The sequence below is a fragment of the Mytilus galloprovincialis genome, chromosome 3 (assembly GCF_965363235.1).
Source record: "Mytilus galloprovincialis chromosome 3, xbMytGall1.hap1.1, whole genome shotgun sequence".
NCBI classification, from domain to species: domain Eukaryota; kingdom Metazoa; phylum Mollusca; class Bivalvia; order Mytilida; family Mytilidae; genus Mytilus; species Mytilus galloprovincialis.
Window position 1 is genome coordinate 108,551,021 of NC_134840.1, and position 72,089 is coordinate 108,623,109.

Sequence of the window (72,089 nt, forward strand, 5' to 3'; positions counted from 1 at the left end):
TAGCATTTTCGACTTGATCAATAATAAAAAATTTAACACAAAGGCAGGTTACACAAAAAGTCTTTCTCCTTCCATCGGTAATTATATTTTAAAAAAGAGGCCTTCAACAGCCCGTTCCGACGATGATTAGAGACAGTGATCAAGTTGAATCTGATGTAAACTTTTTAATTTATTTTTCCGTTCCGTTCCGTTCCGCAAAGTACCAATTGCTCTGAGGAATTGGTATTTAACGAAAAAAACGGAAACAGACATCTTTAATGTAATTAAAGCAGTATGATAAAAAAAATTGTCTGACACCTCTTTTTGCATGAGTGGTATGTGTTTTAGATAGCATTTTCGACTTGATCAATAATAAAAAATTTAACACAAAGGCAGGTTACACAAAAAGTCTTTCTCCTTCCATCGGTAATTATATTTTAAAAAAGAGGCCTTCAACAGCCCGTTCCGACGATGATTAGAGACAGTGATCAAGTTGAATCTGATGTAAACTTTTTAATTTATTTTTCCGTTCCGTTCCGTTCCGCAAAGTACCAATTGCTCTGAGGAATTGGTATTTAACGGAAAAAACGGAAACAGACATCTTTAATGTAATTAAAGCAGTATGATAAAAAAAATTGTCTGACACCTCTTTTTGCATGAGTGGTATGTGTTTTAGATAGCATTTTCGACTTGATCAATAATAAAAAATGTAAGGCAGGTTACACAAAAAGTCTTTCTCCTTCCATCGGTAATTATATTTTAAAAAAGGGGCCTTCAACAGCCCGTTCCGACGATGATTAGAGACAGTGATCCAGTTGAATCTGATGTAAACTTTTTAATTTATTTTTCCGTTCCGTTCCGTTCCGCAAAGTACCAATTGCTCTGAGGAATTGGTATTTAACGGAAAAAACGGAAACAGACATCTTTAATGTAATTAAAGCAGTATGATAAAAAAAATTGTCTGACACCTCTTTTTGCATGAGTGGTATGTGTTTTAGATAGCATTTTCGACTTGATCAATAATAAAAAATTTAAGGCAGGTTACACAAAAAGTCTTTCTCCTTCCATCGGTAATTATATTTTAAAAAAGGGGCCTTCAACAGCCCGTTCCGACGATGATTAGAGACAGTGATCCAGTTGAATCTGATGTAAACTTTTTAATTTATTTTTCCGTTCCGTTCCGTTCCGCAAAGTACCAATTGCTCTGAGGAATTGGTATTTAACGGAAAAAAACGGAAACAGACATCTTTAATGTAATTAAAGCAGTATGATAAAAAAAAATTGTCTGACACCTCTTTTTGCATGAGTGGTATGTGTTTTAGATAGCATTTTCGACTTGATCAATAATAAAAAATTTAACACAAAGGCAGGTTACACAAAAAGTCTTTCTCCTTCCATCGGTAATTATATTTTAAAAAAGAGGCCTTCAACAGCCCGTTCCGACGATGATTAGAGACAGTGATCAAGTTGAATCTGATGTAAACTTTTTAATTTATTTTTCCGTTCCGTTCCGTTCCGCAAAGTACTAATTGCTCTGAGGAATTGGTATTTAACGGAAAAAAACGGAAACAGACATCTTTAATGTAATTAAAGCAGTATGATAAAAAAAAATTGTCTGACACCTCTTTTTGCATGAGTGGTATGTGTTTTAGATAGCATTTTCGACTTGATCAATAATAAAAAATTTAACACAAAGGCAGGTTACACAAAAAGTCTTTCTCCTTCCATCGGTAATTATATTTTAAAAAAGAGGCCTTCAACAGCCCGTTCCGACGATGATTAGAGACAGTGATCAAGTTGAATCTGATGTAAACTTTTAAATTTATTTTTCCGTTCCGTTCCGTTCCGCAAAGTACCAATTGCTCTGAGGAATTGGTATTTAACGGAAAAAAACGGAAACAGACATCTTTAATGTAATTAAAGCAGTATGATAAAAAAAAATTGTCTGACACCTCTTTTTGCATGAGTGGTATGTGTTTTAGATAGCATTTTCGACTTGATCAATAATAAAAAATTTAACACAAAGGCAGGTTACACAAAAAGTCTTTCTCCTTCCATCGGTAATTATATTTTAAAAAAGAGGCCTTCAACAGCCCGTTCCGACGATGATTAGAGACAGTGATCAAGTTGAATCTGATGTAAACTTTTTAATTTATTTTTCCGTTCCGTTCCGTTCCGTTCCGCAAAGTACCAATTGCTCTGAGGAATTGGTATTTAACGGAAAAAAACGGAAACAGACATCTTTAATGTAATTAAAGCAGTATGATAAAAAAAAATTGTCTGACACCTCTTTTTGCATGAGTGGTATGTGTTTTAGATAGCATTTTCGACTTGATCAATAATAAAAAATTTAACACAAAGGCAGGTTACACAAAAAGTCTTTCTCCTTCCATCGGTAATTATATTTTAAAAAAGACGCCTTCAACGGCCCGTTCCGACGATGATTAGAGACAGTGATCAAGTTGAATCTGATGTAAACTTTTTAATTTATTTTTCCGTTCCGTTCCGTTCCGCAAAGTACCAATTGCTCTGAGGAATTGGTATTTAACGGAAAAAACGGAAACAGACATCTTTAATGTAATTAAAGCAGTATGATAAAAAAATTTGTCTGACACCTCTTTTTGCATGAGTGGTATGTGTTTTAGATAGCATTTTCGACTTGATCAATAATAAAAAATTTAACACAAAGGCAGGTTACACAAAAAGTCTTTCTCCTTCCATCGGTAATTATATTTTAAAAAAGAGGCCTTCAACAGCCCGTTCCGACGATGATTAGAGACAGTGATCAAGTTGAATCTGATGTTAACTTTTTAATTTATTTTTCCGTTCCGTTCCGTTCCGCAAAGTACCAATTGCTCTGAGGAATTGGTATTTAACGGAAAAAACGGAAACAGACATCTTTAATGTAATTAAAGCAGTATGATAAAAAAAATTGTCTGACACCTCTTTTTGCATGAGTGGTATGTGTTTTAGATAGCATTTTCGACTTGATCAATAATAAAAAATGTAAGGCAGGTTACACAAAAAGTCTTTCTCCTTCCATCGGTAATTATATTTTAAAAAAGGGGCCTTCAACAGCCCGTTCCGACGATGATTAGAGACAGTGATCCAGTTGAATCTGATGTAAACGTTTTAATTTATTTTTCCGTTCCGTTCCGTTCCGCAAAGTACCAATTGCTCTGAGGAATTGGTATTTAACGGAAAAAACGGAAACAGACATCTTTAATGTAATTAAAACAGTATGATAAAAAAAATTGTCTGACACCTCTTTTTGCATGAGTGGTATGTGTTTTAGATAGCATTTTCGACTTGATCAATAATAAAAAATTTAAGGCAGGTTACACAAAAAGTCTTTCTCCTTCCATCGGTAATTATATTTTAAAAAAGGGGCCTTCAACAGCCCGTTCCGACGATGATTAGAGACAGTGATCCAGTTGAATCTGATGTAAACTTTTTAATTTATTTTTCCGTTCCGTTCCGTTCCGCAAAGTACCAATTGCTCTGAGGAATTGGTATTTAACGGAAAAAAACGGAAACAGACATCTTTAATGTAATTAAAGCAGTATGATAAAAAAAAATTGTCTGACACCTCTTTTTGCATGAGTGGTATGTGTTTTAGATAGCATTTTCGACTTGATCAATAATAAAAAATTTAACACAAAGGCAGGTTACACAAAAAGTCTTTCTCCTTCCATCGGTAATTATATTTTAAAAAAGAGGCCTTCAACAGCCCGTTCCGACGATGATTAGAGACAGTGATCAAGTTGAATCTGATGTAAACTTTTTAATTTATTTTTCCGTTCCTTTCCGTTCCGCAAAGTACCAATTGCTCTGAGGAATTGGTATTTAACGAAAAAAACGGAAACAGACATCTTTAATGTAATTAAAGCAGTATGATAAAAACAAGTCAGACCCTTCTTTTTTGAATGAGTGGTAAGTGTTTTAGATAGCATTTCGACTTGATCAATATTTAAATAAACAGCTGCGCCATGAGCGCATGATACGCCCGTCGTCTTGTGAAAAAACATAAATCTTTTTTGAATAACACAGGGTTGTACAGGATGTTATGCTTAGTATATCCTGACTCATTCCTTATTCCCGCTCAATAGGAAGATTGTACAAGATGTATTTGGAAACCCGACGCAACATTAGCCTGTTAAGTTTTAAGCAATAGAGATACAGCGCAACATGTGAAAAAAAAACCTCTTTTTTTACAATAAACTCAATAACTCGAAAATATAAAAATGAATCATCACCAAAAAGTATATAGATCTTTAGATTAATATAACAAAGAAGTGTGTAAAGTTTTAAGCAATAATCACAAATCGTTTTTGAGATATGGTGCGACATGTAAACCCCCCCCTTTTTTTTTACAAAATACTCAATAACTCAAAAATATAATTTTGAATCATCACCAAAAAGTATACAGATATTAAGATTAATATAACTATTAAAGAAGTATTTAAAGTTTTAAGCCATAATCAAGAATCGTTTTTGAGATACGGTGCGACATGTGAAAAAAACACACCCCTGTTTTAGTTACAAAGTGCCGTAACTCAAAAAGTTGTAATCTTATTTTCACAAAAAAGTATACAGATCATTTTACCATCATAAGAAACAACTATGTTAAGTTTCATGAAATTTGGATAAGTCGTTCTCAAGTTACGGTGCGACATGTTTACGTACACCGGACAGACGGACAGACGGACGGACGGACGGACGGACGGACGGACGGACACTGGACATTTGTATACCATAATACGTCCCGTCAAAATTGACGGACGTATACAAAATAACACAAAGACAGGTTAGACAAAAGGTCTTTCTACTTCCATTGGTAATTATAAATTAAAAAAGGGGCCTTCCGAAGATGATTAGAAACAGTGATCAAGTTGAATCTGATTTCCGTTCCGTTCCGCAAAATACCAATTGCTATCATTTTCTGTAAAATGGTCCACTTACACGTTTTCAATTTCCGGATGTACTCACTCATATTCGCGCTATGACAAAAGGGTTCAATCGTCCCAAGATACATAGTTTCGTCCCTGGATTTGTCGCAACCTTTGTTAACAATATTGATAATTGTTGAATGGAAGATTTCTTAAAAAAATCCGGGAGCTCATCAGGTAACGCCTGCCTAATATCAATTACAAGATAGGCTGTGTCAATGTGCCATTTAGAGCCGTAGGCTGTGTCAATGTGCCATCTAGTACACATGTTGAGTCAAGTAGAATATATGGATTGTAGTTCAATTGGAAGAATAGAGTAGTAAATCAGTTAATGTGTACATAAGTCGGTTATGTTGACAGGTCGACAGATTGCAAATTTGACAGATTGACAAGTCGAAAGGATTACAGGTTGACAGGTCTCGACAATTTGAAAGCTCCATTGGTTTAATTTTACAGAATGTTTTTTTCCCAACTGCCAGCTGATTGATATTAAGTTGACGTTAATTTCACCTCCAAAAGTCGCCATATGAACAATTCAACATTATGATATACAAAAACTGTTTAAACAGTTGCCATCTAGTGTCGAAGTCTGCGCCAACGTGCCATCTCGCGCCGTAGGGTGTGTCAAAGATTGATCTAGCACTGTAGGCCGAGTCAATGAGTGACCTTGTGTGCCGTATGGTTAGGGTATGGGTAAGGTTAAGGGTTAGGGTGATTTGAAGAGTTAGGGACAGTGTTAGGGTTCGGGTATAATGCTATTTTTCTTCCTTTTAAATTGTCAACCATAGTAGTACATTTTGTAGTTTCAATTGCTAAAAAAGTAAGTAAATACTGTGAAAAATATATTTTTCCTGATTCAAAGTAAGTCGTTATACGCTATATTTGATAACACTTTTACCTATTCGAATTTACAACCAGATACGAATGATATTTAAAAAGTTATCCCTTAATATGTGCTATGACTAGTATTTTTGTCATACTTGTATCTGCATTCTACTATTATAATATAATATTATAAAAATGTGGTTGATTAGGAATAATATTATTAATATTATTCCTAATCAACCACATTTTTATATTTCTAAAAACTATATTAGTTTAGAATTTGCATAAGATATTTGCCACTGGAAGATAAGGCAGCAACCATTTGATTTTCTGGGGGGGGGGGGGGGGCTATGGTTTTTTTTGGAAAAAAAAGTTTGTTTCCAGGTTTTGGTGAAAAAAAAAATTGTTTTGGTCCCTGAGAAAAAAAAATTGTTTGTTTCACCCTCAGCTGCCACTATATGTAATGCTAAAATTGAAAGAAAAAAATTGTTTTCGGTTTGTCGCTAAAAAAATAGATTGTTCTTCGCCGAAGGCGAAAAAAAAGTTTGCACAGAAAAAAAAACCATAGCCGCCCCCCCCCCCCCCTCCCCCCCAGAAAATCAAATGGTTGCTGCCTAAGAAATTAACAAAATGTCTTGCAAAGAAAACTGTATATTTTTGATGAGGTGTCCTTATATAGTGTATTGTGTGTACAATATTTGGGTTTCGATGGATTGTTGTCTTGTTGGCGTCCATGGGGATGTTTTAGCACTAAAAGTTTTGGAACGTTTTGGCGTTATAAAATGGACACGTTTCGGCGGACGTTCTTCATCGGACACGTTTCGGCGAGATAAAAATTGGACACTTTTGTGCGAAGGACAACATTGGACACGATACGGCGAAATGGACACGTTTTGGCGAATCGGACACGTTTGGGGGGATGGACACGTTTGAGAGAGTAACATATATATATATATATATATATATATATACTCAAGACTCAATATGAAAAGAATTTATTGTCATTGTTACATGTGTGGACACAGATCTGTATGGATAGTATATTAGAATAATCAGTGAAATGGCATTTGACAGTGTTAACCCCTATCTGTTATTTCTTATTTTTTCACAAAAGGAATGGTTAAACTTCAGTCAAAAGTGACAGAAATACCAGATTCAGTACAATAAAAAATCAAAATGTGTGTGCACTGTTAGAGGGTAGTGATGTAAGAGAACAACAATGGCTAATTAAAAATGTGCTAGCTTAGACAAATATGAAAATGAATATTCCAGCTCCATATTTTAGCACCAAATAGGCAACAAACATGTAGATGTTAATTCTTGCAGTTGTATTTGAAATTTCAATGGCTAACTACCTTTATTATGCCTCATGAGGCCTAGGCATGCCCTTAATTGTTATTGTACCTTCATTAAATACCCAATCAATTATACAAAAAAATACATACCAGCATGTTTCAGCTAACCCTAATTTGTAGTGCATACCCAGTGATTCCAGAATTTCTAATTGGGGGTGGGGGGGGGGGGGGGGCATTGGCTGCGTAAGAGGTAGCCAGATCTAGTCATGCTTCCGTGATTCCCTAAATAATCAATACATTTGTCTTAGATTCCCTTCAGCTCTATTAAAGTCAGACTGGTTCCCTATAGCTAGTAGGTATTAGCTAAAAATGTTTGTATATAAATAAAATAATATTACCCACAACTTACCCTATTTCAGCATACCAGCGGAAATACATGTATTATTTCTTTTTGTCTTTTGAAATTTGCTATAAGTTGTGCTAGGGGCAGTCTTAAACATGTACATGTAGCTACATGTATTAAAGGTATATTTTAGGTTGTTTTAAAGCATTATAGTTTATTGTGACTTTTAAATTAATTTAAAGAAAAGCAATAAAAACATGGGTTCTACGTTTTTTTTCTCTTTAAAATGTTTTAAGTTGGTCCAAGGACATATATAGAGGGAGGATAACATCTTAACAATCCTTGATGTATTAAAAAAATATGTAGAGAATCATTGGAGAAACCACACTGTACACCTTAAACCTTTAAAACTTGTTGATGGATTTTAATGGAATAAATATTTTCTTAAACTTAAATGATCCCCACATTTGTATTTCAAATATACATTTGTATAATTTTGGGAAATTTCAGTCACTCAACAAATACTTGTTATCCTATATGTATATATATATATATATAAGTAAAAGGGTTATGGAGCGAAAAAGGTCCTTGACATGAGATATGTTTACCAAAAAAATAATTACCAATGGAAGAAGTAAGACTTTTTGTGTAACCTGCCTTTGTGTTAAATTTTTTATTATTGATCAAGTCGAAAATGCTATCTAAAACACATACCACTCATGCAAAAAGAGGTGTCAGACAATTTTTTTTTATCATACTGCTTTAATTACATTAAAGATGTCTGTTTCCGTTTTTTCCGTTAAATACCAATTCCTCAGAGCAATTGGTACTTTGCGGAACGGAACGGAACGGAAAAATAAATTAAAAAGTTTACATCAGATTCAACTGGATCACTGTCTCTAATCATCGTCGGAACGGGCTGTTGAATGCCCCTTTTTTAAAATATAATTACCGATGGAAGGAGAAAGACTTTTTGTGTAACCTGCCTTTGTGTTAATTTTTTTATTATTGATCAAGTCGAAAATGTTATCTAAAACACATACCACTCATGCAAAAAGAGGTGTCAGACAATTTTTTTTATCATACTGCTTTAATTACATTAAAGATGTCTGTTTCCGTTTTTTCCGTTAAATACCAATTCCTCAGAGCAATTGGTACTTTGCGGAACGGAACGGAACGGAAAAATAAATTAAAAAGTTTACATCAGATTAAACTTGATCACTGTCTCTAATCATCGTCGGAACGGGCTGTTGAAGGCGTCTTTTTTAAAATATAATTACCGATGGAAGGAGAAAGACTTTTTGTGTAACCTGCCTTTGTGTTAAATTTATTATTATTGATCAAGTCGAAAATGCTATCTAAAACACATACCACTCATGTAAAAAGAGGTGTCAGACAATTTTTTTTTTATCATACTGCTTTAATTACATTAAAGATGTCTGTTTCCGTTTTTTCCGTTAAATACCAATTCCTCAGAGCAATTGGTACTTTGCGGAACGGAACGGAACGGAAAAATAAATTAAAAAGTTTACATCAGATTCAACTGGATCACTGTCTCTAATCATCGTCGGAACGGGCTGTTGAATGCCCCTTTTTTAAAATATAATTACCGATGGAAGGAGAAAGACTTTTTGTGTAACCTGCCTTTGTGTTAAATTTTTTATTATTGATCAAGTCGAAAATGCTATCTAAAACACATACCACTCATGCAAAAAGAGGTGTCAGACAATTTTTTTTATCATACTGCTTTAATTACATTAAAGATGTCTGTTTCCGTTTTTTCCGTTAAATACCAATTCCTCAGAGCAATTGGTACTTTGCGGAACGGAACGGAACGGAAAAATAAATTAAAAAGTTTACATCAGATTCAACTTGATCACTGTCTCTAATCATCGTCGGAACGGGCTGTTGAAGGCGTCTTTTTTAAAATATAATTACCGATGGAAGGAGAAAGACTTTTTGTGTAACCTGCCTTTGTGTTAAATTTATTATTATTGATCAAGTCGAAAATGCTATCTAAAACACATACCACTCATGTAAAAAGAGGTGTCAGACAATTTTTTTTTATCATACTGCTTTAATTACATTAAAGATGTCTGTTTCCGTTTTTTCCGTTAAATACCAATTCCTCAGAGCAATTGGTACTTTGCGGAACGGAACGGAAAAATAAATTAAAAAGTTTACATCAGATTCAACTGGATCACTGTCTCTAATCATCGTCGGAACGGGCTGTTGAATGCCCCTTTTTTAAAATATAATTACCGATGGAAGGGGAAAGACTTTTTGTGTAACCTGCCTTTGTGTTAAATTTTTTATTATTGATCAAGTCGAAAATGCTATCTAAAACACATACCACTCATGCAAAAAGAGGTGTCAGACAATTTTTTTTTTATCATACTGCTTTAATTACATTAAAGATGTCTGTTTCCGTTTTTTCCGTTAAATACCAATTCCTCAGAGCAATTGGTACTTTGCGGAACGGAACGGAACGGAAAAATAAATTAAAAAGTTTACATCAGATTAAACTTGATCACTGTCTCTAATCATCGTCGGAACGGGCTGTTGAATGCCCCTTTTTTAAAATATAATTACCGATGGAAGGAGAAAGACTTTTTGTGTAACCTGCCTTTGTGTTAATTTTTTTATTATTGATCAAGTCGAAAATGTTATCTAAAACACATACCACTCATGCAAAAAGAGGTGTCAGACAATTTTTTTTATCATACTGCTTTAATTACATTAAAGATGTCTGTTTCCGTTTTTTCCGTTAAATACCAATTCCTCAGAGCAATTGGTACTTTGCGGAACGGAACGGAACGGAAAAATAAATTAAAAAGTTTACATCAGATTCAACTTGATCACTGTCTCTAATCATCGTCGGAACGGGCTGTTGAAGGCGTCTTTTTTAAAATATAATTACCGATGGAAGGAGAAAGACTTTTTGTGTAACCTGCCTTTGTGTTAAATTTATTATTATTGATCAAGTCGAAAATGCTATCTAAAACACATACCACTCATGTAAAAAGAGGTGTCAGACAATTTTTTTTTTATCATACTGCTTTAATTACATTAAAGATGTCTGTTTCCGTTTTTTCCGTTAAATACCAATTCCTCAGAGCAATTGGTACTTTGCGGAACGGAACGGAACGGAAAAATAAATTAAAAAGTTTACATCAGATTCAACTGGATCACTGTCTCTAATCATCGTCGGAACGGGCTGTTGAATGCCCCTTTTTTAAAATATAATTACCGATGGAAGGAGAAAGACTTTTTGTGTAACCTGCCTTTGTGTTAAATTTTTTATTATTGATCAAGTCGAAAATGCTATCTAAAACACATACCACTCATGCAAAAAGAGGTGTCAGACAATTTTTTTTATCATACTGCTTTAATTACATTAAAGATGTCTGTTTCCGTTTTTTCCGTTAAATACCAATTCCTCAGAGCAATTGGTACTTTGCGGAACGGAACGGAACGGAAAAATAAATTAAAAAGTTTACATCAGATTCAACTTGATCACTGTCTCTAATCATCGTCGGAACGGGCTGTTGAATGCCCCTTTTTTAAAATATAATTACCGATGGAAGGAGAAAGACTTTTTGTGTAACCTGCCTTTGTGTTAATTTTTTTATTATTGATCAAGTCGAAAATGTTATCTAAAACACATACCACTCATGTAAAAAGAGGTGTCAGACAATTTTTTTTTATCATACTGCTTTAATTACATTAAAGATGTCTGTTTCCGTTTTTTCCGTTAAATACCAATTCCTCAGAGCAATTGGTACTTTGCGGAACGGAACGGAAAAATAAATTAAAAAGTTTACATCAGATTCAACTGGATCACTGTCTCTAATCATCGTCGGAACGGGCTGTTGAATGCCCCTTTTTTAAAATATAATTACCGATGGAAGGGGAAAGACTTTTTGTGTAACCTGCCTTTGTGTTAAATTTTTTATTATTGATCAAGTCGAAAATGCTATCTAAAACACATACCACTCATGCAAAAAGAGGTGTCAGACAATTTTTTTTTTATCATACTGCTTTAATTACATTAAAGATGTCTGTTTCCGTTTTTTTCCGTTAAATACCAATTCCTCAGAGCAATTGGTACTTTGCGGAACGGAACGGAACGGAAAAATAAATTAAAAAGTTTACATCAGATTCAACTTGATCACTGTCTCTAATCATCGTCGGAACGGGCTGTTGAAGGCCTCTTTTTTAAAATATAATTACCGATGGAAGGAGAAAGACTTTTTGTGTAACCTGCCTTTGTGTTAAATTTTTTATTATTGATCAAGTCGAAAATGCTATCTAAAACACATACCACTCATGCAAAAAGAGGTGTCAGACAATTTTTTTTATCATACTGCTTTAATTACATTAAAGATGTCTGTTTCCGTTTTTTTCCGTTAAATACAAATTCCTCAGAGCAATTGGTACTTTGCGGAACGGAACGGAACGGAAAAATAAATTTAAAAGTTTACATCAGATTCAACTTGATCACTGTCTCTAATCATCGTCTGAACGTGCTGTTGAAGGACTCTTTTTTAAAATATAATTACCGATGGAAGGAGAAAGACTTTTTGTGTAACCTGCCTTTGTGTTAAATTTTTTATTATTGATCAAGTCGAAAATGCTATCTAAAACACATACCACTCATGCAAAAAGAGGTGTCAGACAATTTTTTTTTATCATACTGCTTTAATTACATTAAAGATGTCTGTTTCCGTTTTTTTCCGTTAAATACCAATTCCTCAGAGCAATTGGTACTTTGCGGAACGGAACGGAACGGAAAAATAAATTAAAAAGTTTACATCAGATTCAACTGGATCACTGTCTCTAATCATCGTCGGAACGGGCTGTTGAAGGCCCCTTTTTTAAAATATAATTACCGATGGAAGGAGAAAGACTTTTTGTGTAACCTGCCTTAAATTTTTTATTATTGATCAAGTCGAAAATGCTATCTAAAACACATACCACTCATGCATTAAGAGGTGTCAGACAATTTTTTTTATCATACTGCTTTAATTACATTAAAGATGTCTGTTTCCGTTTTTTCCGTTAAATACCAATTCCTCAGAGCAATTGGTACTTTGCGGAACGGAACGGAACGGAAAAATAAATTAAAAAGTTTACATCAGATTCAACTGGATCACTGTCTCTAATCATCGTCGGAACGGGCTGTTGAAGGCCCCTTTTTTAAAATATAATTACCGATGGAAGGAGAAAGACTTTTTGTGTAACCTGCCTTACATTTTTTATTATTGATCAAGTCGAAAATGCTATCTAAAACACATACCACTCATGCAAAAAGAGGTGTCAGACAATTTTTTTTATCATGCTGCTTTAATTACATTAAAGATGTCTGTTTCCGTTTTTTCCGTTAAATACCAATTCCTCAGAGCAATTGGTACTTTGCGGAACGGAACGGAACGGAAAAATAAATTAAAAAGTTTACATCAGATTCAACTTGATCACTGTCTCTAATCATCGTCGGAACGGGCTGTTGAAGGCGTCTTTTTTAAAATATAATTACCGATGGAAGGAGAAAGACTTTTTGTGTAACCTGCCTTTGTGTTAAATTTTTTATTATTGATCAAGTCGAAAATGCTATCTAAAACACATACCACTCATGCAAAAAGAGGTGTCAGACAATTTTTTTTATCATACTGCTTTAATTACATTAAAGATGTCTGTTTCCGTTTTTTCCGTTAAATACCAATTCCTCAGAGCAATTGGTACTTTGCGGAACGGAACGGAACGGAAAAATAAATTAAAAAGTTTACATCAGATTCAACTTGATCACTGTCTCTAATCATCGTCGGAACGGGCTGTTGAAGGCCTCTTTTTTAAAATATAATTACCGATGGAAGGAGAAAGACTTTTTGTGTAACCTGCCTTTGTGTTAAATTTTTTATTATTGATCAAGTCGAAAATGCTATCTAAAACACATACCACTCATGCAAAAAGAGGTGTCAGACAATTTTTTTTTATCATACTGCTTTAATTACATTAAAGATGTCTGTTTCCGTTTTTTTCCGTTAAATACCAATTCCTCAGAGCAATTGGTACTTTGCGGAACGGAACGGAACGGAAAAATAAATTAAAAAGTTTACATCAGATTCAACTTGATCACTGTCTCTAATCATCGTCGGAACGGGCTGTTGAAGGCCTCTTTTTTAAAATATAATTACCGATGGAAGGAGAAAGACTTTTTGTGTAACCTGCCTTTGTGTTAAATTTTTTATTATTGATCAAGTCGAAAATGCTATCTAAAACACATACCACTCATGCAAAAAGAGGTGTCAGACAATTTTTTTTTTATCATACTGCTTTAATTACATTAAAGATGTCTGTTTCCGTTTTTTTCCGTTAAATACCAATTCCTCAGAGCAATTGGTACTTTGCGGAACGGAACGGAACGGAAAAATAAATTAAAAAGTTTACATCAGATTCAACTTGATCACTGTCTCTAATCATCGTCGGAACGGGCTGTTGAAGGCCTCTTTTTTAAAATATAATTACCGATGGAAGGAGAAAGACTTTTTGTGTAACCTGCCTTTGTGTTAAATTTTTTATTATTGATCAAGTCGAAAATGCTATCTAAAACACATACCACTCGTGCAAAAAGAGGTGTCAGACAATTTTTTTTTTTATCATACTGCTTAAATTACATTAAAGATGTCTGTTTCCGTTTTTTCCGTTAAATACCAATTCCTCAGAGCAATTGGTACTTTGCGGAACGGAACGGAACGGAAAAATAAATTAAAAAGTTTAAATCGGATTCATTTTGATCACTGTCTCTAATCAAGGACGACGTGAGGTCAGTCTAGATATCATAATGCATGACTTGCAAATGCGTTAATTTCATGATAATTTATCAGGACAATCCGACATATTCATCTACAGAATATTTCCCGATGTTATACATTATTACACATTTCACCTGTGAAGATGAGATTAAGTATACATTTGTGTTATTTGTATATGGAAAACCGTAAAACACAGAAATTTTAAAGTTTGTTTTGTTTTAAAGATTTTTCGAAATTTTGATAAATGCCCCCTTTGGATACCTTAAATGAAATTCCGTTCCGTTCCGTTCCGTTCCGTAAAGTACCAATAGCCTTTTTATTGACCTTGACAGGCTATATAGTCCTTCCACGACCGGAACTTTGTTTAACTTCAATGGGATCTATAAAATATATAAGTTTCTTACAGAAGGTAACCAAAGAAGGTACAACAGATTTTGCGACGATGCAAAAATTAAACTTTACAATATAAATAAATATCTTTAACCAATGAATTCAAATATCAAAAGCTATGCAATTAACAAATATATACTTATTACGCTTCATGTAATTATTTAACAATGAAATACATTAAATATGAAATTTGGAGTTTTACCAAGGGAGCTAATAATTAATTAATAACACTGTCTGCCACACAGCATTTCGGGGACTCTCCCTCTGGTATCTTTCGACCGTCCCTCTTTTATAGCTGACTATGCGGGGGCTTTTCTAATTATTGGGGGCATTATGATGACCTATAGTTGTTAATTTCTGTGTCATTTAGTCTCTTGGCAATCATAATACATATTCGTTTTATGCTGAGCCTGACTCAGCTAGTATAACCATGGGACTGTATCGCAATCTCGGCAAATTATAAAGAATAACAACTTGTGTTTGAAGATTGTAGATTATAATTCCACCAGAAATGACACAGGAGTTTTTACAGAGCGTGTATTGTTTGGTAAACTGAAAGAAATAAAAATACAATATTTACAATATGTACGAAAGAAATATATGAATGTTCAATGCAGTAATAATATCAAGTCAAAAACGAAAGTAGAATTCTCAGTTCAATTCATAGAAATAAACAATTACAGTTCGTATTTGTTGAATAAACGTGGAATCCAAGTTAACGGAATTAACGGTATATATATTTAACAGTTTATAATTGATTTGAAACGTACTTGACGGTGATTTGTCACAATATCCACAGGAGTCGTTTTGTCGTGGCATCCATTTGCAATAGACAGGTGAGGAAGAGAAAGTAAGCACTAGTGAAAATACGGACAAGTCCAAATTATTTCCGGAAAATATGGATGTCTGAAAATTTAATCCAATAGACTATACAGTTAATATAATTGCGAAAGTGAATCAGAATACTCCCCGTCTGAAATCTACCTGATATCACTATTCCATAACACATATGAATGTCACTATATGAATCCAAAAATATATACATATAATTACACAGGGTTGTTCTCTATGAGAAGAATCATGTCCACGATAGGGCGTGTGTAGGTTGTGGCTTTTCCATTAACGATTACTCGCACTTCTGCTTTTCGGACATGTTCGTCTGAGCTTTTTAATGAGTTCACTATAATTCCAACGGGCCATTGAGTACGGCAAAGGTTTTTGTCCTTTAGAAGAATGACGTCTCCATCGATGAGATCACGGCGATCTTCGGTCCATTTTCGTCGTTGTTGTAGTAACGGCAGGTATTCCTTCCTCCAACGGGACCAGAAAACACTGGCCAGAGCCTGCACTCGTCTCCATTCGGCAAGACAGAGATCTCGTTTGTCGAATTCCCCAAGATGGTCTGAAGTGAAAACGTAGTTGGTTTTCTGTGTCAATAACATAGCCGGAGTTAATATTAACGGATTCTCTGGATCTGTTGACACCGGTACCAGAGGTCTAGAGTTCACTATTGCTGAAACTTCTGCCATTAGTGTGTTAAGCACGTCATGTGTTAGACTTCTTCCGGCTGCGTTAAGAAGCATAGAATCAAGAATTCTTCTGGTGATACCAATCATTCTTTCCCAGGCTCCACCCATGTGGGACGAATGCGGCGGATTGAAGATCCAAGTTGTACCAGAATTGTACAGAAAGTTCTTGAAGGGTCCATCTTCAACGTTGATTGAGTCAATCTTTAAATCGTCGATTGCTCCGATAAAGTTTGTTCCACGGTCAGATCGGAAAATCTTAACTTGGCCTCTTATAGCGGCAAATCTCCTGACAGCGTTTATGAAGGCTGAAGAACTCATTTCCTCGATTAATTCGATGTGAATAGCTCTTGTCACTAAGCATGTGAATAAAATTGCCCAACGTTTTGAGTTGGCGTATCCACCACGTGTTTTACGTGAAACAATTGTCCAGGGTCCAAAGGTGTCTATTCCAACGTTAGTAAACGGAGGTGAAGGTTCAAGACGGTCCTCTGGCAATTCAGACATGATTTGATACTCGGTTTTTCCTCTGAGTTTGCGGCATATCACACATTTGTGAATAATAGATGAGATCAAGCGTTTTGCTCCTACGATCCAAAATCCTGCGGATCGAATCGCTCCATCTGTGAAATGGCGACCTTGATGTTTTATCTTATTGTGGAAGTGTCGAACTAATAATGTCGCTATATGATGGCGTCCAGGGACGATCAATGGTTTCTTTTCACGGAGGTGTAAGTCAGATTTTACAATACGGCCTCCAACTCGTAATAGTCCTCGTTCATCCAAAAACGGATTAAGGTTAGCTATCGGGCTCCGCTTGTTAATTTGTTCCCGACGTTTTATACAATCTATTTCATCTCCATAAACTTCATGTTGTGCAGATATTAAGATGAAATTTTCGGCATCCGAAAAACTATCCAGAGAAGTCATTGATGATACCTGTTTTGACCCGTGTAAACGGGAGAAACGTTCCAAAAAGGCTATCGCTCGCACAAGTGATGTCCAGTTGGAGAATCGATTGAATCTATCAGTTCCGATACCTTTATGCTCAGGTGTGGAAAATGTTTTTGCAACATTAACAGTTGCACGGATTTCTCCATCTTCTTGTGGATCTATTAGCTGGTATATATCCTCAGAATTCTTCTGTTCTGAGGAAAGAAGTTGTTTTGGTCCTAATAACCATTCGCTGCTGTGAATTTCATGGGCTGGTACGGACCTTGTTCCCGAGTCTGCGGGATTACGGTGAGTTGGTACATAATTCCATTGACTTGGAGAGCTAAATTTTCTTATTTTCTCTACTCGATTGGCGACATAGATGAAGAACCTTCTTGTCTCGTTACTTATGTAGCCTAGGACTACTTTACTGTCTGTGTAGAATTTTACAGTGTCTATATGTAAATCTAAATTATCCATGATGGTCTGTGTTATCTCGACTGCTAAAACTGCAGCAGATAGTTCAAGACGTGGAATAGTATGACCACTTGTTGGTGCAACTTTAGCTTTCCCAAGAATGAAACCTATGTTTGGTTCACCACTACTGTCGGTCGTGCGTAGATATGCAACAGCTGCTATAGCTTTTTCTGATGCATCGGAGAATACATGTAACTCCTTTGTGGCAGTTTTACTGAGATACGGCACATAGGTACGTGGAATGCGCAGTGTTTCGATAGCTATTAAAGTATCTCTCCAAGATTTCCACTCATCGGCTGTCTCATCAGTGAGAGGTTGGTCCCAATCGACGGTTTCTGATACTATTTTCCTCAATAGGAGTTTCCCTTGTATAATCACCGGAGCCAAAAATCCCAGAGGATCGTAGAGACTGTTTATCGTTGATAAAATTCCTCTCCGAGTGATCGGTTTGTTTTCTGATGATAATTGAAATAAGAAGTTATCAGTGTTTACGTCCCAGCTGAGACCAAGACTACGTTGTAGGGGTTTGCTGTCGCATTCTAAGTCTAAATCTTTAAGATTTGAAGCCAAATCACTGGCATGAAATGCAGACATAACTTCCGCGCAATTAGAGGCAAACTTGTGAAGACGTAAGTTTCCATATTTTGCTAATGCTTGCTGTGTGTCCTTCATGAGCTTAACAGCTTCCTCCTTAGTAGGACATGACGTTAGACCGTCGTCAACATAGAAGTCTCTTGTAACAAAGTTAGTCACATGACTGCCAAACTCTAGTTCTGATGCTTGAGCTGCTTTTCTGAGTCCAAGCGTAGCAACAGCAGGTGACGGACTATTCCCGAAAACATGAACTCTCATGCGGTATTCGACAAGGTTCTCCTGTAGGTCATTGTCTTTATGCCATAAAAATCTCAGGTAATTACGGTGGTCTTTTCTGACAACGAAGCAGTGAAACATGTGTTGAACGTCTGCAGTTACTGCGATCATTTCTTTCCTGAAACGCAGCAGTACTCCCAATAGATCGTTCGTCAAGTCTGGACCTGTAAGCAGGACGCTGTTAAGTGAAACTCCGTTACATTTGGCGGAAGAATCAAACACACCTCTTATCTGATCGGGTTTCTTCGGATGATAAACACCAAACAATGGCAAATACCAGCACTCCTCATGTTCGTGCAATGGTGGAGCGAGCTCTGCATGATTATTGTCTAGGATCTTACTCATAAAAGTAAGAAAGTGTTCCCGCTTAACTGGGTTTCTATTCAAACTGATGTCTAACATATTAGCACGATGAAGAGCTTGTTGTCTGTTGCTTGGTAATGGCTGTCTTGGCACTCGGAACGGCAACGGTGCTACCCAACTTCCTTCCGAGTCTCTTACAAATTCGTTGTCCATCTGCTTCATGAACATTTTATCCTCATATGACTGTCCAGGCTTGTCATCGTCCCTTGTTTTTTCAAAGAGTGGCGATTGTAGGTCTTTCGTTGCAGGGTCTGTGTAGTTTTCCCGGATGTCAAACTTGCTTGTGCATGGTTGAAAGGTTGAAGGTTGTCCTGTAGGCAAAATGTTGGTTATTTTGACATTTAACTCAAGAGGAACATGCTGCTTGTTAATGCAGGTCTCTCCTATCACTACCCAACCAAGTTTCAATTGTTGTGCATATGGAGTTCTGGGTGGTCCTATGCGCTGATCGAGGACATGGTGTGCCTCTATAAGGTCTCTGCCAATTAAGAGAAGAATTTGGCAATTTTCCTCTATTGGTGGAATGCTACCTCTAAGTTCTTTTAAATGAGGGTGATGCATTGTTACTTCAGGAGTAGGTATTTCGTCCCTATTATTGGGAATATGATCACATTCAATCAGTACGGGAAGGTCAAACTTGTCATTACCATTGATTGATTCCATGACGAAACCTCTTCCTCTTTTGCCGGAAGTGACTACTTTGCCGGAGCATGTTGATAAAGTATAGTTTTCCGGTTTATCTTTGACGTCGAAAAGATTAAAGAATTCGGGCGATGCTAGTGACCGGTTGCTTTGGTCATCAATGATGGCGTACATGCGAATAACTTTGTACTGGTTATCTTTGTGATAAACATTCACAGGAAGTATTTTAGCACAAGATTTCCCACTATATGTATCTTTGCAGACCTCAGTACAGGTAGAGTTAACTGAGGTTGCCTTAGTTTCAGCCGATTCTATAGGCTCCCCGCCGTAGGCTTGCTTAGGCGAGCTAGACTGTGAACTTGCAGGTTGCTGTGGTCTAGTGATGTGAAGTGCGGTAGTGTGTTGTTTACTTCCACATTCTTTACAACTTATGCTTGCATTGCAATCCCGGCTTCTATGTGTGGTAGAATCACAACACTTGTAACATACATTGTTTTCTTTTAAAAGACCTTTGCGCTCCTCTATTGACTTGGCTCGGAACGCTCGACATTCATTTAAGGAATGCTTTGTATTGTGCAGAATACAAAGACCTTGTTTGCTGGCGTCTCCAGATTGCTGCCCAACTGCTGTTTTATGAGCACCAACTTTAGTCCTAGGGTAAGGCGTAGACCTTGGCGCAGCACCTTTTGTATTTGGTGTGGCTTTTGACCCAAAGATGAACCCAGGATCGTTCTTTGTTTTGCTTATTTCCCTGATGTAGGCAGAGAATTCTGTGAAAGGTGGAAAGGCAACGTCATATTTGGCCTTGTATCTTGTAGCCCTTGTGGTCCACTTTTCTTGGAGTCCGTACGGTAATTTTTCAACAATAGGATTTATCCCGGACGAGGAGTCAAAATATGCTAGCAAACATCCCAGCTTGGGATTTTCCTTGTGATATTCTATTTCTGATAGAATGTCAGACAGTTCGTAGAGACGTGCGTTGTCCTTATTTGTTAAGGTAGGGAATTTTGCAAGTTTACTCTTGAGAGAGGCTTCCAACATTTCTGGAGCGCCATACCGCTCGTCAAGCCTCTTCCATAATCTCTGTATACCTATGGTAGGATTATTAGCGTTCGACGCTCTTATGCTAATGGCGTGTTTAGCAGACTCTGGACCGAGCCACTTGATCAGTAAATCGATCTGTTCTGAGTCAGAGACTTGTAACTCATCAGTCACGTTCTTGAAGCTTGCTTTCCAAGTATGAAAGGACTCTGCCCGATCGTTAAAGCTTGTTAATCGGGAGAAAAGCAAGTCCTTACGTAAAAGGAATCTAGTTATCTCTGATGTAAGGTTGATTTGTTGCTGGTTTGCAACAGGGATCTCTTCTGTTACGCCTTGTTTTTGGTGTGAAACAGGGATCTCTTCTATAAAGTCTTGTTTTATGCGTAAGACAGGGATCGCTTCTTTAACACCCTGTTTTTGATGTTCAGTAGGGCTCTCATCTGAAAGGCCTAGTTTTTGTATGCCGGTTACTAATCCCAGATCTGGGATAAAGGTAACTTCCGGTGACTTATTATTGGAAGGCAAGACAGCAGATGTCTGTGACAGCAAGTTCTGTGCCACGGATGGCACGAACGCCGGTGCGTCGTGACTCAGCTCGATCTTAACAGGAATTTGTTTTTTCCTTTGAGGTTCTGTTACTTCCTTTACAACAGTTGATACAGGAAGTTTATTGACGAAATCTTGCACGCGCTGGAGCGGGTCTTCCTTTTCGTCAGGGAGATCGCTATACGCTTGGCTATCATCGTATTCCAGGATACGAGCCTCGGCTTCTGCGGCTGCAGCTTCTCTCTGTGCTTCAAGAAGGTTAAATTTGGCTTTAAGTTGGGCCTTTTCTCGGCTTACTCGTGCGGCTTCTTGTTGCATTTGAGCCTTCCTGCGCATAGCCTCTTGTTCTAGCTGAACTGTTCTCTGTGCAGCCTCCTGAGCGACTTCTTGTTCCATTTTTGCCTTTTTGTGTGCTGCTTCCTGTTCCATTTCTGCCTTTTTGTGTGCTGCTTCCTGTTCCATTTCTGCCTTTTTGTGTGCTGCTTCCTGTTCCATTTCAATTTGTCTGAACAGGGCTTGTTCCTCTAACATTGCTTCCTGTTGTAGGATAATGGCATGTTTTTCTACAAAGGCTATTTTAGACTTGGCACGCTTTCTCCGTGCTAGGCTTGACATGTCTGACACGTTAGAGCTACCACTGCGTGAGGTTTTCTTACCTTTTGAGGTCTTTGTTTTAGTGGATTTGGCATTTGTTAGGGCGAGGCGATGCTCGTGTAGTTTTTCCATAACAAGTTCCACTTTGGACAGACGTAAATCCAAAGAGAGTTTACATGCATCAATTTCTTTTTGACTCTCCAATGTTCTGGTCCTTTTCAGAAATTCTAGGTATTCATCTGTGAGCCTACGATAATTATTGCAGGCTTTAACAAGTTTGTCCTGGACTGTTAGGAGTCGCTGGAGATCGTTAGGGGGCGCTGTTACTTCCAATAACTGGGATTCAATGTCTGCCCAGAGAGCCTCTAGTTCCTGACAGAACTTGTCACGTTTTTCGGTGAAAGCTCCTTGTCCTTTTTCCGTGAGGTCACGAACTCGCCTAGACTCGGGATTTTCATCTGACTGGATTGTATTAGATGGATTTCGTAATAGTTCTAAATCTGAAACCTTTCCCTCTGGGGTCTGTATCTCTTCTTGTTGTTCCTCATGACTGGGATCCATGTTGACTCAACGTTATTAGTTTGCTGTCGAGTATACACAAGCTATGTAGTCCACTGTCAGTGTAAAGGTATGTAAGTTGCTACGTTGTCGTTCCTTGTCTGGATATGTAAAGACAGGTTGTCGTCAATTTACTATGCTGAGCCTGACTCAGCTAGTATAACCATGGGACTGTATCGCAATCTCGGCAAATTATAAAGAATAACAACTTGTGTTTGAAGATTGTAGATTATAATTCCACCAGAAATGACACAGGAGTTTTTACAGAGCGTGTATTGTTTGATAAACTGAAAGAAATAAAAATACAATATTTACAATATGTACGAAAGAAATATATGAATGTTCAATGCAGTAATAATATCAAGTCAAAAACGAAAGTAGAATTCTCAGTTCAATTCATAGAAATAAACAATTACAGTTCGTATTTGTTGAATAAACGTGGAATCCAAGTTAACGGAATTAACGGTATATATATTTAACAGTTTATAATTGATTTGAAACGTACTTGACGGTGATTTGTCACAATATCCACAGGAGTCGTTTTGTCGTGGCATCCATTTGCAATAGACAGGTGAGGAAGAGAAAGTAAGCACTAGTGAAAATACGGACAAGTCCAAATTATTTCCGGAAAATATGGATGTCTGAAAATTTAATCCAATAGACTATACAGTTAATATAATTGCGAAAGTGAATCAGAATACGTTTAAATATATATAGCGATGTCGTTATTACGACATAGCTATGTCGTTAAAACGACATAGTGTATGTCGTTATTACGACATGTTATGTCGAAATTACGACATAGCGATGTCGTTAAAACGATATGTTATGTCGAAATTACGACATAGCGATGTCGTAATAACGACATATTATGTCGAAATTACGACATGCTATGTCGTAATTACGACATAATTTTTTTTTTTTGAATGGCCCTTATCGGCTTCCGTAGTTTTTCGTTCTGTGCGTCTTTCCGTTCGTTCGTTGTACCGTCCGTCCGTCTGTCCGTAAGTCCGTCTGTCCCACTTTAGGCTAAAGTTTTTGGTTAATATAGTTTTTTGATGAAGTTGAAGTCCAATCATCTTGAAACTTAGTCATATAGAGTGGGGTGCTCATTTTCGCCCGGGACACAATTTCGCCGTTTAAGGATTTTGAGGTGTAAAAACTTCAAAGGGTGGCTGAAATGGAAGAAATGTACCCGTAAATTATATTTTTATAACAAATATAATATTTTTTTAACTGAGACAAAATTGCGGCTCCTACCGAAAATGACCGAAAAACGGACAACGATTTTCGGACAATTTCCTGAATAAAAAACACGATTTCAAAGAAGTATTTCTAAGTAAACATTTGACTGAATGCCCTAATTTTGAATTCTTTATACCTTTGAAATGTCTGCTATTCATCTATAATGCAATTGATTTGATAAAAAATGTTAAAAGCTGCGGTTATTTGGTTTTAAATAGATGTGTAAAAACGGCGAATATGTGTCCCCCATTGACAAAACATCCGGAAATTTCAAACACCCTTTAATCTAACTTTTCAGATGATTTTCTTAAAACAAACCGGTTTTCAAGCTTAAGTACATTTTGCATTTGAAGTTATCTTCATATAGAAATATCAGTATACTTCAAAAACATTTAGACCTGAACATAAACTGTAGAAAACATGGAAAGATGTGGTGAAAACGAGCACCCCACTCTATCATTTTATTCTGGTATCACCTAAGTTGGACAAAGGTATACAGAAAAACACATTACATTGCATATATGTACATTTGTTGAGTACACATAGTACACAGGTTACCTATGGTCTTTTTATTTTAATGCTAATTTACATTCTTAGACCCCACATTTACGGTCCACTTAGAAAATGATAGTGCGAGTGGGACATCCATGTACTCTGGACACATCCTTGTTTTTCAGTAATGTTTTATTACTTTCGGATTTCCCCATGACAACTGATCAGACAATTAGTTGACCAACGACATAAGGTACAATAAATGTCTAAAACCTAGAATATATATTGTCTTTGAAAATACAACTGTCGTATAAGAATCGTAATGAAGTTATAAAGTAAAAAGTTACTGTACATGTTATATTCAGTATTTAATGTGAATTAAAATTCAGTTAAATTACATGTACAGTTAAAATCGTGCAAACGTTATTTATACAAAAGTAACAACTGTCAAAATCCAGAATTCGGGCAAATGTAGGTCGCCCGTTGTTTTAATAATGAAAACTTATGACAATAATGTTGCAATATAATCAGATGACACAATTCGTTTATAATTTGGTCTTAACATGGAATAAAAAATATTACTTCCATGGTCTTAATGATGTAGGTGAGGACTTTGAATTTGTGTTAGATGTTCGGACTCTTTGGTTTTTTCCTTAGCTACAGGGTATTTTGCTGTGTGGGCTTTGCTCATTGTTGAAGGATGTACGGTGACCTATAGTTGTTAATTTATGTGTCATTTGGTCTCTTTTTTTTTTATTTAAAAGACCGAGTCAGTTTTCCCCGCCATTTTTTAAAACTTAAATATCTCAAAACGGAGCTTCATAACCTATTAATATTTTTACCTCATTTTGTTCATAAACGAATGCTCTTCTTACTCATAGTATCAATTTCAATTTTTTCATTTATTTAATTCTACCTTAGTAGTACATCTTTAAATTTTCCTATTACGTACATCACTTTCCAAAGTCAGGGAGCACATTTGCAGATGTCTCTCCCTAGTGAGGAGCTTGTAATTCAGTGGTTTATTGTTTGTTGTTATATATCATTTTGTTTGCCATTTATTATTTTTGTTTCAAATTAAGTCTTAAGCTCTATGTTTGATATGTTTTACATAAGCAGTGTGGGTTTTATTTATTGTTGAAGACCATACACAAAGAAATTTCACTCTAGTGAAGTTCTCGTGAATATCACGTGAATGTTGCGTGGAAGTTTTGTGGTTTCAACACAAATTTACGAGCTTATACGTGAATATTTTTAAAAAAGTTATTCAGATAACATCTTAATTTTCACATTTAATTAAAATCACGAAAAATCAGGGGCGGCTCCAGCCATTTTAAAAGGGGGTTTCCTAACCCAGGACAAACAAAAAAGGGGGGGGTTCCAACTACAAATGCATTGATCGTCAAACCCCACGACCATACCCCCCCCCCCCCCCCCCTGGATCGGCGCCTGAAAAATACAACTTTGTACGTGACATCACATGAACATTTTACGTTTTAGCTCGTTTTAGGTGAATTTCATGTAAATTTTAATTAAAGTTCATGTGAAATTAACATGAGAAAAATTGTCTGTGTACGATGACCTATAGTCAGTAAATTCTACATCATTTGTTCTCTGACCTGTGGAAAGTTTCCTCGTCAGCTATTAGCCCACATCTTATTTTGATATAAATTGTCCTACCAAGTATCTTCAAGACTTGGAATCCAAATTGAGCATTAATCGTCTTTAAATCAAAAAGATAAACTACAACATTAAGTTTAAAATGCTTTTCAACAAATTGAAGTAGTATTTAATTCATGATAAATGAAAATAATTCGTTAGATGACAATAAAATGAATGCCTCAGCCATGAATCTTTCTAAATAACTTGAATACTATAGACTTTTACGATACACGGCTTTATTGATTGTCTTTAATTTTTTTTAGACGTTGTATAGTACATTGCACTTTTTAGTACCATAATTCAGATTAATAGCGCTATAAGAGTGATCGCTTCTCTGCTACAAAATAACAAGATCTAATTAAAAAAAGATAGCGTTTTGATAGCCTAATAACAGAGGATCTTAAGAGCTAGAAACAAATGACTTGTCGTATCATTGTTTTTGATTGATTGGTGTTAAGCGCCATTTTTAAAAGCTATTTCCTGACTGCCAGTTTGTATTGGCGAAGGAAGCATTAGTGACTGGAAACAACCATTGACCTTCAGTAGGGATGTTGACATTTATAGTTAATTAAGTTTGGAGCCTAGTGCACCTGTACCGTGCGAAATTTTAATTTCACAACCTCAGTGTTAAAAGGTTAGTTGTTTGACTCATTAGAACATTCGGCCACTAAGATCCCCCTTTTTCATAGATATAATCAGTTGAAAATTGGTGGGAAAATAATTCTCTCTAGATTTTTCCTGCATTTAACATTTTAAAACGTTTTGTGTGTTACAAAAACCTTGAAAAATAACAAGGATTTAATTTTTCGTTTTTTTTTAATTATCTGTAATAAACTTATATAAGAAAATAAGGGGTCGGCGGGCAAAATTTAAATAGACACTACACGTATAAAACTAGAGGATTCCGAATGTCTGAAAAAACCTTTAGACACAAGAGTAGAAATTATCCAATAGATGCTGTTAAATAACAGGGATACGAACAAATTTTGATGAGTATTTATGTTGCTCCAATGTACACATTCAGATGTTGCTCCAATATACACATTCTGACTGTCCCTCTGATATCTTTCGCCCTTCTTTTCTGTTTAATATATTTTCAACCTTTCAAATTTTTGGTTTTTCTCTTTCGTTTCAATATAATTATATATATGAAATTGGTTTCTTGAGAAAAATAAAATACGGCGTAAACTAACATTTATCATGCATCTAGCTTTGCGTTGAAGTGCTAATATATACAGTAGCTCTTTAAATGAATACGACCTTTAACCGGTAAACAATGTAAAATAAAAGATGACACAGTAATAAAAAAATATTGAAATAGGAAAACATTGTAATATATACACTGAAAAGTAGAAAATATTCTATGTTTGTGTTTACTTATGTACGAGGAAACAAATATAATTTACCAAAAAAAAAAAAAATGATGTAGGTCTTGACGAAGGTCTTGAATAATTAGACACGCCCTCTTAAGTTAGTGGGTCCATAACAGGATAGGGAAAAAACAGCAACCGAAATTCCATAATCCAAAATTGGGAGAAAGGGGGGGGGGGGGGAGGGGGCTATTAGCTTGACTCAAGATTTTGATCATTATTCAACTTTATCTAATTTATCTAGTACGGCATACGTTTTACCGCTAGCAAACTCTTTATATCTTGATAATGTATCAATCATTAACTTCAGATCCACTTTCGCCTCGTCGTAAATATGCGTGATATATTTGCCACTGGAGCACGGGAGCAATCAATTCATCAGTTTCATATAGCAATGCATAATTATTAGTTCTCAACTGCCAATTGTCTCAAACAGTTTCCAATTTTGGTATTTTATTTTTGTTTTATATTTTATTTCTAAAAAAAAAATTTAGAATTTCTTTCCGCATCTTTCTCTTTGAATTCATTTGTTTGAATTATCAATAATAATAATAAAGTAGTTTACATCGGTTGTTACATTGTATGCAGCCAAACTATGTAGAGGGCAGTAGAACAGAAAACAATCTCCATTATGCATATATGCAGTAACTCAAATATTGAAGCGTAAAACCACGGCAGTCAGGCTCGTTTAGGTTGAAAAATTACTGTGTCAATTTCATATACTTATATATGATGGTTAATATGTCATACTTGAAAGCAAAACACACGAAAAAAATGGCAACAACTTATAGTAACATTTAACTTTTTTCGGCCGTTTCGTTTCTTCTCAAGTTAATGTCTTACTGATCTGTTTTGTTAATCAAAGGTTTTTTTCCATCTACAACTGCAAAAGGCGCATTAAATGTGTTAAAATCAGCCATGCGAATTTTGTTGTTGGTTAGAGATTTTATTCGAAGTTCGTATATCCCTTCAACCATTTATTTAGATGGTATTTTAACGTATAGATAGCGCGAAACTCTCCTTACTCTATGCATTGGATATACGACATTTCTATTTCGACTAAACGAGGCTGCAAATTTATACATCCGAGCAGCTAAACGGCCGCACCCAATTTTAGCAAAGATATACACGTAACTGTCGGACGGGAGCTGTCCAGAGATGTGAATATTTCTATACCCAATCAATCCTTTTTTTATGAAAAAAGATTTAAAAGGTATACTACGACAGCAACCCAACGACACATATAATAATTCAAAACAATAAGAGTCCACCATTTTCCCTTTTTTTTTTTAAAGAGATACACACAACGGAAACAAATACTTTACAAGAATTATATAATATAATATATAATATATAAATTTACAAGATAAACAAGCGTTTAGTATTCCGTAAACTATAACCACAAGTATAATTGTTTGTACTTTCACATCTTGATACAATTAAGGAGTTTGACATTGTTCAGTAGTTTTTTCTATATCGTTTTCGAAGATCACTTGTAGCCTCTTAACTTACAAGTGTAAAGACATATTAAACTAAAAAAACCGTTTACATGTTAACATGACCCTGTCCTTCAATGATCCATAAAAATAGCATATTTAGACAGTTTCAGTTAGTATCATTCTCTTTGGTTTTATGTACTACAAGTCAAAGGATATTGGTGTTTTAGGATCTCTTGATTATTATACACGAGAGTCTGAAAGGGGTTTACAGAAAAGAGAATAAAAAGGGGGGGGGAGAACAGAGAGATACGAAGAGAGAATAATTTGGAACTAAAATAGAGAATAATAGGCTTAAAATATAAAGAATAGAGAAAATGGGCTAAGAGTAAAAAAACAGACAACACGAAGGAACCCAGCCACACTTTCATGTTCTTTACATTATGTGTTAACATATTAACAATCTAGTCTGCCTATTTTCAGAGAATTGGATAGCGATACATGTATTTTGATGTCAACAGATATCTCTAGTATTAAATAGTTATAGCTTCCTATATCTAGAGATTTTTTTTTTCAAATATCAGAAAGAGAAATATTTGATCGATTTTATATTTGTATAGCTATTTACAATACGTTCATATGAGGCTAGGTGACGGCAATATTGTATTAATAATGATTTCTGATAATAAGATGTTTTTTTTAACTGCAGACTTTATTTTGGGACGGATAAGTTTTGTTTTCCTTTGCCGAAAAATTTAAAATTGTAGCAAGGGATGGAATTCACCCCATTTCTTACAGGCACTTGTCTTAGTAAAAACATTCCCTATATACCTTGATATAACAGATATATAGGGTAAAAAATTCTGTGACAAGTGCTTCTGTCATTTCTTAATAAAAAAACATTTTTGTAGAATAAAAGTCTGAATTGGGTTTACAGAAAAGAGAAAAATGGCAAAACAAAATATGAATAGAGAAATATGTACGTTTCGGCAAATAATTTTATCGACAAGATGTAGGTATTTCTATGGGCACTAATTAGTCTCCTTGTTAGCAGACATGTTCCTTTACTGCAAACACTACAAACCAGTAAAAGTCTGAAATGCTTATATCCGTACTCGACTGTACTAATTTTCACTCGACCAGTCTGAATTGGTCTGAATTTTACTTGACATTACTCGACCTTAGTCTTAACCGTACTCGACTGTACTGATTTGTACTTGACCCTTATCTCTGACATTGAAAACAGTCTGAGGTATTACTCGACCAGTCTGAAACAGTCTTAACCTGTTCTTGACTAAAACTCATTAAACAGATCACACCTAGTCAGAGAGTATTACATTCTAAATAATACAGTCAGGATTCTACTTAGTCAAAATTATCTCCCCATTACGCTAGTAAATTTTCACAATCATAGAAATGGAAGCCGTTGTAGGGATGACGCGCTGCCAATTTTGCTCTTGAAAACCAATAAATTTATCCGCATAGCACCATTACGATCCTTATATGTCAGTTGTATTTTAAAAGACAAATGTATCTACTAGCTAATGAGCATCAGATAATGATCTTGTCTGCATTGATTCAACTTAAAATTATTGTCTAATCGGTTGTCAGGTGAAATTTTTGAAAATTCATCAATATTTAAAAAAAATCTAATTAAATATTTCGTGGAAGGGCAGACAACCTTAGTTATCACATACAACAAGATATTAATTTTCCAAGATATGCATTTTCATCATCCAACTTGAAAGACTGTCGTCAAGTACTTTTAGTAAAAAAAAATAGCTATTCGAACACACCTCTGTTTTTATGATTCATTAGATAGGTATTTCACTTGACGCATATATTTCATCTTTTAGTACCGAGATTGTTTAGGTTATAAAGTGAGTCAACCTGTAGCTTTGATATATAATAGAATCTGAAGCGAGATGATGTATCACATATTCTTGCTTTGTACGTTTTTAAGACAACATATTAAACTCAAACACGCTCTTACATAAAAAGGTGCACTCGATTTTCTCTTTTCGATAGAATTGTTACCCCTTTTTTAGAATTTTTTCTTGAGTCACATAATAGAAGGGCAGACACGAAAATTACTGAACTTATTGATTGATATGTTCTCCGTCCGTTGTATTATTTCAAAAAAATCGGAGTTTCTGCATTTTTTACATCAAACTTGATAGATACCCATGTCGTCGACTTGATATCAAATTGTTCTACTTAACTATGTAATAGATATATTGAAACCTTATGCAAATGGCGTTTTTAAAATAGAACACTTCGTAGTTGAGAAGAAAATTGTCATTTTATTCGTTTCTATTAACTTTTAATTTTTTTGTTACTATAGTAAACATTACAGTAAGCAGTTATCGCCTTCTCTAACAAAGAGCTTCGATTCTTTTGTTCTATTTCAACCGGGTTTCCACCTGAATAGTCATATTAAATTGCAACATCCTGTACAACTTAATCGCAAGGCCTTTTGAATTCAATAGATAAGTAATACACGAGTTTAAGAAAAGTATGGTTTTCTTTTTACTTGTAAAACACACAAGTACTGATGTATTTAAATCTTAATAAGTGCTTCTTTTATGTCATGTCTTTAATTTTGACAAAATGTTTTTTTCTTCTTAAATTTATACTGCCACTTTGGAACACATTTCCGTTTTTAAAAGATTATCAAGGATTGCTATGGAAGTTTAATTATAATGATTTTAATAAGTTAATGGTTTTACAAAATAAAGGTGTCATTTTTAAATCGATTAAGTTGCTCCATATACTATTTTACATGCGTATGTATTTTTTATTAAAAAAAAAATCACTGCATTATTTACTTTACTCAACTGACACCCTTAATCTATACTAGGCTTAATTTTTAAATGAATAAAATTGTCCAGTAACCTAAAAATATATCTAAATGATATATTGCGAATGCATCTCTGCTAGTTTTCGATCATATCTGGTATGTGATTTTTCCAACTTCAACGAATATTCGTTGAACATACCGTTTTTAAGTTCGAGTAGCTTTTTGTTAACGACATCATCAATTTTCGCAGTAGCAGTAGAAGCAATATTATCATCAATGTAATCCTTCAGTTGTGCATTTAAAGCAGAAACATCAAGGTCAACAAGTGGAGCTTTAAATTCGTTGAAAACGAGGGGCAGTCTAACACTACCACTAACTTGTATTGTGAAAACAACAAAAATAAACATAACAAATTAAAAACCAATTGTTCAAAGAACAATTGAAGGTCTTTCCACAAGTAAAGATCTATTTTATTATCAAAATATTATAAATCAATCTAAAATGTCAGTTCCTATGACTTTATAATGTATAAATATGAATTTAAAGCAAAGGTCAAAATCTAGAACGTGCAAATTACCTATGACCTTGACCTCAATCTCAAGGTCATAAACCAAGGATCTCAAATCAAAACACCCTAGATCTTTATTATGTATGGTTAATGAGTTATGTCACTTTACGCATAATTCTAAACATAAGATGGGCGAAAACTCCTATTTATTGTTGACGCACCCTTTCAACCAAAATTTATAAGTAACGGCATGTTGCAACTAACAATTTAGTGAAAATAAGATGTTGATATGTTATAAGGTTTTGAAAATTTGTAAAAATAAGCCAAAATAAAGCAAGGAGCTCAAATCAAAAGACCCTAGGTCTCTACCACTTATGGTTTACTAGTCAGAAATGCAAATCACTTATATCAAATACATAAGGGGGAATAACTCTTATATGGAGTCTCCGGATAGCTTCGGTCAAAACTAAACTCCTAATCCTGAAGATGTAACGAGCAATTTGGTAAAATAAATTTGTCGTAATCTTTTACGGTTGCGAAGGAGTAGTGGCCACAAGAAAAACCGTGTTTGGGGAGATAACTCTTACAACTTAAAGTATTAAGTTACACGGTTGTCAGTTTAAAAGCGTATAAACTATACGATATCATATTCCAAATATCTAAGCGACATCTCTTGAAACAACAAAATTACGCAAGAAAAAAATTAGGCCGAAGAAAAAAATAAATAATTAAAAACCAATTGTTCAGAGAACAATTGTAGGTCTTTCCACAAGTAAAGATCTATTTTGATATTGAAATATGAAAAATCAGTTTCAAATGTTAGTTTCTATGGCTTTATGATGTATTTATATGAATTTAAAGCAAAGGTCAAAATCTAGAACGTTGTATAAACCTGTGACCTTGACCTCAATTTCAAGGTCACAAACCAAGGACCTTAAATCAAAAGACCCTAGGTCTTTAATATGTTTGGTTAATGAGTAATACCACTTTACGCGTAATTCTAAATGTAAGATGGACAAAAACTCCCATTTCTTGTGTGCGAACCCTTTCAACCAAAATATACAAGTAAGGACATGTCCCAACTAACAATTTTGGAAAAAATATTTGTCGATATGTCATACGGTATTTAAAAATAAGTCAAAGTAAGTCAAAATCAAATTTTAGAATATGACCTTGACCTTTGACCTTGACCTGATTTTCATTTTTTTGGACTAAGGATCTCAAATCAAGAGACGCTAGGTCTCTATCACTTATGGTTTACCAGTTAGAAACGCATATCACCTATATCAAATACATAAGGGGGAATAACTCTCATATGGAGTCTCTGGATAGCTTCGGTCAAAATTAAAATCCTAATCCTGAAGATGTAACGAGCAATTTGGTAAAATAATTTTGTCGTAATCTTTTACGGTTGCGAAGGAGTAGTGGCCACAAGAAAAACAGTGTTTGGGGAGATAACTCTTACAACGTTTAGTATTTTGTTACGCCATTGTCAGTATTTAAAGCGTATAAACTATATGATATCATATTCCAAATATCTAAGCGACATCTTTTGAAACATCAATATTACGCAAGAAAAGAATTAGGCGGAAGAAAAAAAAAAAATAATTAAAAACCAATTGTTCAGAGAACAATTGAAGGTCTTTCCACTAGTAAAGATCTATTTTGATATTGATATATGAAAAATCAGTTTAAAATGTTAGTTCCTATGGCTTTATGGTGTATTTATATGAATTTAAAGCAAAGGTCAAAATCTAGAACGTCATATTAACCTATGACCTTGACCTCAATTTCAAGGTCATAAACAAAGGACCTTAAATCAAAAGACCCTAGGTCTTTAATATGTTTGGTTTATGAGTAATATCACTGTACACATAATTCTAAATGTAAGATGGGCAAAAACTCCCATTTATTGTCTTCGCACACTTTCAAATAAAATATACAAGTAAGGACATGTCGCAACTAACAGTTTATGAAAAATTATTTGTCGATATGTCATAAGGTATTTGAAAATAAATGAAAATAAGCCAAAATCAAAATTAAGAATATGACCTTGACCTTTGACCTTGACCTCATTTTTTTTTTTGGACCAAGGACCTCAAATCTAAAGACCCTATGTCTCTATCACTTATGGTTTACCATTTAGAAATGCATATCACTTAATTAAATGAAAATGGGGGAATAACTCTCATATGGAGTCTCCAAATAGCTTCGGTCCAAATGAATTGTCTTATCCTGAAGAGGTAACGAGCAATTTGGTAAAATAAATTTGTCGTTATCTTTTACGGTTGCGAAGGAGTAGTGGCCACAAGGAAAACAGTGTTTGGGGAGATAACTCTTACAACGTAAAGTATTTTATGACGCGGTTGTGAATTTTTAAAGCGTATAAACTATACGATATCATATTCCAAATATCTAAGCGACATCTTTGAAAACATCAATACTACGCAAGAAAAAAATTAGGCGGAAGAAAAAAAAAAATAATAATAATCAGAACAAAACCTATAGGTCTTTCCACGGAAGGGTGGAAAGACCTAATAATAATTAAAAACCAATTGTTCAGAGAACAATTGTAGGTCTTTCCACTAGTAAAGATCTATTTTGATATTGAAATATGAAAAATCAGTTTAAAATGTTAGTTCTTATGGCTTTATGATGTATTTATATGAATTTAACGCAAAGGTCAAAATGTAGAACGTCGTTTTAACCTATGACCTTGACCTCAATTTCAAGGTCACAAAGCAAGGACCTTAAATCAGAAGACCCTAGGTCTTTAATATGTTTGGTTAATGAGTAATATCACTTTACACGTAATTCTAAATATAAGATGGACAAAAACTCCAATTTATGGGCTGCGCACCCTTTAACCAAAATATACAAGTAATGGACATGTCGCAACTAACAATTTATGAAAAAATATTTGTCGAAATGTCATACGGTATTTGAAAATAAGTGAAAATAAGCCAAAATCAAAATTTAGAATATGACCTTGACCTTTGACCTTGACCTACTTTTTATTTTTTTGGACCAAGGACTTCAAATCTAAAGACCGTATGTCTCTATCACTTATGGTTTACCATTTAGAAATGCATATTACTTAATTAAATGGAAAAGGGGGAATAACTCTCATATGGAGTCTCCGTAAAGCTTCGGTCCAAATGAATATCCTAATCCTGAAGATGTAACGAGCAATTTGGTAAAATAAATTTGTCGTAATCTTTAACGGTTGCCAAGGAGTAGTGGCCACAAGAAAAACAGTATTTGGGGAGATAACTCTTACAACGTAAAGTATTTTGTTACGCGGTTGTAAATTTTTAAAGCGTATAAACTATACGATATCATATTCCAAATATCTAAGCGACATCTTTTGAAACATCAATACTACGCAAGAAAAAAATTAGGCGGAAGAAAAAAAATAATAATTAAAAACCAATTGTTCAGAGAACAATTGAAGGTCTTTCCACAAGTAAAGGTCTATTTTGATATTGAAATATGAAAAATCAGTTTAAAATGTTAGTTCCTATGGCTTTATGATGTATTTATATGAATTTAAAGCAAAGGTCAAAATCTAAAACGTCCTTTTAACCTATGACCTTGACCTAAATTTCAAGGTCACAAATCAAAGACCTTAAATCATAAGACCCTAGGTCTTTAATATGTTTGGTTAATGAGTAATACCAATTTACGCGTAATTCTAAATGTAAGATGGACAAAAACTCCAAGTTATTGTATGCGCACCCTTTCAACCAAAATATACAAGTAAGGACATGTTGCAACTAACAATTTAGGAAAAAATATTTGTCAATATGTCATACAGTATTTGAAAATAAGTGAAAATAAGCCAAAATCAAATTTTAGAATATGACCTTGACCTTTGACCTTGACCTTATTTTCATTTTTTTGGACCAAGGATCTCAAATCAAGAGACCCTAGGTCTCTATCACTTATGGTTTACCAGTTAGAAACGCATATCACTTATATCAAATGCATAAGGGGAAATAACTCTCATATGGAGTCTCCAGATATCTTCGGTCCAAATGAATTGCCTAATCCTGAAGAAGTAACGAGCAGTTTGGTAAAATAAATTTGTCGTAATCTCTTACGGTTGCGAAGGAGTAGTGGCCACAAGAAAAACAGTGTTTGGGAAGATAACTCTTACAACGTAAAGTATTTTGTTACGCAGTTGTAAATTTTAAAAGCGTATAAACTATACGACATCATATTCCAAATATCTAAGCGACATCTTTTGAAACATCAATACTACACAAGAAAAAAATTTAGGCGGAAGAAAAAAAAAAAAAAAAATAATAATAATCAGAACAAATACAATAGGTCTTTCCACGGAAAAGTGGAAAGACCTAATAATAATCAGAACAAACCCTATAGGTCTTTCCACGGAAAGGTGGAAAGACCTAATAATCAGAACAAAACCTATAGGTCTTTCCACGGAAAGGTGGAAAGACCTAATAATAATAATAATAATCAGAACAAAATCAAAAGGTCTTTCCACAGAAAGGTGGAAAGACCTAATAACGGAGTATGATCTTTCATATTTGAAAACTGATGCACATATACCGTGTAAACTATCCACTACTTTAAATAATACTTTGTAAAAGATATCTTCCTTGTATTATATAGTTACATAACGTTATTCAGGAGGCACTTATGATTCAGATTGAAATTGAAGAAGTTTTTATGCATATGTATATGTGTTAACATATTTTATTCACTTTTCTTGAATTTGATTGAATTAAAACCTCAAAGTTACTCAATATTCACGAACTGTAAGACTCAAACTGAAGAAGAAATATAATTTTAGACATAAATTATACCGAAAATTAAATAATTCCTGTTTCATGTAAGAATTTCGTCCCACTAAACAGCAATTCAATTTTCATGTGATATAGTGGTTTTCGTGGTTTGTTGGAAAAGTACTAATGGCAAATCGTCCTGGATATGGAAGTACAAAGGCAAAATTCACTCACATCAATTGCAGGTGAATTTGGATTCATATGAATCGTTTGAGGTGAATCTCGTGTGAAATTATTAACATCAATTTCATTTGCGATTGATGTTAAATTCACGTGAGCTAAATTTGCCTGTGTAGTAAACATATTGACTGAAAGATAATGAACCCTTGATTTATCATTATATTTGCGGGAGAAACTAGTTACATTGTGTTTGTTTACAAATCAATTCATTATTTTCTTTGTTAAAGTTTTTTTATTGAACGAAAGTAGCTGTTTGAAATCTGAAACCGACTACAAAGTGTAAAATTTTCTGAAATGATTTCACACCGATAAGAAAATATACATACATCTCTGATATATACATAATAATCGAACTCTTTTGCAATACCATTTAATCTTAAATAACAAGGAACCTTATACAAATAAATAATGGAATGTCACTGTCATAAGTAAAATCGTGACATTGTAGAGTATATAAGAAGAACTAGATTTATCTTATGGAAACCTCTTCAATTAGTTATACTATTGAGATTCCTTATACATGTCATACCAACAAATTTAGGAAATCTGAAATCATTATTTCAATTAATTTTCAATTTGGAGTAAGTTTTATTTGGCACCTTATGCTGCACAAATTAACCCTACGCTTACACAAAAACATTTCAACGTTTGCATCACCAAATTCACGTGAATTTCATGTGAATTTAAATTCACGTTAATCTGACGTGAAATTCATGTGATTTTATCTCAAAGAGCTTTAACGTGAATATTCAAAATAAAGTTACTGAAATAACATATAATGTTTCAAATCTAATTAAAATCATGAACAATACCATTTTTTTTGTGTTAAGTATTTTAAGTGAATATTTTCACTTAAGATTCATGTGAATTCGAATTTCGTGTGAAATGCACATTAAAATAGTTTCACTTATAAGCTGTGTTTGAAGGAACTTGCGTACACATTATATGATGAATATTTCAAATGAGATTTATGTTATTTTCACGCAAGTAAAATATGACCGTGTATGATGACCTATAGCTGGTAACATCTATTCTACGCCATTCAAACTCTAGTGGAAGTTTCTTCATGATCAAATTTGTCCGTGTACGATGACCTATAGTTGATAACTTCTACATCATAGAATCTCTGGTGAAAAGTATCTTCAGAAAAAAAAATTGTCAGTGTACAATGACCTATATTTGGCAAATTTTACGTGTACGATTACCTATAATGAGTAACTTCTACGTCATTTGGTCTCTGGTGAAAAGTTCCCTGATTGAGATTAACCTATATACTAACTTTTCCCATAGAATTATATGAAAACAGTTTGGATCCCTAATCGTCTGTTCATCAAAAGATAAACTACAACATTAAGTTTAAAAATGCTTTGCAAGAAAATGTAGTGGTACTCAATTGCTGATAAACAAAAATCATTCGTTAGATGACAATAAAATGAATGTCTCAGCCATTAATCTTTCCAGATAACTTGAATAATGTTGACTATTACGATACACGACTTTATTGATTGCCTATATTTTTTTCCAAACGTTGTATAGTACAGTTCACGTTTAAGTACCAGAATACAGATTAATAACCATATAAGAGTGATCGCTTCTCTGCTACAAAATAACAAGCTTTAATTCAAAAGGAGTGTTATAGATTGTTAGTCTAATAACAGTAGATCTTAAGAGGTAGAAACAAATGACAGGTCCATGTCCTTGTTTTTGAAATTTAATCAATTTAAAATTAGACAGGAAATGATTCTCTGTTAGATTTTGCCTGGATTTAACATTGACACCATTATATTTTTTCTTTTAAAAAACTATGAAAAAAGTAGTAAGGATTTTGTTTTGATTTAAAACAAAAACTAAAATGTACATGTAATAAAGTTTTGAAAAGAAAAGAAGGGGACATCGGGAAACTTGAATTAATTTCTTGCATGTGTAACATGTAGTCAATTTTATGTAATTTTGTTTAACTAATATATAAAATGCAGACGTTAAATCATATTTCCTACAAAATATGGTTGGGGAGAATATTTGAAATATTTGATTGATATAGAAAGATACTCTGTATGTTTCTTAATCCTGTACAAAAAAAATGTATCAAACGTGTCAATTGTTAGAAGCAGCATTTAATCAACAAAATCAATTGTAATATTTATATCTAATAATAACATTATGGTTTGATAGATCGGACAAGTGTTACTTAGTTTTATATAAATTGTGTCAAATAATGTATTATGTTATTTCACATGTTTCATCTTTAAAAAAAAAATAAAAAAAAAAAAAATTATGTCTTAATTACTTCTCATAAAGTCATATAAAACTGACTTATTGTAAATATATCTTTTTTCTCATAAAGCCAATGCATTACATAGTTACAGAGATAACAAATACAACAATAAATATTTATAATATGTACACAACAAGCGAGAGAGGTTACAAAAGTTACAAGCAAGGAGTACAAACACAAGTGTTTATGTTTCTTATAAAAGAACTAAGCTACTAAAAGGTTAGTGAAATGACAGAAGCATATGATAGATAAAATTGAGAATGGAAATGGAAATGTGTCATAGAGACAACAACCTGACCATAGATGACTATTTCTAACATAAAAAGAAATCAGCGAGAGAGTGAATTCAAAATGATGTGTATGTATATTTCTAAAACCCGAGGCGTAATTAATAATAACCAATAAACAAACAATAGTCAGACTAGTGGTAAGAAACATATATAACAAATGGTGAATAAGGAGACAACTGTATTGTATTTTAAGCTCCGATGGCATCAATTGGGGATTTGATGGTCGCAAATTAAGTTTACTGGCGACGTGTTAGCGGAGACAATAAACGGGTATTTGCGACCATCAAATGCCGTCGGAGCTTAAATTCTAATGAAACTGACAGACAACAGCGTAAAAACATATAATTAAAATCTGCCATTTGCCGTCTGCGCTTGCGCGTTCGTCCCATAGCATCAATTGTCAATTGAAGCCATGTAAAAAAGTGACGTTATCTAATCAAAATGAACGTTACAAACGTTGTTGCATTAGAATGCCTATTTCTATGTTCTCTTGATCATCATAGAAGACATTTTGAGACTTTTAGCTCCTTTCCATGCATTGTACTTTATTCCTCCCTGACTCGATCTGGAATATTTCCCGTTTAAACTAGACCTCCAACAATCATTGTACCACCATGCACCTTTCAATTGACTGTGAGCTGCACAGTTCACAGAAGTTTGGTCATTTTTACGATCGAAAGTGGAGAAAGGCATATTGTTATGGTACGTCATGCTATCACCTGAAATTACAAAGAAAACTGAGAATTAAAATAATATTCATTTATAAAGCGTACAACTGTTATGAATATAACATAAAAACATAATCTCACCGGGATTGGAAACGTAAAACAATTTAATTATAGTGGATAACAGATATACATAATGAAATAGTCGGTTAATCATGCTAAGATACCAACCGGGAAGGGAAACGTAAAACAATTTAATTATAGTGGATAACAGATATACATAATGAAATAGTCGGTTAGTCATGCTAAGATACCAACCGGGATGAGAAACGTAAAACAATTTAATTATAGTGGATAACAGATATACATAATGAAATAGTCGGTAAATCATGCTAAGATACCAACCGGGATTAGAAACGTAAAACAATTTAATTATAGTGGATAACAGATATACATAATGAAATAGTCGGTAAAGCATGCTAAGATACAAACCGGGATGAGAAACGTAAAACAATTTAACTATAGTGGATAACAGATATACATAATGAAATAGTCGGTTAGTCATGCTAAGATACCAACCGGGATGAGAAACGTAAAACAATTTAATTATAGTGGATAACAGATATACATAATGAAATAGTCGGTAAAGCATGCTAAGATACCAACCGGGATGAGAAACGTAAAACAATTTAACTATAGTGGATAACAGATATACCTAATGAAATAGTCGGTTAGTCATGCTAAGATACCAACCGGGATGAGAAACGTAAAACAATTTAATTATAGTGGATAACAGATATACATAATGAAATAGTCGGTAAAGCATGCTAAGATACCAACCGGGATGAGAAACGTAAAACAATTTAACTATAGTGGATAACAGATATACATAATGAAATAGTCGGTAAAGCATGCTAAGATACCAACCGGGATGAGAAACGTAAAACAATTGACTTATAGTGGATAACAGATATATTTATAATGAAATAGTCGGTTAGTCATGCTAAGATACCAACCGGGATTAGAAACGTAAAACAATTTAATTATAGTGGATAACAGATATACATAATGAAATAGTCGGTAAAGCATGCTAAGATACCAACCGGGATGAGAAACGTAAAACAATTTAATTATAGTGGATAACAGATATACATAATGAAGTAGTCGGTTAGTCATGCAAAGATACCAACCGGGATGAGAAATTTAAAACAATTTGATTATAGTGGATAACAGATATACATAATGAAATAGTCGGTTAGTCATGCTAAGATACCAACCGGGATGGGAAACGTAAAACAATTTAACTATAGTGGATAACAGATATACATAATGAAATAGTCGGTTAATCATGCTAGGATACCAACCGGGATGGGAAACGTAAAACAATTTAATTATAGTGGATAACAGATATACATAATGAAATAGTCGGTTAATCATGCTAAGTTACCAACCGGGATGGGAAACGTAAAACAATTTAATTATAGTGGATAACAGATATACATAATGAAATAGTCGGTTAATCATGCTAAGATACCAACCGGGATGGGAAACGTAAAACAATTTAATTATAGTGGATAACAGATATACATAATGAAATAGTCGGTTAGTCATGCTAAGATACCAACCGGGATGGGAGACGTAAAACAATTTAATTATAGTGGATAACAGATATAAATAATGAAATAGTCGGAAAAGCATGCTAAGATACCAACCAGGATAGGAAACGTAAAACAATTTAATTATAGTGGATAACAGATATACATAATGAAATAGTCGGTTAATCATGCTAAGATACCAACCGGGATGGGAAACGTAAAACAATTAAATTATAGTGGATAACAGATATACATAATGAAAAAGTCGGTTAGTCATGCTAAGATACCAACCGGGATGGGAAACGTAAAACAATTTAATTATAGTGGATAACAGATATACATAATGAAATAGTCGGTTAGTCATGCTAAGATACCAACCGGGATGGGAAACGTAAAACAATCTAATTATAGTGGATAACAGATATACATAAAGAAATAGTCGGTAAAGCATGCTAAGATACCAACCGGGATGGGAAACGTAAAACAATTTAATTATAGTGGATAACAGATATACATAATGAAATAGTCGGTAAATCATGCTAAGATACCAACCGGGATGGGAAACGTAAAACAATTTAATTATAGTGGATAACAGATATACATAATGAAATAGTCGGTTAATCATGCTAAGTTACCAACCGGGATGGGAAACGTAAAACAATTTAATTATAGTGGATAACAGATATACATAATGAAATAGTCGGTTAGTCATGCTAAGATACCAGTTAAACCACCAAATGTTTGTTGGTTATAGTTTAGTTATATTGACCAATTCTGTGGGGAGCACAAACAGACATATTTTCATGTTGCAGCCGTTTTTAACTGACTAGAAGGTATATATTGTCTCGCAATATGGAAGGCCGTGCAGTTGCCTTTGAAATCTTAGCCCCACATTATTTGATCTTTGGTGGAATAATGGGGCAAAAGTGCCATTTAAGGATTGGTCAATGTGACCATAATTTAAAACCAATAGCCAAATATGTGTAAAAATACCTAATAGACCAAAACACACATGACAATATAAAAATAAAGAAACATTACAATCAATCAGACAAAGACGCCAAAAAAAACATAGTGTGCAGTTGATTGTACAAGTAGTACGGTAAAAAATGAAATACTTGTACATGAATACATTTCCCCGATAGAGTACGAATTAAGTAAAATATCAAACAATGATTTTCAAAATGAAAACAAAATAAAAAATCGCATGCGTCTATTGACCTCCTAACCCAACCGTATCAGCAAGACCATCAGCCATAAACCCCAAATCAGTACAAATACCGAGTCTCGTCAAGAAAAGGTTTTTACGATTTTGAGCCAGGATATGTTACCGTAGGAATTGGTTTGCCTTTTTCATTTTTTTCTATACACAGCTACTTTTGCATAGGTACTATTTCTGTACTAAAAATATGTAGTACTGGAAACTTACTTTTAATATTCAGTACTATTTTGTTACTTTAAAACTATTGTAATATTTAGGTACCTGTATTTTACAGTACTTTATTTGTACTTGAGATTTAGGTACTACAGATTTTTGGTAACTACCGTTACATTTTCAGCATTTTGAAAGTTTTTCTATTTCAAACCTATTAAAATTATGATTTTTAAACATGGAATATTGTATTATTTCTGTACCAAAATATTTAGTACAAATCAAATACTGTAAAATACAAGTACCTAAATATTACAATAATTTTAAAGTAAAGAAATAGTACTTAATATTAAAAGTAAACTTCCAGTACTACATATTTTTAGTACAGAAATAGTACCTATGCAAAAGTAGCTGTGTATCAACTATTGTTTTGTTGATTAATTTCATCAAGAAGGTTCCGAAATGGCCTTGACACGTTGGATCAATCTCTGAATATACACAAGAGGCTGGAACCTAATACATTGATTCTACATTTTATTCAAACTATGCTGATCAATGCTGTAAGTGATTGTAATTTTGACAACAATTGGAGTTATCCGTCGTTGTATTTTCTAATGTTAGATTCCCGTTTAGTTATACATGTGCATAGTCAAGACTATGTCCAATGATGGTGGCTGTCTTTAACATTTACACATTCACTAGTAAACTGTTATCCCGCGCATGTGGGTTGAAAACCTAAAAGTGTTTTCCTGCAGTGTACTTATAAACAATATTCTCAAAATATGCAAGAACCAACATTATATATATATATATATATATATATATATATATATATATATATATATAGTGTCTAAAAATAGCAACAATCAACATTCAATCTATCTAGGTGTGGATCAGTTTGTAAATAAACTGATGCAGTTACTAAATTAAATTATATAAGTGTCTAAGAATGTAACTTTAACACACTAATGAGTGTTATAAAATTAGTTGTTATATTTTATATATTATTCACGCAATATTTCGCTAAACAAATTAGCTTCATCGGGCGTGTGCATCTATCTAGGTGAAATCGGATGCATGACAAAAAAATATCTTTGTAGCTTGACGTACAAGCTACAAAGATATTTTTTTGTCATGCATCCGATTTCACCTAGATAGATGCACACGCCCGATGAAGCTAATTTGTTTAGCGAAATATTGCGTGAATAATATATAAAATATAACAACTAATTTTATAACACTCATTAGTGTGTTAAAGTTACATTCTTAGACACTTATATAATTTAATTTAGTAACTGCATCAGTTTATTTACAAACTGATCCACACCTAGATAGATTGAATGTTGATTGTTGCTATTTTTAGACACTATATACTATTTTCACAGGCAACACGCATTACACATCTTATTTTGTGTAATCTGTTCATATCTATTTCCTTGCAAGATCATGGAAAACAAAACATGTTTTAATAAATTAAGAAGTTTAACGAAAAAGGAAAATACAGCTTGAACATCATGCTTCTAATCTTAAATCGTACATAGATAACAACACCATACCAAAAGGTTTAAATATCAAATTGACGCCTCAGACACCGGGTGTAAAGTCCATCAGATTTATGAAACGTTGGGACGATATTTTATTCAATTGTTCATTCCGACTTCTTCAACTCTTACTCTCCTTTTCTATCTACGGCTACAAACAAATTAATTCGGAATTAAATGAAACGTATATAAAAACATCTCTGTCTGTTACTCCAGAAGACATGGACGTAATTCAAAGAAGACTAACCGACATTCAAAGAATAGAGAAACAAAATTTCAAAGCTAAACAAAATAAAAAGTTCAAACGTGACCGTTTAAACCAACAAAGTTCCGTTTTTGAAGAAGATCAAATTTTAAACTTGTTAAAAGAGAGTAAATCAAAACAACCGAGGAAAAGGCGTTTTAAAAAACAGAAACACACAGTTCAAGATAAGTTAGTTGTCAATCTGTCATCAATAGAACTAACTACCTCTGAAGAAAAACTATTGAGTAAAGGCCTTAATTTCTGTCCAGCTCCAGCAACCGTCAACAATTTACAACTTGAGACAGATGTAGAAGCATTTGCCAGGCGTCTTCGGTTGAAAGAACATTTCAATAGACAACAGAAGAAAAATTTAAAAGAAGCCGGAATGAATGAATCTGATTATGAGAGTGATGAAGGAGACATATGCATTCCAAAATTTAAAAAGAAAAGTAAATGGAATCCCCCTAAAAGCAAAAACGACAATTTGGAATCATTCATTACATCAGTCAAAGCTGAAGTCAGATCTTCAATCAGTGGTAAACAAGTCAGAAATATTTCAAAGTCAGAAAGTCAAGCCATGATAAACTTAAAAGACCGTGACGAAATTGTTATCAAACAAGCTGACAAAGGAAGTGCCGTTGTAGTGATGAACAAGGCAGACTACATCGAAGAAGGAAATCGTCAACTCTCAAACGCTAAATTTTATAAAGAACTAGCATGTGATCCAACCAAAGAAATCAGCAAAAAAATTAATGACGTCCTCTCAGAAATGAATAAAGATAAACAAATTGATGACGATACGTACGATTATCTACGCCCAGACGAAACGTGCACAGCCGGTCGATTTTACTTACTTCCAAAACTCCACAAAGAAGGGATCCCAGGGAGACCTATAGTATCAGCTAATGGCCATCCCACCGAAAAAATTTCAGAATTTGTTGATTACCACCTCAGACCACATGTTAAACAACTACCATCTCATATTCAAGATACGACTGACTATTTGAAGAAAATGAATTCCTTAAGTCCTTTACCTAACAACACAATTTTGGTTTCAATGGATGTGTGTTCTTTATACACAAATATTCCAAAAGATGAAGGAATTGCCGCGTGTGAAAAAGTATGGAATACTCGAAAGGATAAACATCCCCAAACTGACTGTCTAGTTCAATTGCTCAAGCTAGTGCTTGAAAATAACAACTTTATTTTCAACGACAAGCACTTTTTACAGATTGACGGAACTAGTATGGGAACAAAAATGGCACCTTCTTTTGCCAACATTTTTATGGGGGATCTCGAAGAACGCATCCTTTTAAGTGTGCCATACAAACCCTTGTCATGGCTCCGTTTTATTGATGATATTGACATGAAATGGAACGATACTGCAGAACATTTGCAAGATTTCTTAGATCATTGTAATCAGTTCCATCACTCAATTAAATTTACATCTGAATTTTCAAGCGAGAAAATTGCTTTTCTCGACACCACCACATTTGTAAAAAACGGGATCATGACAACTGATCTCCACACAAAGAAAACTGATAAACACCAGTTCCTTTCTCCAAAAAGTTGTCACCCGAAACACTGCTCCAGGAGTATACCTTACAGTCAAGCCATCAGACTAAAGCGAATTTGCTCCTCGGAATCCAAACTTAACTATCGTTTGGGACAACTAAAAACACAGCTGAAATCAAGAGGATATAAAACCAAAAACATCACAGACGCTTTTGATAAAGCCCAAGAAAAAGATCGAGCTAGCCTCATGCAATACAAAGATAAGACGACCCGTGCAGATAGAATTCCGTTTGTTGTAACCTTCCATCCCGATTTGACAAATATTTCATCTACTATCCGAAAGCACTGGCGTCTTATCGAAAATGACTCTTCCTTAAAAGAAATTTTTCCATCACCTCCTGTTATTGCCTATCGCAGACCCAAAAATCTCAAAGACATACTTGTGACATCAAAAGTAAAGAAACAAGAAACTTCTAAATTTGGGTGTTACAAACAATGCGGTAGAAGCAATTGTAAGTGCTGTAAAGCCGCCAACACTGACCACTCTTTTAGCAGCACAGTAACAAAGCAGCGATACAACATCTATGTTACATCTAATTGCAAAACGGAAAATAGTATTTATATTCTTACTTGTGGAACTTGCAAGCTGCAGTATGTTGGTGAAACAGAAACTACATTCAACATCAGACTTAACAATCACCGGTCGTTCTATACAAAAGGAAGAAACTGTCCAATTACGAGACACCTCTTAAGAACAGGACATACTTTTGATAATATCACCTTTCAAATAATTGAGGTAAATCAAAATTGGGACTCCGAAAGGAGAAAACAGAGAGAAAGGTTCTGGATGCATCAGCTACGTACTCTTGAACCTGATGGACTTAATGAGAGGGATGAAAAACAGTTCTACCCAAAACCAAAGGAATAAATCATGAATTGCATTCTATTTAAATAAAACAACTATTTGTTTAGATTTTAAAATTATTATGTACAATAAACGGCAAAAATATCTTGTATATACCCCATCAATCAATATTTTAAACTTTTACACAAAAACGTCAAGCTACAAAGATATTTTTTTGTCATGCATCCGATTTCACCTAGATAGATGGACAGAACTCTCAAATCTTATGATCTTCCATCCGCACATGAGATTATACTAAATCCTGAGAAAAATTGGAAACGATTGACTCATGAAGTTATAGACAAAACCTGGAAAAACAAATGGACTGAATCTGCTAGAAGCAAATCAACACTCAAATATATGGAAGTAAACAACTGGAACTTTAAAAAACCAAACTTCTGTTGGAGCAGTGTCAGAGATAATAAAAGAGATGTTAGCAAAGGGATAATAAAATCCAGGATACTTACAGGAACTTACAAAACCCAAAGTATTACCAACCGATTTGACGGAACAAAATCTGCAGAATGCAAACTGTGCATGGTAGGACCTGAGGATTATAAACATTTCCTAATCAACTGTGAAAGTCTGAATTGTGTGAGAAAAATTCATCAAGATAGACTAAAATCCCTACTAGAGGATAATCATATCCACTATTGCAGTATAATTGATTCTGATGAGGATCTTCTAGAATTGTTGGTTGACTGTTCTAGGAACGACCTTATAACTGTGCCTCAGCAGAGAGACTTAGAACGAATCTGCAAAGACTGGATCTATGCATTGCATGCTAAAAGAACCCAACTTTTGGAAAACAAATGAACAATCAGTTGAGTTCTGAGCTTAAACTACAAGTGGCTGTCAGTCGTGGGAATGTAACATATAACAAGTATTATACTACTTTGTCTATATACTTAATTAATACTAAGTAATTCATAGTTAAACCATAACTAGAGCATATATGTATTAATTACCCCTGTAAAAAATCTTATAGACCCAAATTCTATTGACAAACTCTACTGTTTTACTTAAAACTAATTTTTACAAGTCTCTTGTTTTATTAGTATCCCTTACCATTTTATCTTTTAACTACATATATTTAAACTTATTAAGAAACCATACTAGTCCATAAATTTAACCAATTACTAGTACAGATTAGTAGTTCCTTTCACTTTCCGTTGTTAAGAGAATATAAACAACTGATAAGATTACTTTTATCCATTTTATAATTTTAAATGTATAGTGTACATACAAGTTCCTGTTTTAACTAATTTTTAGTTTCATCCTATTCTAACTGTAATATTATTTTAAATTTTAACCAGTAGATAAAATTTTAAACAACGCAATTTTAAAAATAAACAAAATTTTTAAATGCGGTGACCCTGCAGATAGGGTGGACTTCCAGAAGAAGAAGAAGAAGAAGAAGATGCACACGCCCGATGAAGCTAATTTGTTTAGCGAAATATTGCGTGAATAATATATAAAATATAACAACTAATTTTATAACACTCATTAGTGTGTTAAAGTTACATTCTTAGACACTTATATATATATATAGTGACACTTGAAGAAGGCCATTTGTTGAGCCGAAATATTTGTCAGCACGATTTAATAACAACATTTTCGTATTATAACATCTTATATCAGTACCGTTGTGCAAATCTTTAGACTGATATATATATATATATATATATATATATATATATATATATATATATACACACACAAGTTACCTGCATTTCCTGAATACCCACTAATAGTCAGTGTGTAATTTGTGGATTGATCACCGACTTTAAAACTTTTAAAGAGAGCATAAGCCTTTTCACCATTCCAGTCCTCCAGGTCAATCCTCAGTTTATGGTTTCCTCGTGATGTCAGCATGGCAATATACTTATTTCCTGAAATTGTGCGATTAAAATCCTAGAAAATTTATAAATACAATGACAGCTATTAAATTGAAGTACCTTTAAAATCACTTGTTAAATTACCTGATTTAGTTTAAAAAGTAAAAACACAAAAATACTGAACTCCGAGGAAAATTCAAAAAGGAAAATCCAAAATCAAAAGGCAAAATCAAAAGTCTAAACACATCAAACGAATGGATAACAACTGTCATATTCCTGACTTGGTACAGGCATTCTCTAATGTAGAAAATGGTGGATTGAACCTGGTTTTATAGCTAGCTAAACCTCTCACTTGTATGACAGTCGTATCAAATTCCATTACATTGTCAACGATGCATGAACAAAACAAACATACTCAAAGAGTAAAAAATGTCAAAAATAGGGGTACAGCAGTCAATATTGTGTTATCATCTTAATATCACTATAAAAACAACAAATGTAACGAAGAAGCACAAAAAGGCATACATCAAATTTAACATACTCATTTTGTTTTTCTTATACGACTTAATTCATCTATGTAAAAAAAAGAGGGTTATCTACCAATACGGTTTGTTCTAAATCTTTGTTAACAGACTGAATCTGTATAATTTACCCTTAACCGATAAAAATAAATGAACGAGCTTACCTAACCAAAATTCCTCATTAAGGTCACCAAATCCATTTTCATAGTCTTGCCAGTTTCTGTAGAATTCTGTTACTCCATTGAAACGCTTTTGGATAACCTTAAAAAATTACAGAATGATGAACTATTAACAATCGCAAATTCAATTTTCCTCGAAAGGAGTTATAAAAGTTAAAACATATCATACCATACGCTTTTATCAAAAAGACCACCAGAAGTTCCCAAAGCACAGAAAACATACAAACCCAATAAAAAAAGGTAATGACGTCAACACTTGAAGTTAGATGTCTACTTGTTTAGTAACTAGTGATGACCCGACACCACCTTCAAACGCTGAATATAAGAACCTCATTTCGATCGGCAAATATTTATGATAACCTGTGACCAAACAAATAAAAGTCATCAATATTTAAGGTTTCCCTAAAGCCTTTTTGTCAATGACTTCTTTACAGGTTTCCCTATAAGCTTTTGTTAATATAAGAAAGAAGATGTGGTATGATAGCCAATGAGACAATACTTAACAATAGACCAAATTGGCACAGGAATTAACAACTATAGGTAATCGTACGGCCTTCAACAATGAGCAAAGCTCATATCGCAAAGTCAGCTATATAAGGCCCCAAATGACAATGTAAAACAATTCAAACGAAAAAACTAACGGCCTTATTTATGTACAAAAAAGGACGAAAATTAAATATGTAACACATAAACAAACAACAACCACTGACTTCTTTATCTTTAAAATACGCCAATTTTAATAATGTAAATGCAACCAGCAACCATGTTTCAATAAAAACGTGATATGAAAACTTATCATTGAACACAGCTTTAACAGGTAGATAAATATCCTCCATACTCAGGTGAAAATTGAAACATAGCTGCCAAAGTTCACAATAGAAAATTCAGTACTGTATCTTCTTAAACACTAACATACTCAGAGATCGTTTGACATAAAGCTTTCTTTCTTTGTATGTTGTCCTATTTTTTTGAACATGTTAGATCGTCAGTTTTATTTGGCATTTTTATGAGAATTTAACCAGTTTGAAAATTGTAACAATAAAACTAGGAAACGCAACTCTTCTGAGTCTTTTAACAGAAACCCACAAGTACTCAATAGTGTAAAGCATCCTTGAGTTTATTTTTCACTTAAAAATATCTGAGCATTTGAAATTTTCTTAATTATCTTTTACACTTTTTAATCAAATAAAATTAATGTAAAGAAAATTTTGATCTTAACTTGGTTTTTTATATTTGTTTTAGGTCGCCTTGAAGCAAAATGATGATTCTACATGTTGGACTAATATTTTAATATTTATATTTCTGTTTTTTTATGCAGATTTTTTATCTAACAATGATTGGCTAATTAGAGACATAAAGCTGTCAGAGTTACACATAATGTCTTGACGTCAGTATGCTATAAGATGCTTTACATGTAATGAAGACCGTGGACGTACTTCAGTTTTAGATGAATTAAAGCGTGGAGAAGCATTGATGATTATAGAATGGGACCTGCAGCTTTTGTCCTTATTCTTCAGGAAAATGCTTACAGCGTGGATTGGCCAGAATGATAAAAGAAATTACTGTAATGTTGCAGGGTTAAAGAACTTCAGTTGTTCGACCTCTTGATCGAATGCATTTTGTTAAAATATGCTTTTCAAATTTTTGGTCTTTACGTAAAGGTTGTTTGTGTTCTTTTTAGACTCTACTTGTATTTGTAGTATTTGTATTTCTATCTATCTGATGAGGTAGGCCTTTTTTCACTGATTTTTTTAGTTCATTCTTATGTATTGTTTTACCACAGTCTCAGGTTAGGGTAGGGTTGGGATCCATCTAACATGTTTAAACCCGCGACATTCTGAATGTCCCAATAGTTATCAAAGGTACCAGGATTATAATTTAATACGCCAGACGCGCGTTTCGTCTACATAATACTCATCAGTGACGCTCAGGTCAAAACAGTTAAAAAGCAAAACAAATACAAAGTTCGAGCTAGGAGTCTGTTATTATCGTTTGTCTATGTGTTGCATATTTGTATTTCGTTCATTTTTTGTACATAAATTAGGCCGTTAGTTTCCTCGTATGAATTGTTTTACATTGTCATTTCGGGGCTTTATTAAGCTGACTATGCGATATGGGCTTTGTTCATTGTTGAAGGCCATACGATGACCATAGTTGTTAATTACTGTGTCATTTGATCTCTTGTGGAAAGTTGTCTTATTGGAAAGCATACCACATGTGTTTTTTCTATACCTACTAAGAAATTTGTTTTACATGCACTCGTAAATAAATTGCGGGTTTGAACGTTGTTTCCAATTTATAGTTGTTCATATGTATAAAATTACCGCAATGTTTCATTCAAAAAAGGAAGGTTGGCATTGACTGTGGGGTGATGGCCCTAACTATTTAGGAATTATGGTTCAAAACCAATACTTTTTGTAAAACGTGGAGAACATTGCTTTTTTTCTAACCAATCTAAATGGGGTTAAATACAGAGACTTGAATTTTTGGTGTTATTAATATGCAAAATCTAACTATGAGTTAAGATTTGGGAATCCATTTTCATATTGACGCCCAATCGCCCAAATGAAAATGTGTTCGATTTCATCAAAAATGGAATTATTAGGGTTCTTTTATATAAAAAGAAACTGCGGTGGTTTAGGTATATATATTTTGTTTATATATCATGGACTTTTCATGGCGTTTTAGGAAATTTAAAGTGAAGGTTGTTTAAAACCGAAACATACATTCGGAGCAAAATTTAATAATTTCTATTTTCTGTATTTTACTGATAAATGGCCTTTATTTTTATCAATTTGAATATTCAGACATATAAGTTTTAAAGTCAGCATTTACTTTGTCAAACCAAGAAAATTTATTTTCATATTTCCACATTTTACTGGTAAATAAATCAGTGTAATGTAAGAAAACTGTTTTCTTTACTTTGTTCTAAAGTTTAAATATTATAGACTTAATACGAGTTGTGCAAGTAAGAAAATGAAATAAATTGGTTCATTGTTAACCAAATTTATCAGCAAATATCAAAATGGGAAAAAAAACTAATTTTTATAGAATATCTAAGAGAAGCTACAAACTATTTTGTTCGATATATTGAAGACAACGGTAGAATAGACAAATGCAAACAACTTGGGTTTCATAGGAAGAGCACAGACTGTAAACAAAAAACTTGTTTTCCCCTTTAAAAGGTGTACTACCACAATTGAACCACACTATTAGTCTATATTAAATTTTCACCTTTCAACAAATTGTGCAGAATTAATTTGTTTCAAATAAAGAAATTCCTGACATGAGTAAAATTTTATCCCGTCCAGTACTATAGGAGAATGTTCACATAATGTTTCATTGCATATCAAAAAATAACAAACACTGGAAATTAACCAATCAAATTTTTGCCCTTTTTCTTTCTTCATACAAGCTTTAGTAACCATGCATGTAAAAATTCAAATCTCAAAAAACCTTAACGGCAAGTCCCTAATCAAATGGCAAAATCAAAAGCTAAAATACATGGATATCATCTGTCATGTTCCTGACTTGGAATAGGCATTTACTTATATGTAGACAATAGTGGCTTGAAACAGGTTTTATAGCTAGCTAATCCACCCACTTGTATGACAGTCGCATCAAATTCCATTATATTGACAATAATGCGTCAACAAAACAAACAGACACAATATGTAAAAATGTAACTTTAGTAAGTTTCCAAAATATTCTATAGGAACACCAAATGCACGAATAATGGTGATTCGAAAAACCAAAGACACGGTTATTTTGACTGCTATGAAATAATAGATAATTTTCCTACAACTGTCTAATCCAATTGATTAGTTTTCGTCCCTTTTTCGTATGCAACCGAATGGGACGTACTATGATTTGGTTGTATAACATCAAAGAGATGCAAAACTGTCTATTTTGGTTTTCATGGAAACAAGTGTTGCCAAAATTGTCCTTTCTATTTATCATCAGTAATTTCGAAAGGATGTATATAAATAATCTGTGTTAAAAAAGAAACTTTTGAGGTTTATAGAACTAAACTATAGGGTTGTTATGGTGCGATTGTTACCATAGCAAAAATATGTACAATACATGTATTGTCTATCTAAATAGAGTATGTGAAGCTTAAAAATGCAAATGTTAAAACTCGCAGTGTATCATCCTTTGCAGGATTCGTAGGTGAAGCCTACTTGAGATCTCACAAACATGTTTAACCCGCCGCATTTTCCCGCCTGTCCCAAGTCAGGAGCCTCTGGCCTTTGTTAGTATTGTATTATTTTAACTTTTAGTTTCTTGTGTACAATTTGGGGTTAAGTATGGTGTTCTATCACTGAACCAGTATATATTTGTTTAGGGGCCAGCTGAACGACGCCTCCGGGTGCGAGAATTTATCGTTGCATTGAAGACCTGTTGGTTGTCTGCTCTATGGTCGGGTTGTTGTCTCTTTGGCATATTTCCCATTTCAATTCTCAATTTTATTAATGGTAGGATTGTTTTCCATCATGATTGATCATATTGTACTACACGATTTTATTCGACCATTTTCAAAGGAGTTGTTGGACTTTGACGGTTTTTTATTTTAATAATACAACCTTGGAAAAGGATCTATAATAAATATAATTATCAAAGGTACCAGGGATATAATTTAACACGCCAGACGCGCGTCCGTCTACACAAGACATATCAGTGACGCTAAATTAAGATAATTATAAAGCCAAAGAAGTACAAAGTTGAAAGCCATTCATTGACCTGTAAATTTCTGTGTCATTTGGTCTTTTGGGGAGTTGTCTTATTGACAATTATACATTCCTGAATATAGACATAGCACATTAGAAAACATAAATGACCACCATATCAAAAGTGTACCATACAATAATAACACAATGGCAGGATGTATAAGTACAGAGCCACGACATATGTATCAAAGAAACACAAACAGGTACACAGTCAAAGCACAGGAGCAAAAATGAAAGACAAAAATACGAACATTATCATATAACCGTAACATAGCGACCGGATATATAAAAAAAGCCACCACAAATGAACATCACCAGAAAAGACCAAACAGTAAAAGTGATATTCATAAAGACAAATAAAAGAATACTATATCATATTGTCAAGATGATAAACAACGTCAGTATCCAGAATCTATACTTCAAGACAATCGTATTATTTGTGAATTTAAAACGGAACATTTATCTATTTTTTTTTAGTTCTGGGGAAGAAACCTATCTATACATCTGTTTAGTTTTTGGAAATTGTATTTGAAAAATGTTTGGGGTACCAAGTTAATGTCATTGATGACTCATTTTGTATAAAATCATTTTCATAACAGTCTGGACCACCGTAATATGATATTGGAAATAATACTGAATCATGTACCTTTTACGTGTTTCTCATCGGCTATCGATAACAGTGATTTTCGGTCAATCAGTTTGTCAGAGGCCTCCCAATGGCGATTTAAATAGAATAAAAGAGCGCAGAACATGCAGGTGCACGAGAAGAAAAAAGGACATTAAGGTATTCAACGTTTAAATCAGCACATTATATTTAGTACTGGTTATTCGTATTATTTGATTTAGGCGTTTACAACCTTTGACATCCCCACAGGTTAAATATCCATGACACGTACGATATGACAGTGGTCGTTCAACAGACGAATGTTCACTTAATTTGACCCAGTCGATTGATAACCTGAGCGCATAAAAAATTATCGACGACGTAATGAAAATGATTCGATTGATATCGAGAATTTAATTCAACATGAATACTAGATTAATTCTTAACTTTTAAGATAGATTGTTCTCAAGGATACGTACACTATTTCAGTGGGGTTCAATGTCTTCTTTTTAATAGTCATATAAAAAATTAAAATCACAAAAATACTGAACTCAGAGGAAAATCTAATCGGAAAGTCCATAATCACATGGCAAAATTAAGTGACAAAATACATAAAAAACGAATGGACAAGAACTGTCATATTCCTGACTTGGTACAGGCATTTTCAAATGTAGAAAATGGTGGATTAAACCTGGTTTTATAGCGCTAAACCTCTCACTTTGATGACAGTCTCATCAAATTCCGTTATATTTACAATGATGCGTGAACTAAACAGACATATAAATAAAATAGTCAAAATATGGGTACAACAGTCATCATCGTGTAACAATTTTACAAGGAACAATTAAACAGAACACAAAAACATCTATCTATATAATGCATGGCTGTATGTTTCAATATTTTTCTCTCTCGTTCAAATTGTTTATTTATAAACAACATGTTCATATGTTATACGTACCGTCCATCCCCCTGTCTCGCATCTCACGTTAAACGCATGTGACTCGTCAGGTGAGATATTATAAATACCAACCAGCTTGGACTTTTCGGAGCACTCATGGATTTCTGTATAAAAGATGGTCATACATAATAATGTGCCTATAAACTGACTGATAGATGAAAAGATATAAAAGAGAATAACACTTTCAAGATTGATATGATAAAAGCTCTTTTCTGATTTGATTTCATTAGGAATGCTTAAATATATATTGAAGACGTGAATATTGTTAAAAAAAACATCAGTGTTGCACAAAAAAAAACCCCGTTAACTCATACAATTTAAACCCGCTGCATCTGTTTAAACCTGTCCTATGGCAGGAATCTGATGTTCAGTGGTTGCCGTTTGTTAATGCGGTTTATAAATGTTTCTTTTTTCTTGTTTTTCATATAGATTAGCCCGTTGGTGTTCCCCTTTAAATGTATTAACATTTTTCATTTTGGGGGCCCTTTATAGCTTTCTGTGCTATTTGAGCCAAGGCTCCGTGTTAAAGATTGTAGTTTGACCTATAATGGTTTAGTTTTACTAGTTTTGACTGTGGATTGGTGGATTGAAATAAAGATTTGTCTTATTGGCTCCAATGCCACATCTTCTTATATCTAATAAATATTAGATAAGTTCTATTAGGCAGATATGCTTGTACTTATTCTTGAGTTATATGAACTCGAAATAATGTTTTTAATCGGCAGGAATCTTTTAAACTGAGATCGATAATTGTTTTACTTTTGGATTTAACTTTAACATTGCGGATTTTTATTATTGTGTTTCCAAAAATCTCTTATAAGAAATATTGTTTGAAAATAACACATATTTATACAGTTTCAGAATACATCAGTATTACAATATTCACCAATGACTATTTATTGTACAGTGTATCTGCTCTATTGTATATTTTAATGTTCAATATCAAATAACTGTTTTCATTGACATTTTTATGGGACGTCTTATGAATTAATTTGAAAGTATTCATGGGTCTTTTTAAACGTACAACGTGCTGGTCAGTTCCGTCTAATACAATGTAAAGTCCTCGTTTTGATTTTAGTGCCACTGGTGGGTATTATTTAGACGAAATGTGTCTGATGGCAACCAATTCATGAAATTATAAACATAGTAGATTTGATGTGTTTTATGTAGTCTTGATTAACTGACCTGCAACATTGTAAAAAGTTTAATACTGCAACTTACTCTCGCCGAAATTAGAGAATCTGTACCCTTTTTAGTTTTACTCAAAATTACCTAGCATAGTATCCTGTAATCTTTTCAGTTTTTCTTTCACCATATCTATATTATGTAAAAAGAATAAATGATTAAAGTCATCAATGATATGTTTAAGTATCACATACAACACAAATAACAATGCGTTTTGCTTTTTATAAAGATGTAACAACACTGTATCGATTTAAACAACAAAATAGTCTTATCCTAAATTTTTATTCCATGTTTCCGAGCTATCTCGACCTTTGCTACCTTTGCTCCCGTCGCACTGACTAGAAAAAGATTTTCTAAATTTCCATTCTTGTTGAAGGGTGTACATTGACCTATAATGATTTACTTTTATAAATTGTTTTTTGGAAGGAGAGTTGTCTCATTGGCACTCCCACCACATCTTCCTATATCTATTGAATGGTCTTGTTCATTAAAAGGTTTATGCAATAAAACCACCCAAAAATCCATGCTGCTGATCTTTTTTTTTCTGCCACACATTATTTTTGCTAGATTGTTAAAAATGTTACAAAATGTTTTTAACACTTTTTTAATTTTATTTTTAAAATTAAAAAAAAATGTAATAGAATTGTCATATTATATATTGTCTCTTACATGTGAAAGAACTACATAGTTCATCTCTAAATAAATAACCAAATAAAGGCAACAGTAGTATACCGCTGTTTGAAATTCATAAATCGATTAAGGAAAACAACAAATCCCGGTTACAAACTTACATGACAGGATTACAATACAAATAAATGGGAGAAAAAGACAAAGAAACACACGAATAATAGCTAACAAAAGGTATTTATTTGTATTGTAATCCTGTCATGTAATGTTGTCATTTTAAAGTTATATTTAACATTGCCATTAAAGCGGAAGGTTTGGCATGGCACAAAACCAGGTTCAACTGGGAACAATTGAACTGAATATTTATCTTTCAATTATCTATTTATTTATCTATTTTGTTTCTTGCTGTTTGTTTCTTCTTTTCATTATTTTGAGTTCAAAATAATCTACAGACATACTTAAATATATGTCTTATACACCTTTATATTTTACTACTTAAACAACTCACATCATATATTTTTCATAACCTGTGCATCTGTTATATTAGATATTATATTTGATAATCTTAATGGTAAACTTCATTTTTGATTTTACTTACATATATTGGTATGTAATTTTTAAAAGTATGAAAAATTGTATGTATAATAACAAATGTAAAACGTTTTTTTTTATAGGTTTTTGACCTTCAAAAGTTTTAAAGATAAAACAATATAGTTCTTCAATAAATGGAAATTCTTTTATTGTAAATTGCATGTATTAGTGGTTGTTAAATGTTTTCTATCAAATAAAAATTGTGAATATTGTGAATTTTAACTCATTGTTACAAAAATATATCTCGTGAACTAAGCCTTTAACAAACTATATTACCATAGTGTTGCAATATGGTGAGAGTTGACGATGGCCGTGTACACACAGTTGAATGTTTTGAATGTTCATATTTTCGGTTCACAGATTACATTTTTAAGATATATTTGTCTAATTTAATTATAATGCTTGACTTTTCACAGTGTTGCAAGATGGTGAGATTTGATGATTAAAGAGATTTTGTATTGACGAAATTCTAAACTTCTATATTTTCTTAAATACAAGTGAAAGACATAACGATAAACAACAAATGTCTTCTCAGAAACTGAAGATTGAAAAAGACAGTGTTTAACCCAGGTACTTTAGGAGGTTTTAAACTGTTTTAAACATTCCACCAGTGACACACGCCGTGTTGCATCTTATAGTTAGAATAAAAGGTAGAACATTTTTTTTGTATAAGATAAGATAAAGTAAATTTTTTGTAATAAAAATACTTGTAAATAATATAGTAAAAAGTGTGAAAAAAATATTGATATCCAATTGCACCTTCATATGAAGACAACCGTAGTATACCGCTGTTAATAAGTCATAAATTGATAAATAGAAAACAAATCTGGGTTACAAACTAAAGTTAAAGTGAGAATGTTTGAACCTTCTCGTCTAAAAGATTCCACAATGTAGTAGAGAACAAATTAAGGAAGTTGTATTTTAATTCATGTCAGACCCTGAGCACTGATCCTAAAACTTGTGATTCCACTGGACCGTATCAGTCTACAAGCAGCAGTAGTAATAACCAAGTGCTAATAGTATGAAAAAAACCTTGGAAAGTTTAAGTCGCCCAAAGCAGCATCGCTCAAACCAAAATTTTAGAAAAGATAACTAATAAAACAAAATAGTTAAAGTACAATGCAAAAGTTGACACATATACCACTTATTAAACTCAAAATAGACCAAACTAGAAATGCTTTATCCTTAAATAAGGCCTAGATGTTGTTTCATCCATGAATTAAGTCATTAATGTGATATTTCAAATACATATAAAACACCTTGACTTTAAAAACTTACCATTAATCATATTCGTTTCAAATTGTGTTAAGTTACTTGTGACTGATTTGATGACATCATCGACCATATCATTCTTCAAGTTTTTCAATTCTGTTTTAAGTTTAGTAAAACTTGTAACAACTTCCTTGGATATTTCGGATGTCTGATGTTTATAATTTCGCAGTACTTCAGACACCTGATTATCGTATACAACCTTTGACTTCTGTAAATTTTCACTCTGTTCGTTCACTGATTTAATCAGAGTATTTTGCCATTCCTGAACATTTTCAATGAACTTGGTAACATTTTCACTTTGGTTCTCTGATAAATCTGAAAATCTATTGTCATACACTGAATACAGCTCTGCTAGTTTTTGGTCACATCTGGTTTGTAATTTTTCCAGCTTCGACGAATATTCGTTGAGCATGCCCTTTTTTAGTCCGAGTAGCTTTTTGTTAACGATGTCTTCAATTTTCTCAGTAAAAGTAGAAAAAATATTTTCATCAATGTAATCCTTCAATTGTGCGTTCAAAGCAGAAACATCGAGGTCAGCAACAAGAGGCGCTTTTAATTCATTTGAAACAAATGGCATCCTAACACTTTTACTCACTGAATTATTGTACTGTTTTGCGGAGAGTATCGAAGGCAATATCGAAACAACAAAAATAAACATAACAAATAACGGAGTATGATCTTTCATATTTGAAAGCTGATGAACATAAACCGTATGAACGTTCAGCTAGAAATGTAAGTCATTCTTTATAAAATGTGTCTTTGTTATGCTATATATGCATAACTTGAAACATTAGGGAGGCACTTAAGTTTCAGAGGAAAATTGCAAAACAAATTGACATAGTTTTCATTGCTTTGTGTATAATTAGGAAAAGAGTTGAACACATGATACATGAAGACATCAGTAGTTTACTCTCAAAAATAAGTAAGTGTATATTAGTTTTTTACCAATGATTGACGTCAGCAAGTGGTTAAAGCTTTGTTTAAGAAAAGAACTGCGGTTGGTTGAAATCTGAAACCAATTAGAAACGTATATCTATTTAAAATAATACGAAGTAAAGATGCAACAAAAACCAAAAAAAATAAATATGAATACTACTTTTTATATGACATTCTCACAGATAAACAAACTTTTATTGCACTTCAGAGGAAGCAGGTGCTATACAAATCTAGCTATCTATTGGTATGTTTATTTCCATTAAACCATGAGATAGAAACTCATGGTACAAAGGATACACATACAAACTTGAAGTAAACATTAATGACACAGAAAAGTTGATAATCAAAAGGAAAATTAAGAAAAAAGTTCTTAAAATGTCGTAAAATAGGTAAGAATTCAAGAATACATGGACAAACAAAGAACCACTAAATGAATAATGAACAAGCCTTGAGATAAAACGTGGCAGACGACCAAACAACAAGCTTGCCTTGTAGCAATTATGAAATGATTACTCTTAGCTTCAAATGATAATTCATTTCCAATTATAAAGAAATATACTACATTTGGTAAATGTATTTTTTAAAATTCGTACAACATAGTGTTTCATCAAAATAATTAATGGAAATCCAATACAATGTTAGATAAGATCGAATATTGTGCTTCTAGAGTGTACAAAGTTGCTGCGCACGCATTTATGTCAAAATGTCGGACCTATATACAAAAAAAAAAAAACAATCCTACAAATGAGAATTTAATATTGCTATAATAAAAACTGAATCATTTTGATTTGTTTTTGGAAAATGCTTATACTAAGTTAGAAATATGGCAGTTGTTTTCCAGTTGTTATATTGAGTACTGGCCCGAGAACACAGTTATTTCATAGTGCATTTCTTTTAGACAATACATTCAAATTAAAAAAATCGCACCTGGTCTTTCTCAAAAAGATTTTTACAGTGTAGTGTACTTCCAGTGAGACAAATAATATCAAAATTATAGAAACTTCTACCAGCTCTAACTCAAAATATTGACAATTTTGTAATAAGGGGGTGTAAAATTCAGTTTGACAGCTTCAGACGTGATAAAATTTTACCTTTTTGAACTGGACCAAATCACTACTTTACATAAAGATTCAGCACCCAATTTTTTTTAAACATGTAAATAATTTCCCCTACTTAATATTTCATGCATTTAATATCAAGAAATAAATTGGGAAAGTGTATAAAAAAAACATGCAAATTATACACAGTTTACACTAGGGACTATATTCGTAGACAACGAAAACCAAAGGACGATAACTGTGTCCTTGGACCTACTATCATAAAGCAGATTTCATGTATTAACTCTAAAAACGATGAAAATTATCATAGCATGAAGCGGAGTATAGTTTTTCATATTTATTAGCCGATGATTAATCATACTGTGTTAACTACCAATAAAAAGTGTAAGTCATTCTTTGTAATAATGTGTCTCCTTGTATTACATGTACTTAGCATAACTCATAAAGGAGGCACTTATGTTTCAGTGGAAAATTGTCAAACAAATTGACGTCGTTTTCATTGCTTCGAGTATAATTAAAAAAAGAGATATACATATAATTATTATTAATGAAGACAGCAGTAGTTTACATATGTACTAAAATGCCTAAAGAAGTGCGATCCGCATTTTTCGCCAGCGACCATCTGAGAACATAATGTCATTATTACAATTTTATTTACACTTTAAAGAAGAGTTTTGCTTTGAACCATATCTGTAAAAATTAAGTCGGGGTCATAGAGTAAACATATGTAAATTAAGTCGGGGTCATAGAGTAAACATATGTAAATTAAGGGTATGTAATTGCTCATTGCTCATTGCTTTTCAACTTTGTACTTGTTTGGCTTTATAAATATTTTGATATGAGCGTCACTGATGAGTCTTATGTAGACGAAACGCGCGTCTGGCGTACTAAATTATAATCCTGGTACCTTTGATAACTATTTACACCACTGGGTCGATGCCACTGCTGGTGGACGTTTCTTTCACGAGGGTATCACCAGCCTAGTAGTCAACTTTTCGGTGTTGACATGAATATCAATAATGTGGTCATTTTTATAAATTTCCTGTTTACAAAACTTTTGAATGTTTCGAAAAACTAAGGATTTTCTTATCCCAGGTATAGATTACCTTAGCCGTATTTGGCACAGCTTTTTGGAATTTTGGATCTTCATTGCTCTTGAACTTTGTACTTGTTTGGCTTTACAAATATTTTGATATGAGCGTCACTGATCAGTCTTATGTAGACGAAACGCGCGTCTGGTGTACTAAATTATATTCCTATCAAACTGTAGAGTTTTTGTAATATCGTGGCGCTATGGAATTGAACATTGATGAAGTTGAAAACAACTATAACATCGTGATGTTTCTTTTTCGATTACTGATAAATTCAACTTATCTTCGTTACAGCAAACGACTGATAGTGTCTTCAATAACCAAAATACCTTAGTATTAGAAAAAAAACCATAAATTTGATGAAGCGAATATCTATCTAAACACAGTTAATAAATCATGTCAAGTCTTAAGCACCACTTTTCGAGGCAACACTTATCACCCTCTTGTTTGTAATTGTGTATGAATATAGTTCATTTGTTTTTATATTCTACGTAATAATTTGTCTGCCTTGTATTACATATACTTAGCATAACTCATCAAGGAGACACTTATGTTTCAGTGGAAAATTGTAAAACAAATTGACCTCGTTTTCATTGCTTCGTGTATAATAAAAAAAGAGATATACATATAATTATTATTAATTAAGACTGCAGTAGTTTACATATGTACTTAATGCCTAAAGAAGTGCGACCTGATTTTTCGCGAGCGACCATCTGAGTTCCTGGTACCTTTGATAACTATTTACACCACTGGGTCGATGACACTGCTGGTGGACGTTTCGTCCCCGAGGGTATCACCAGCCCAGTAGTCAGCACTTCGGTGTTGACATGAATATCAATTATGTGATCATTTTTATAAATTTTCTGTTACAAAACTTTGAATTTGGTAAAAACTAAGGATTTTCTTGTATAATAAATATTGTTAAATTTTATTATTGATTTGTGTCTTTTGTTGGCTACAATTTAAAGGCGATTTCTGGCCGTAACAGAAATTGGGGGCTCGTCCGGGAGACTGAATTATCTTATAATAAAAATTACTAAACAAATTTTGAATAAAATTCTACAAAATGGCATTTGATGCCGGTAATTTTTTGAAAACGCCTGACCTGGAGGAGTTTGATAATTTAAAGAAAGAGGAATTAGTGTTGCTAGCTAAACATCTGAAATTAAATTTTAGATTATCAATAAGAAAACAAATTATAAAAAATTTGGTAATAGACAAATTAGTTGACGCAGAAATTTGGGGTGAAGAAGCTCTTGAACTTAAGGTCGAAAATGTTGACGCCTTTAAATTAAAACAGCTTGAATTAGAACATGAACTTAAATTAAAAGAACTGGAAATGAAGGAGATGGAGAAAATAAAAGTAAAAGAACTTGAAATGAAGGAAAGATTGGAAATGGATAAAAAGGAAAAAGAAGATGAATTTAAATTAAAAGAACTGGAAATGAGGGAAAGACTAGAGATGGAGAAAATTAAAATTGAAATCGTCAAAGAAGAAAGCAACACTAAAGTCCAGTCGAAATCAGATCATTTTGATGCAGCAAAAAATATACGTTTGGTTCCTAAATTTTGTGAAAAAACAGTCGATAAATATTTTCCACAGTTTGAGAAAATTGCTCGTAATTTGAATTGGCCAAAGCCATATTGGACTACAATGCTACAAAGTGTTTTTGAGGGTAAGGCCGCTGAAATATACTCCGCACTTCCATCAGAAAAAAGTTCCGATTATGACACAGTGAAACAGGAAGTTTTGAAAGCTTATGAGCTAGTACCAGAAGCATAAAGACAGAAATTTAGATCTTATAAAAAGTTTGATTCGCAAATCTATGTGGAATTTGCTCGGGAAAAAGAAGATCTATTTGATAAATGGCTTACTTCAAAGAAAACAGATAACAATTTTGATAACCTAAGACAATTGATGTTATTAGAAGAGTTCAAACAATGTGTTCATTTAGACTTAAAAACACATTTAGACGACAAAACTGTTAGGACAATACATGATGCAGCTGTAATTTCAGATAATTATACCCTTTCACATAAAAGAAGCTTCAAGGGTCAAAATGTTAATACTTCAAGTGGAAATTACAAAAATCAAAGCACTGAGCGTACTGATAGTAAGCCTATTGCACAGAATAAGAGTCAGTCCAGTTATAATATGTCTAGTCCAAAATTTGATACTTTTGAGAAGAAGTCACTGATTTGTGCTTATTGTAAGAAAAGTGGTCACCTGATGGCTGATTGTTTTAGACTCCAGAAGAAGAAGGACCGAGATAATAAGCCGAAGTCCAGTGCTTGTACGACACCTTATATTACCAGTACGTTAGAATGTCCTGCGAGTCAGGCTTTTAAGCCCAGTTTTTGTGATTACATGGAGGAATATAAACCCTTTATGTCTGATGGGTTTATTTCTATTGTTGATGATACCACTCTTTAGCCTATTAAGATTTTACGAGACACTGGAGCTTCTCAGTCTTTATTGTTAGAAGGTGTGTTGCCTTTGTCCGAGAAGACTTCTGTTGGTGCCTCCGTTTTGTTACAAGGTGTAGAGTTAGGTTGTATAGATGTTCCTCTCCATCGTATTTATCTGAAGTCAGATTTGATAACTGGACCAGTTATTGTGGGTGTTCGTCCTAATCTCCCTGTTGAGGGTGTTACATTATTGCTAGGAAATGATCTAGCTAGGAACAAAGTGGTTGCTGAACCAATTGTTACCAGTAAACCAGTGGTGGATATTAAATTACCTGAAGATGATGCTGAATTGTATCCAGCTTGTGTTGTCACTAGGACGATGGCTAAAAAACAACAAGATAAGGATTTGCAAGAAAACCAGTTTGATTACATGGACCTTTCTGACACTTTCCTAGCCGACTTTGAAGGTCCTGGTAGCCCAGAAAAGGGCCTAATAAGATCACCTAATGTTAACAAAAACGTAATTATGCCATGGCCAGACGTAAACAGCCATTCATTAAACAGAAAGAACTTTTTGGAAGAACAAAATAAAGACCCTGAGGTTCTTCAGCTCTGCAAGAGGGCTCAACCACAGGAGGAAGCAGACAAAGTGGCTGAATGCTATTTCCATCAAGACGGCATTTTAATGAGGAAGTGGAGGCTTCCTGATGCTACCCCCGAGGAGGAATGGAGAGTGGTATACCAAGTGGTGGTGCCTAAAGTTTATAGGCAAGAAATTATCGGTCTTGCTCATGACACCCCCTTGGCTGGACACTTAGGTATAAGGAAGACTTGCCTTAAGATCTTGCAGCATTTCTACTGGCCAAGACTTCGAAATGATGTTGCAGAATACTGCAAATCATGTCATATATGCCAGGTTGTTGGTAAGCCTAACCAGAAAATACCACCAGCACCACTTCTGCCTATTCCAGCCTTTGACGAACCTTTCAGCAGAGTTCTAATTGACTGCGTTGGACCTTTACCAAAGACCAAAACTGGAAATGCGTATTTATTGACGATCATGTGTACATCTACTCGCTTTCCTGAGGCTATTCCGCTAAGAAATATCAAGACACCTACTATTGTCAAAGCTCTTATCAAATTTTTCACGTTAGTAGGACTTCCTAAGTCTATACAGTCCGACCAGGGATCAAATTTCATGTCAGGTCTATTTCAGCAAGTCGTGTACCAGTTAGGGATTTCTCAGTATAGATCAAGTGCGTACCATCCAGAATCTCAAGGTGCCTTAGAACGTTTTCATCAAACATTGAAGAACATGATTAGAACTTTTTGTCTTCAATTTGACAGAGACTGGGATGATGGAGTTCACTTTCTACTTTTTGCAGTTCGAGAGGCTGTTCAAGAATCTCTTGGATTTAGTCCCTTTGAGTTGGTATTTGGCCATACTGTAAGGGGACCGTTAAAATTGATTAAGGAAAAGTGGCTGACTGAACATACTGACCTGAATCTTTTAGACTATGTATCTAGATTTAAAGAAAAATTGTATACTGCTTGTCAAATCGCTTAGAAAAACTTAAAAAATGTTCAGAACAAGTTGAAAATATGGTATGATAAAGATGCCAGGGACAGAGTTTTTGAGCCTGGTGATAGGGTACTTGTATTTTTGCCAGTCCCTTGACATCCTTTACAGGCTAAATATTGTGGTCCTTATACAATAGAGAGTAAAATCAATGATTTGAATTATATTGTAAAAACTCCAGGTCGGCGCAAACAAAACAGAGTGTGTCATATTAATATGTTAAAACCATATTTTGAGCGTACTAATGAATGTGAGAGTAAACCAGTTGCCACTTTAGGCATGGTTAAATTTGAGAACAGTCATGACAAACCAGATGTAATTGAACCACCTTTTAGTTCTAAAACTCTGGAAGAGACAGTTAGATTGAAAAATTCAGAAATTTTGTCAAATTTAGATTCAAAACTTGCACATCTGTCTTTTGATCGTAGAGAAGAAATAAAAGCTTTGGTATTTTCTTTTAAAAATCTTTTTCCAGATGTGCCAAACAAAACCACTGCTGTTTGTCATGATGTTGATGTAGGAGATGCTTCTCCAATTAAGCAACATCCTTACCGGCTCAATCCACTCAAACTTGAAGCTATGAGAAAAGAAATTAAATATATGCTTGACAATGATATTATTGAGCCGAGTAACAGTGAATGGAGCTCTCCTTGTCTCCTTGTGCCAAAACCAGATAAAACCTTTCGTTTCGTGACTGATTTCAGAAAAGTAAATTCAGTCTCAAAATCTGATTCCTATCCGATTCCAAGGATAGACGATTGTATTGACAACATTGGTCAAACAAAATTTGTGAGCAAATTTGATTTGTTGAAAGGTTATTGGCAAGTTCCACTGACACAGGGAGCTCGTGAAATATCAGCTTTTGTTACACCAGATGGCTTATTTCAATATACTGTAATGCCGTTTGGCATGAAAAGTGCACCAGCTACATTTCAAAGAATGATCAATAATGTTATAAAAGATTTAAACTGTTGTTATGCTTATATTGATGATCTAATTGTATGTAGTGATATCTGGGAACAGCATTTAACTCATTTGTATGATACTTTTGATAGATTGTCACAATCAAATTTGACTGTTAATCTTGGTAAAAGTGAATTTGGTCAGGCCACTGTTGATTATTTAGGGCATACAGTTGGCCAAGGTCAAGTGAAACCTATTATGGCTAAAGTGGAAGCTATTTCCAAATTTCCTCCCCCTACAAATAGAAAACAACTTATGAGATATTTAGGCATGATTGGATTTTACAGAAAATTTTGTTCAAATTTTGCTACTGTGGTTCAACCACTGACTCATCTTTTACGAAAAGATTCTAAATTTATCTGGAGTGAAAATTGTCAAAACGCTTTTGAAAATAGCAAATCACTTTTAATTAATAGTCCAGTTCTGATTACTCCAGACTTTGAAAAACAATTTAAACTTGCCGTTGATGCAAGTGATGTGGAATTGGAGCTGTTTTATATCAAGAGACAGATGATAATGTTGAGAAACCTATATCATATTTTTCTAAGAAATTAGATAAACATCAGAAAAATTATTCAACTATTGAAAAAGAGTGTTTTGCAATGTTATCAGCACTTCAACATTTTGATGTATATTTGAATCCCACTGTATATCCTATTCTTGTTTGTACTGATCATAATCCTCTCACCTTTATACATAAAATGAGAAACAAGAATCAGAGGTTGACTAGATGGAGTTTATTGTTACAGGAATGTGATGTAATTGTAAAACATATTAAGGGTAAAGATAATGTAATAGCTGATGCTTTATCTAGAGCTTATTAAATCCCTTTGTATATACTATGTATTTTTGTTCATGATAAGTTTTTGTTACACTAAAACTTCTTTTAAGGGGGGAGGTGTTATGATATTGTAATTATTGTATTTATTTATGTTGGCCTGATTTGTATTGTGTGGCCTGATAGTTGTTTACAGAATAATTTTAGAATTGTGCAGTTTAGAAATCTCTGGAACAATTACAGAATGATTGGAACTTTCCAGAATGATCCTAATAAAAGATGCATTATATAAACTTCTACATTTTACTAGAAACTTCTGTTGTATTTTTCTAGGATGTTCCATTATAGACTGTTCTAGAATCTTCCATGACAAATATATATATATATATACAGACACTAAAGTTAAACTCTCACTCTTAGACTTGGACTTAGACATCGATAGACATTAGTATTCACCACATTTGGATTGACACTTTAATTCTACAAACAACATCATACTGGATTGTGACCGTAGTAGTGAACGTAATATTCAGATTTGATTCCGAAAGATATCCGGATACAGACAAAGATAAAAGATTGGACTCATATTTTGACAGTTAAGCTGACAGTAATATTTGTGTAATACTTCTTGTAAACTTTTGTATAATAAATATTGTTAAATTTTATTATTGATTTGTGTCTTTTGTTGGCTACAATTTAAAGGCGATTTCTGGCCGTAACAATTTCAACAATTAGAAGACAATTAACATCATATTTGAAACCTTCAAGACCGTTTATACTACTCATTCACCACCAAATGTGATTTTATTAACGCATCATACTTACACAACAGAGGTTGTATGTGGGGTTTGTGGTACTCGATCCTGGTTATGGTTTGAACTTTTATAAACTGATGTGCGTCTTATCGACGTTTTCGATTTGCACCATGGCTTTGTCATTTTAAATTTTTTAGTTTAATTATCTGTTTGCGGTTTTTTTTTCACCTCTGTTTCTTTTAAGCGGTCCTACTAAAAAGCGCCCGGGAGCGCCCGGGAAAAGAAAAAGCGCCCGGAGAAAAAAAAAAGCGCCCGGAGAAAAGAAAAAGCGCCCGGAGAAGGAAAATTAGCGCCCGGAGAAGAAAATTAGCGCCCGGGTGAAGAAAATAATAATATTTAATAACAATATTTGTTTTCCTTAAAAAATAACTAATCATTGCTTGTTTTGTCCTTAATATAAATTGGGATATGTACGATGCTACATCTAAAGTGTTGATGTGCTTTTACATTTTAGATTTCAAAATTGTATATAAGTAAGTAAATAAATATAAATAAGAGTATATAGAAGAATCATGAAAGACATTGTCCTCGATCAAAATGTATATTTTGTTACTAAAAATAATCGGTGCCTGAGGTCTAATATTTTTGCAACTGCACGGTGAACACTTTTTTTATACAGATGCTAAGATAGATTTATTATATCTTTTTTATAGAACTAAAACTGTTTCAATGGCTATGGTAATCAGGGTTTTAATGCTTAGACTTAAATTTAAACCAAACACCTGCTTTTTACCCCATTGTTTAAACTACGGTACATGTATAGTACTGCTTTTTTGCTGATTTATTATGTGTACCTCTTTTAATTTTGATTAAATTAATATTTATCTGTGAAATTTGAGTTGTCTTATACATTTTTCATTTTGATATCGTTTTTGAAAAACATGTCTGTTGATGTCTTACATGTTATAAATCTTCCGCATAAACTGTTATCCATTATTATCAGTCGGCTTTCTAAATAGTATTCATATATTGTTGTTAAAATTGAAATATTCATACTTGTTTTTGTGCTTTATTACAAATGTCTATTATCTGAATTTGCAAATTACTTGTCTAAAAAAAAAAATCAATGTCCATAACTTAACAAAGTTGTCTCATGCCATTAAAATATCTATATATTTTCCCCGGGCGCTATATTTTCTTCTCCGGGCGCTCCCGGGCGCATTTTAGTAGGACCCCTTTTAAGTGTATTTTGATGAATTCTTTTTTTATATCTTTGACGCAGCTCAGTATTTATACATCCCACCAGTAAGTTATAGTGTTGTGTTTTTTTGAATACGTTTCCTAGTATGCTTTTTTTTTATTTCTCTTTGTATGTTATCAGAAATTGTTAAACTATTAAATTACCCTGTTGTCTTAATAAATTATATTTTCATATACTATTTCTAATTGTTACACTATGTTGATTGCTCTATTCCTTTTTTATCAATGAATTTTAACTATTATGTCTTTTAGTTTAGTTCAATTCAATCTACTTGTTCAAAAATAAAAATCAACAATGATGTTTCAACAGACTATCTGCAACGGTAGGAAACCACCCTCCGAACTGGGCGATTTGGATATCCCGACGTTATAAAAAATCAGACCCGAGTTTAACGGATTTATCGTTATTTTTTTCATATTATTCCCAATTTTGTCTTCCATTCTAATTCAAATGAATTATATCATACTAGAGATCTACTTCATTTCTGATTATGTATTCGATGCAATCTCTAGCATAAGTAAAACATTACATCCACGTATGTCGATTCTTTGAAAGTTACGGACATTCCTATTTGTATAATGAAAAAAGTTACGGACAAGTTGTTTTTAAGTTACGGACAGCCTAAGCGTTTTTTCAAATCGTGCTGTGATCGTTTATTTTGTAGAATTTAATCACCTGTTAAGTTTAGGGGTTTCCCTAAACGATTTATACAACTTTTTAATTCAGTGGTTTAAGTGATGCATCCATGGTATTGTTATTCTATAGAAGGGAAGTCCCTAACCGACGCAAGGCGGCTCCATCTTGGGACAGCCGTTTAAGCACAGTGATTTTGTGTATGTTTAAATATATTTACCTATGTCGAAATACGTGCATAAGGTCAAATCGTCAGAAATACAACTTGTTGAGTCTCTAAGAAAAGTTATACGATTTTCTTTGCTATGTTTGTTAAATATGTGCCAAATTTGGGCACATGGTGAAATTGGGTATTGTGACGTTACATTTTCAAATTTCATTTTAAAATAAATTTAAATGTGGGATTTTTTTTTTATGTAAAAATGATGTCGTGTGGACTAAAATCGTCTTCATACAACTATACAACTTCGCTACCACTTTTAAATTCTTAAACTACACATACAATAGGACTAACTATTAACTATACATTTAAGTAAGATTGAGATTGTTTGAAATATATGACGCTGTAAATTATAAAAAAAACTAAAAAAAATCACTAACTAAATACGAGACCAAATCAGTTTAATTCTAAAATTGTGATTCAACTTCTAGATAGGGATTATTTACGGCAATACTTAGAATTTCTTACTAGTTTGTGTGTAAATACACCACAATTTGTCAAGAGTCTAACGTGAGGGTACCCAAATTGCACCTATTTTGACAGTTTTTTCACCTACGTTTTTTTATGATAAAGACAATAATGTTCATTCTGTGTTTATTTTGTAGCCATATCCTTCTTTATTATATAGGTATACCAATTTCATTTTTAATCCATATGGAATCATAGAAAAATTGGTCTAAACTGACCTCCAAACCATCAATGATTCTGAAATGAGGAGTACCCAAATTGCATCTATGCTTAAATTCTCATCGTCAAAAGTCGAATAACAGAGCGTTTGTTGAATTTCTTCAAATATTTTGAACAATTGGATATAAGTCCATGCTTACTCTTCATTTTTTTTTGAAATGGGTACTTG

The 72,089-nt window shown here is 33.4% G+C and overlaps 1 protein-coding gene across 1 annotated transcript; it reads right to left on the reverse strand.

Annotated features, from left to right (window-relative positions):
* Nucleotides 1–39,522: 39,522 nt before the first annotated feature.
* LOC143066701 (uncharacterized) lies at nt 39,523–60,299 on the reverse strand. Its single transcript, XM_076239522.1, has 6 exons — nt 59,557–60,299; nt 57,148–57,192; nt 55,876–55,979; nt 49,572–49,668; nt 48,776–48,940; nt 39,523–39,931 (listed from the first exon to the last, which is right to left on the reverse strand). Exons 1-6 carry the CDS (start codon nt 60,233–60,235, stop codon nt 39,693–39,695), a joined length of 1,329 nt encoding a protein of 442 aa, XP_076095637.1. The 5' UTR covers nt 60,236–60,299; the 3' UTR covers nt 39,523–39,692.
* Between the last annotated feature and the right edge of the window lie 11,790 nt (nt 60,300–72,089).

Coding starts and splice junctions, on each gene's coding strand:
- LOC143066701 (XM_076239522.1), bottom strand. CDS start 60,235: ATGAAAGATCATACTCCGTTATTTGTTATGTTTATTTTTGTTGTTTCG. Junction 55,980..57,147: donor ATTACAGGATACTATGCTAG/GTAATTTTGAGT, acceptor TCTTTTATACAG/AAATCCATGAGTGCTCCGAA. Junction 49,669..55,875: donor GCGAGACAGGGGGATGGACG/GTACGTATAACA, acceptor TAATTTTTTAAG/GTTATCCAAAAGCGTTTCAA.